This window comes from Gossypium hirsutum, chromosome D03, assembly GCF_007990345.1.
Source record: "Gossypium hirsutum isolate 1008001.06 chromosome D03, Gossypium_hirsutum_v2.1, whole genome shotgun sequence".
Classification (NCBI taxonomy): Eukaryota; Viridiplantae; Streptophyta; class Magnoliopsida; order Malvales; family Malvaceae; genus Gossypium; species Gossypium hirsutum.
Window position 1 is genome coordinate 30,008,735 of NC_053439.1, and position 72,089 is coordinate 30,080,823.

General features: G+C 33.6%; 1 protein-coding gene, 2 non-coding genes and 2 pseudogenes across 4 annotated transcripts; 3 read left to right on the plus strand and 2 right to left on the minus strand.

Moving 5' to 3' along the window:
• Positions 1–18,799: 18,799 nt before the first annotated feature.
• LOC107949493 (AUGMIN subunit 1) lies at positions 18,800–21,626 on the plus strand. Of its 2 annotated transcripts, none has more exons than XM_016884150.2 (3): positions 18,800–19,204; positions 20,515–20,652; positions 21,266–21,626. In XM_016884150.2, exons 1-3 carry the CDS (start codon positions 19,052–19,054, stop codon positions 21,371–21,373), a joined length of 399 nt encoding a protein of 132 aa, XP_016739639.1. In that variant the 5' UTR covers positions 18,800–19,051; the 3' UTR covers positions 21,374–21,626. The 2 variants fall into 2 exon arrangements, with proteins under 2 accessions (XP_016739639.1, XP_016739640.1); XM_016884151.2 differs by lacking the exon at positions 18,800–19,204 and adding an exon at positions 19,884–20,030.
• A 794-nt stretch (positions 21,627–22,420) lies between these two features.
• Positions 22,421–25,263, plus strand: LOC107949494 (kinetochore protein SPC24 homolog; annotated as a pseudogene).
• A 737-nt stretch (positions 25,264–26,000) lies between these two features.
• LOC121215790 (small nucleolar RNA R71) lies at positions 26,001–26,107 on the minus strand. Its single transcript, XR_005911763.1, has one exon. It is a non-coding gene; the product is annotated as a small nucleolar RNA R71 (small nucleolar RNA).
• A 3,354-nt stretch (positions 26,108–29,461) lies between these two features.
• On the minus strand, positions 29,462–35,789 carry LOC107896605 (uncharacterized; annotated as a pseudogene).
• Positions 35,790–47,833: 12,044 nt separating this feature from the next.
• Positions 47,834–47,938, plus strand: LOC121215795 (small nucleolar RNA R71). Its single transcript, XR_005911768.1, has one exon. It is a non-coding gene; the product is annotated as a small nucleolar RNA R71 (small nucleolar RNA).
• The last annotated feature ends 24,151 nt before the right edge of the window (positions 47,939–72,089 follow it).

The window sequence follows — 72,089 nt, forward strand, 5'->3', positions numbered from 1 at the left end:
TGAGGATCCAAGGTTGAACTTATGTCTCTTTCTAGAAGTCTATGATTCATTCAGGTAGCAAGGTGTTTAGAAACACAAAAATATATAGACTTTTTATGCACCTTTTGAGCTCTAATTCATCCAGTTTCGTAGTAAATTTTGTTGAAATTCACACTTTAATTATAAAACAATTAATTTGCACTTAAATTATTAACATATTGAATTTTAATTATTTTATAATAAATTTTCACAAATTTAGTTTATTTTTGATAGTTTTGCATAAAAGGTGAAAATTGGCTTGAGAGACACCTCCAAAGGTTTGAACCGTTGGGGAATTTTTGCATTGAGTGAACCAAGGGAAAGATTAAATATTTTTCCAGCCAAGGTCGCCCCAAATGATGATCCTTTTATATACTTTATATTTAATTTCTATCCAAGTTAAATTGGGATAAAAATTAATATAAAGCCTGAAGGAGAAAGTGGCCCAGTGTGCTAAGCATTGAAGACTGATCCAATAAGAAAATTTGCAGCCCAAAATCGACCCAATAAGCTAATTTAGCTGATTAAATTACTTGCAAAACAACCCTCAAGTTTCCTTAAAATCCTATTCAAACCCCTCCACTTTCTATGCATTTGAAGATTTGCCCCAAGCTAAATTTAGCAAAGTTTGAGTTTCAAACTTTGCTACATGTGTGGTCGTATAATATCCCTAAATTGAGTCTAGTAGTTTTGGGTATATTTTTCGGGTTCCGAGCATGAATTTAGGAATTTATCGGGTTAATAGAAATTTTTTAAATTAATTTTAGGAGGTCAATTTCATCTAAAATTGATTAAACAATAATTCAGAAAAATAAAAATATTTTTGGAAAATTAATTTTAAAGTAATTAAATAATTATAAGTGAAAATAATTAATTTGGGTCGAAAAAGAAATTTAAAATAATTTTTATTGGGGGTTAATTTGAGTTAAAGTTAAATATTAATTAAATTGGATTTAATTGTAAAATAATGAAAATTTTGAAGTATTTTTTTGGCAAATAAACCTTTAAATTTGGAATTTTGGAGGGAAATGATCAATTGGTAAAGTAAGGGATATGTGGGAGTGACCATTGGGCAAATTTTCCAAATTTAAATTTCTAGTGGGTTGTTTCAGTTTTAAACCCAAAATGCATCTAGCTTACTTTTCACACCATTTACATCAGATTAGAAAGCTATAAAATTCATTTTCTTTGCATGGTTTTAAAGATCTATCATTAGAGAATAGATTCAACAAATTTCGTTCTCAAAATACTCTCTATTTTCACCCAAAATTATTCACAAAAGTAGCAAAAAATATTCTAAAATTTCTCAAGATTCTTGAATCAGGATTTTTAATAAAAGTTAATTATTATTTCTAAACATATTTTTATGATGATTAGAAGCATATTTACATCATTTGAGTGATAATTACATGATTTTTTTATCAATGGTATCTTTTTCAAAAGCTTAAGGTGCTTTAATGGTGAATCTTGAATTTTGAGAGAAAATCCACAAATCAATGGATTTTCTAACTCAAAATGGCTTTATTAGAAGGTTTTTTATCTTATTTATCAAGATTAAACATGTTTTGTAAGGTAATTTAAAGAAATTTGAATTTCATCATCTTTATGAACTGATTTTTCAGATTTTTGTGAAATTGATTTAAATGTGAAATTGATGCTTAGTATATGTTTATTTGGTCTAGTATTGATATTTGGAAGTGATTAGGAGGGTTGGAGTGATCGATTTTGTGAGGAATCAAGTTTTCGACTTGATGATACAAATCCAGTAAGGTAACTTTAAGTGAGAATTTTGTATAACCTAGTTGATGAAAATTTGTGTTTATTATATCTTTTGAAAGGTGGTAATATCTATTTTATCTCTGTTGAAGCTCCGAATCTTGAAGAGGATCGAGTTAATTGAAATTGAAGCTTGGATTTGCTTGGTTGATCACTTGGTTATGGTTAAGTTAGTTGTGTGGTGAGTGTTATTAAAGGGTGATTTGGTAAATTAACCCTCACGTATGCTTAATTGGATGATTAATTACTGATTGCAAATATTTAATTGAGTTTTGCTTGGTTAATTTTGCAAGATTATTGATATATGTTTAAGTGATGAAATTTTTGTTAAGTGTTGGTAAGTGAGCATCTAGTGATTTTATGTGCTTGATTTGATTGATTATAATGGTGAAATAAGCAAACATGCTGGAGTTTTTGGTTCATGGTATGTTTATAATTGATAAATGAACATTGATAATAGGTAATTGGTATGTTAGATTTAATTTGATGTTAAAATGGCTATGTTACATGATTCACATCTGCATTTTGGCACTTTAAATTGAGCACATTATTGACTGAAATTATGTTATGATTGATTGGTTATATTGGCATTATAGTATGGTGGATCCATTGGATATAATAAGCATGCCATAGGATTTGTGAGTACTCACCATATTGATATGTTATTTATGAGCAATGAGGCTCTAGGTGGACTGGTTTGGAGTATATAAGGGAGTATTGAGCTTGTGTCTCCACTCAATGGGACTGATTTGAGGCTATATAAGGGAGCGTGTGGCCTCGACCCGCTTAATTCGAGACTGATTCTGATCCTGATTGGGAGTAAGGAGATTTATTTATCCAATGTGTGATCACTCGATTAAGCCATGATAATGTTATATGCTAAATTGATGATTATATGCCATGATTAATTATGATTTATGATACATGGTTGAGCATATGACATTGAACTATTATGGATTGATATTGTGATTGAAAATTTGTATTTGATTGGTTTCAATTTAAGCATGATTTGGGTGCTAATTTACTCGTCATTTTATTAACATTCATTAAGCTTTTTAAGCTCACACCCTCACATTCGTGCAGTTAACCGAGGAGATTGAGGAGCTAAAGAGCCGAGCAAGAGAGTTCCAAGAGATTAAGGCTCGATAGAGATTTAGTTACATGTTTTAGAGATGTTAATCAGGCATTGAGGAACTTCCGAGACTTCGTTTAATTTTGGTTGTAATTGAACTTGGACATTGGATATTTTTAATTTTGGATGATTTTATAATATCATATATGCATGTTTGAGTTTGATTATTGAATAATTTATGGTGTATTGTTGCTTGATAACACGGCGATTGATAACACGGTGTGTGAAGCATGATGTTTACACTAACCATTGTTTAAATGAAGCTTCCATGGAGTGGTTTACTAGCGGCTAAGGCACGCCACTTGTTTGAATTAACCGTTGGGTGATATGCATGAAATTGAATGTTTAATTCTATTTAATTGAGGCTTAATTGGTGTAAATAAATTCAATTGAAAGTGTATAAATATGTATGATATTTAATTGTAGCAAAATCGGGTTTAATTGACCATTAAAATACTCAAAATTGGGTTTAAAATCAAATTTTCGCAAAAAAAAATTGCAATAGACTGTTGGGGGTTTGGATTCTAGTCTTTTTAAATTGGTTCTCTAGTCCTTTTAAATCACAAATTAGTCCTGTAAATTGATAAGTCTAATTAGAGTCTTAAATGATAAGGAAACTTGATAAAATTTTAGGATTAGACTTGTAATTGATAAAATTTGTTAGAAACGCACTCAATTTAATATTAAGGTATAATACTAATAGTTTGAAATTGTTATGATTGAGTCCTTATTGATAGAACTTGAATTAGACATAGAAAATAAACTCGTATTAAGCTGAAATTTTTAAGGATTATGTAAATTGACTAAAAAAGGGTTGGTAAATGTTCTAAATTTGGGTTAGTTGAACTGTAGGTAGTAAAATGACAAAAATTCCCTTAGGTTAAATTACTTATAAAAAGTTTAAATTTAGTTCACAAATTGCTTCCCCATTAATAAATAACTAATAAATAGATAAGATTGAGGTGTTATAAGGTCGAGGTGTGTCTTAGAATGTCGTTAGCTGGAGAGTCACTTAGGTGGCTAATGTAATGCTTCGAATTCGGGTTGGTCCGTCCCGATTGGGTTTGGGGTGTCACAGGCTTGCCAAGGGGAGTGTGTGGCTAGTAATTATTTGCTATTTTTAGCAGCCACCCCCACCTATAAATACCCCATTCACGTATTCATTCAACGCACCTTCATTCACACACATCACTCTCTTTCACTCACTTTCTCTTCTTTGTTTTTCCCCTTTTCTTGTCCATTTCCTTTGCTAATTTCCCTATTGGAAAGGATCTTTTCTTCCACCTTGGGTAGCAACATTCAATTGCTTATAAAAGCTTCGGTGCAACAAAATGAGCGGAGAAGGAGATGAGCAAACTAGTTTGGCTTCAGAGAAACACTGGATTTGATTCTATTTTTCTATCCATTAACTTTTCCTGTTGTTATGAACATGTCTATGAATATTTGTTATGTTGTTATTCTAAATTTAATTAACATGGCTGAAATTTAATTCATGTTAGTTTGATTGCATTTTGTCTACTTAAGTTATTAAAATCATGTTTGTGTTGTTATAGGTCTTGGTAAATTGTTTGATTAAGTAAAACCATGATTATGTTATACCTGCATTATAATTGTAAGGTAACTAATGAATTAATTATTAATTGTATTTAAATTGTAATTAATTGGCACAATGCTTAATCGATGCATGTTTAATCATCTAAGGTAGGTGAGGAGTAAATTAGCGACAGTACTAAAAAGTACATTAGCCTTACATAACTTGCAAGATTATTGTGATTAAACTGTTTCAATGTAGGAATATATTGTTGCTTCACTTAATCATTTACTTGCTTATTAAAATTGATTAATTGTTTGAATTGGCATAGCAATATGTTCAAGAGATTAGTTAAATTAGTAAGTCTATATATGCTATAGTTAACATTACCAAGTTGCCGTGAATTTAGCCGTAATAACATGAAAATTGTTTTAGTAATAATAAGTTAAGAAATGTAATTGATCTAACACAATAATGTCATATTGATTAAACTTATTTTTCAGAAATCATGCTTTGGAATTTTTACCTTTTAATTTTCTTAGTTAATTTACTTAGTAAAATTCTAGTTTTATTAAACCTTTTTTTTCAAAACAACACTAAACCAGAATAGGTTTTTAGCGGCGTTTTTTTAGGCCTTTAGCGGCGCTTTTTAGTGCCACTAAAGATGTTCACAAGCGCCGCAAAAAATGCTGCTAACGACAACGTCGCTAACTTTTGCAGCATTTACAGAAAAAAACGCCGCTAAAGATCATGTTCTTTAGCGGCGTTTAAAAAAGACGCCGCTAAAGATCATGTTCTTTAGCGGCGCTTAACAAAAAACGCCGCTAAAGAACATAGTCTTTTAGCGGCGCTTGGTAAAAAAACGCCGCTATAGATCATGTTCTTTAGCGGCGCTTTTCATCACGAACGCTGCAAAAAGTAATGTTCTTTAGCGGCGCTTTTATAAAAACGCCACTAATTTTGGGATTTTTGTAAAATAAAATTTTCCATTTTATCAGCCCTCCTGTAACAAAAAATAAAAAACAACCAGATCTAAACCAGCCAAAAACAATAAAATTATATAATATTTCAAATTAAACGAATAAAATAATATTATTATCAATAAATAAAAGTGAATTCATACTTTTCTTTACAAAAATGTTAAAAGTTAAAATGATAAAAATATTTATGCAATACACTGTGATGGCGGAAGTTGCGACTGCTGAAACTTCTTCATCATAATCTGAAGCTGCTTTTGAAGTTCATCGTACGTTTTGCTTTGCTCTGCTTCTCTCAATGCCGCATCTGCTTTAAGTTGTAGCTGGAGTTCTTCATATTTCTTTTGAACCTCTGCTTCTCTCGCTGCTTCTCGCGCTGCAGCCTCTGCTTCTCTCGCTGCAGCCTTTGCTTCCCTCGTTGCCGCCTCTGCTTTAAGTTGTAGCTGAAGTTCTTCATATTTCCTTTGAACCTTAGATGTGGTCGCTTGCATCTGAGGCATCTGGTCTTTTAACCTGTGAACTTCAGCTTGAGCCTGACTCCCCGAAGCCATGTATTGCTACGAACTGGATCCTAAATATTGGGTTGGACTAACAAAAGATCCTTGAAATCGAACCCGACCATACCTTTCAGGACCCAAAACTTCAATAATAATTCGGTTATCAATGTCTTCTAGATGAACAGAACTATCATTAGAAGCAATCGCTTCGTACTCCGCCCTTTTATCCTTTAGTTTTTCCTAATAAATAAATCACATAGTTAGGAACACAATATATATTAAAAAAACAAATGCAACATAACAATAGTCGCATTACAAGCAATGAATAAAACCATTAGAAAATAAACAGTATAAATAACTAAAACAAGTTAAATCGTATTAAGTAAACGTACCATAATTTCACCAGCTTCAGGAGTCATAGCAGATCCATCTTTCTTCCTATGTGTAATTTCAAAAAGTTGAAGGCGTCCAACTTTTTGACTGGACGACCTTTCCTACAATATAATAGTAAAAATATTATTTAATGGAAAGTTATACATATTTGTCAATATTAAAAAATTAAAAATACCTCCGCCTCAGCTACACATGCAAAACTTCTCGACCCGGCTGTGTGAGTGAATTTTTGTTTCTGCCTGCTGCTTTTTCCAACTCGTTCACGATCCTACGTTATGAAATTTTTAGTACGTAAATAGTAAATACTATAAACCAAAATAATTACAATAGTTTGGAAGTACGTCATACCTCGCATTTCTTCGAATGCCAAAATCTAACTGCATCTTCCCATTGGTACCTCAGCATACCCGGCGGGACATTTTACAATTTCTTATCGATGGTTGTTTTTGTCTTATAATAACATTTCTTCAAAGTACTTTTATGGTCTCTCCATATTTTTCCCAATGCCTTCTTTACATAAGCATTCGAGACCTCTAAAGCAAACTTCCCCTACAGAAAACACAAGTTAATAAAGTAAATATAAATGAAACTATTTCCCAAGCATTACAGATGACATTAACATTTTGTTACCTTAATATTATCGAGGGCTTGGTTTTTGTTACTATCGGGCATTTGATGCCATGACTCGTAGTTGATAGGCAACATATTCGCATTTCGTGCTAAAATGCCCATGTATCCTGCTAAAAGTCGAGCTTCTGATCCAACAGGCTAACCAAAACTGTTTCTGCATACCTTGACACGCTCGACTGGATCTAACTCGTATAAATCTATAAGTAGCGTACGTCCTCGACCTCTGCGCGTCCCACCATTTTCAGCTGCAAATGGTATATTATAATATAAGAATTTGAAAAATAAATCAATTATAAGTCAACACGCATGTAAATTAAATGTAAAATTAATTTGAACTTCTGTAGGATCCTCAGGTGTAATCGGAACATTTGAAGATCCAATTGCTGTCTGTTGTTCAGTACTATTTGTTTCTCTCGAGTTTGGATCATTTTGAACAATGCTTCCCCTTAGAATTTTTCTTCTAGGCATTTTATCTGCAATAAACATAAAATAGTTGAAAACTTAATAACTAATTACAACAATAACAGCACATATAAAATAGTTGAAATATATAATAAGACCAAGATTTAAATTATGATATTACATATAATTAAACAATCGTAAAATCTTACTACATCATTATTTGTAAATATCTTCATCCGTATCCTGACGAACCCATTGAAATTGTGCACTAGTACTAGGGATATTATCGTTTAAGTTTTGTTCTAGAAAGGGCAAAGTTTCTAATCTGTCGTCGATGTTATCTCCACTTCCACTGCCCATGTCAAACAAGTCTCTAGGGATGTTACGGAGTACAACGTACCAACCCTCATCAGTTGGATCTTTTGAGTAAAAAACTTGTTTGACTTGAGATGAGAATACATACGGCTCATCTATCAGTTGTTGTCCTGTGTGAATCAATTGGGCGAAGTTCACCATTGTAAAACCAAATTGATCTTGCTTAATTCCACGAGCAGTATTAACATCGGCCCAATCACCTCGAAATAAGACTACTTTCCATTTGCCGTAGTAATCCAACTCAATTATGTCAGTAAGATGTTCGAAATATTCCACATTTCCCTCGATAGGATTATTGTCCCTAGCACTAGCATAACTTGTAATTACAGAATTAAACACTATTCCACAATTTTGCGTTCTCCTCAACCTTTCGCGATATTTTGTATGAAATCTGAATCCGTTGATGAGGAACGCACTATTTCTTTTAACCACTCGATTTGGACCTTGGGAGAGCCATTTAACTTCGTCGTTTACGTTCTTCCCACTCCAAACCTATTGAATGGAAAGTAAACTAAGTAATTAAAAATGTTATGAGAAAATATTATTATTTGTAAGCGGAAGCTCCAACTGCATACTGTTTGGCTTAACCAATCATGAAAAGATTCTGTAAACAACTTATTGATATCTCGATGTTGTGTTCTTCGGGGGCGCGAACGAGATCTCAATATTTCTTTGTACTCACTATGTTAAATAAATTTTCACTTTGTTAGAAGATAAACAATTTTTAATTTGATAAATATTTATCAAATCTGTAGAACTTACTTCCGTAAAGGTTCCATTGATTCGTGGTGAAACAGAACATATCGATGTGCTTGTACCCACGATAAATGATCTAATTCTGTAATTTCAACTTTGCCGATTGGTTCTCCAAAACTTTGGAACAAATAAGTATCGGCGAAGTTATGGTCTGTGAGTCCAGCACTCCTATTTGGTCTGTTCAATCTTGTTTTGACATCTTCCAAATATCTTGAGCAGAAGGTCATACATTCCTCTACCAAGTAGCCTTCAGCAATCGATCCTTCTGGATATTGCTTGTTGCGACGGTAAGACTTTAATTTGGATAAGAACCTAAACACGATATACAACATTATCAAAAGTGTATTACTAAAGCCATAGAGGTGAATGAAGGAAAATTTTAAAAATTTCAATTAAAACCTTTCTATGGGATACATTCATCGATAGAAAACGGGTCCGCCAAGAATTGCTTCGTGCGGGAGATGGATTATCAAGTGAACCATAATGGTGAAGAAGGAAGGTGGAAAGATTTTCTCCATGTTGCATAAAGTCAAAGTGGCTCGATCCTATACCTTCTAAAGTTCTTAAACATCAAAAACTTTGCCACAAATGGCTTTCATTATATTGGATAGTTCAATTATACAAGACGTCACCTTCTTGGACATACAACATCGTAGAGCAACTGGCAGTAAATCTTGCATTAAGATGTGATAGTCATGTAATTTTAGCGAATATAATCTTCGATCTTTAACACTAACACATCGAGATATATTTAATGCATACGCATCTGGAACCTTTATATCCTTCAACACCATGCAAAACAGTTCTTTCTCCGTCTTGGACATTGAGAAAATTGAAGGCGACAACCGATATTTCCCATTCGGAAGTGGATTCGGATGAAGACCAGGTCGAATTCCCATCTGAACTAAATCAAGTCGACTCTGAAGATTGTCTTTTGATTTTCCGTCTACATTCAAAATTGTACTGACAACGTTCTCGCAGATATTTTTCTCAATATGCATAACATCAAGATTGTGTCGTAATGGGTGGTGCTCCGAATAAGGCAACTCAAAAAAAATACTTTTTTTTCCACAAGTCCGCCTCATTAGGATCATCCTCTTCGTCGGAGTCATCATCAGCTTCATCATTTGATCTTTTATTTCTTTGCGTGTTTGCCGGTTGGTTCATCTTCCCATAACTGAAATTCATATCTTCCAACATTAACAAGATTTCAGATCCAGTTGTCTGCGAATGAGCGTCTCTGAACTCTTCAGTACCGTCAAATGCTGAACTCTGACATCTAAATCTATGATTTTTCGGTAACCATGTAAGAGAACTTCTTCCCATTGTATAACTATTGCGAACATGTTTGTGCAGCACAACAAGGACACGCATAACGACCCTTGGTACTCCAACCGGATAAATTGGCATAAGCGGGGACGTCATTAATGGTCCACATCAAAGCTGCACGTAAATTAAAGTTCTTCTTTCTCAGCACATCGTATGTCTCGACACTAGCCCATAATTGTTTTAACTCTTCAATAAGTGGCTGTAAATAAATGTCGATATCATTCCCGGACCCTTTCTCTCCAAGGATAATCATAGATAAGATAAGGGAATATTGCTTCATGCAAATCCTCGGAGGCAAATTGTAAGGAACAAGCACTACTGGCTAAGTACTGTACGCAGTACTCATGATCTTGTAAGGATTAAATCCATCAGATGCTAAGCCAAGCCCCACACTCCTAGGATCGCTTGCAAAGCTTGGAAATTTATTGTCAAATGATTTCCAAGTTAAAGAATCTACCGGATGCCTTAATAATCCATCATCGGTTCGTCCATCATGGTGCCACGTCATAAACTCCGCTGTCTTCGATGACATGAAAAGCCTTTGAAGCCTTAGTATCAGCAGAAAATAATGCAAAATCTTGACCGGCTTCTTTCTTGGTTGTGCATCATTTTCATCGTCGTTCCCAGCTTCCGTGTTTCTATTTATCCAACGTGATTGGCCGCATATATGACAGCACTGTTGGTTTCTCCGATCGCCCTAATACAACATGCAGTCTTTCGGGCAACTATGGATTTTGGTGTACCCAAGACCTAAATCTTTTATCATTTTCTTCATATCTTTGCATGATTGAGGGATTTTTGCAAATGGAAACATCTCTCTCAAAAACTCTAACAGCATTGTCAAAGAGTTCCCGGTCCACCCTCCCAAACATTTTAACTGAAAAAGATGAATACAGAAAGACAATTTTGAGAATTTTGATCCCTCATACAGTTCTTCGTTCATGTCATTAAGTAGCGCGTAGAACTTTGCCGCTTCTCCATTCGGCTCTTCATGATGTACACTTCTTCCGAGTTCGGTAAAAGCATTTCCACCGAGATTACAATCATCAGATGCAACAAACTCGACTGGGAACGACCGTAAACCATGATTGTGAATATTAAATGCTTCCCGCAACATCCATTCCATGTCATCCCCTCTAACAAACTGATGGTAAGCAGTACTATCATAAGATACATCCATCCTTAAGAGGAAGTACTAGGCGGGCATTGTCCATGAAAAAACCATTGTTTATAACCCCGAACATACCCATCAACAATTAGATGCTCGTATACAACTTCACGATAATGCCAGTTTATGTTGACACACTTCTTACACGGGCAAAGAATCATGTTCTCTTGGCTTGCATATTGAAATGCAAAATTTAGAAAAGTCTGTACTCCATTTCGATAACCGTCGCTTACCCTTGACAAATTCATCCAAGACCGGTCCATTTCTTATTTCTTGAAGTCTGTTTTTCACCAGAAATTACAAGGGTAAGTTGTTCAGTGGTAAGTATAAATGAGTTATGTAAGTATATCATATGATATATATTTATGTATCACGTAAATTATGTAAGTTATATTCGTGTATAAGCTATGTAAGTTGTGTATTATGTAAGTTATGTAAGTTATCAAAGTAATGTATGTTATGTAAGTTGTAAGTTATTATGTATTATGTAAGTTAAATGTATTATGTAGGTTATGTAAGTTTATTATGTAGGTTATGTAAGTTGTGTAAGATATTTAAGTTATGTAAGTTTTGTATTATGTAAGTTATGTACGTGTATAAGTTATGTAAGTTATGTATTAAGTAAGCTATATATTTGTGTATTATGTAAGTTATGTAAGTTATCAAAGTAATGTATGTTATGTAAGTTGTAAGTTATTATATATTATGTAAGTTATGTAAGTTAAATGTATTATGTAGGTTATGTAAGTTGTGTAAGATATTTAAGTTATGTAAGTTTTTGTATTATGTAAGTTATGTCAGTTATGTATGCTATGTATTATGTAAGTTGTTATGTTATTACGTAAGTTATGCAAGTTTATATATAAGCTTGTAGATAACTTATGTAAGTTAATATGTAAGTAATATATTATGTAAGTTTATATAAAAATTTTATATAAGTTATGTAAGTAATGTAAGTAATGTAATAAATTTAACCAAATTATGTAAGTAATGTATAAAAATTTTATACAAGTTATGTAAGTAATGTAATATATACTTAAATTTTAGTAAGTAATGTATTTAAGTAACATATTTAAGTAATAAATTTAACCAAATTTTAGTAAGTAATGTATTTAAGTAAACATATTTAAGTAATAAATTTAACCAAATTTTAGTAAGTAATGTATTTAAGTAATTTATTTAAGTAATATATTCAAGTAATATATTAAAGTAAATTTTAGTAAAAAATATGTTTTAGTAAGTAATGTAAGTCATGTAAAATATACTTAAAAATATATATTTAAGTAATGTAAGATATAAATTTTAAAAAATTATATATTAACAATATATATTAGTAATAAGTTAAATTAAATTGTAAAAATATATGATGTATTACTTTGACAGGTGTGCTTATTATTAGAAAATGAAAAGAGTGTTATACATATTTGGGTATCTTAAGCAATTCATCAGCTTTCTTTGATTTTCACATTAATAGCTAATTGGGTTTCATCCACAGCTAATTGGGTTTCATCCACTGCACTCTTTCACGTTTGCCAATTAAACTAGCATATTATATACATCACATGATGAATTGCTACTTTAACAGTATCCTCCTGTGTAGAATGGTAGATGATAAATTGAAGTTGAGTAGAATGGTTATTGGATTAGATATTGATATTTATTAATAAAATTTAATATTTAAAAAAAACTTGTTATTAAATTAATTAGTTCCAAAATTAAAATTATATATTAAAAATGGAATTTAACTGTTTAGATTATTATTGTTATTATTTGAAATACATTATATAGTACTATAAAAGAATGTTTAAAAACTATTTTGCAAAGTTAAATTAAAAAAATATAAAAAATATATTAAAAAATTATTTTGCAAAGTAACATGCCAGATGTTAACGACTATACCTATTTGCAATTACCATTTTCATGTCTACTGTATAAACAATGGAGTGGCTTAAACTCAAACAAACAAGTATTGAAACAAAAATTGAAGAATACCCCCGTTGGATGAAAATTGAAGAAAAACAAAATATAGATAGAAATGACTGACAGTCACCGGACCAAATATTGCCAACAGTGTGTCACAAAATATAGATAGAAATATGTATATACATTTCCATAAAATTGTTCCAAATCCAAATCCAAATCCAAATCCAAAGGAGCAAAGCAGTGTTTCACATAAAAGAAACACATGGTATGGTACCCACTATCAAACTAATCAAAAGCATCGACTAATTTACTCAAAAAGGACCAAATTTTGAGTATGAACGAGTCGAATAAAAGTAACCCATATCAGAACTAAGGACACAAAGCTTGAAATAAAATGATGAAATTAATACCGAGAGCTTTATACCTTGGAAAGAGTATCGGCCAAAACTGAAGATGGAATCCCAAATTAGTAATTGTAGCGTCTTCTCCTCGGTTTCAGCCTTGGAGCTTCTAGGAAAGTTGGAAGCTTGAAAGCGTCGGTAGCTGAAAGAAAGGAGCCGCTTTAGCCTTCACAGGAAGCGAGAGGAGAGGAAAGGGAAAAATAAAACAAAACAATTAGTTGCTTAAAAGGACGAACTTACCGATGGTTGCGGCACCGGAGACGGATGAAGAATGTGATGCAGCACGGGAGATGGCAGAGGAGCAGGTGGTAGGGTTTGGGGAGCTGTTAGGGATTAGGGGAAATTTTAGGGATTTGGGGGAGAATGAGCTATTGGGGGATAAGTAATGGAGAATTGGGTGTAAAATTTGGTCAGAAGGCTGGAAAAAAACGACGTCGTTTTCATCTAAAAAATTAACCATTTGCGGCGTTTATATATAAGCGCCACTAACTATAGGTCAAAAACGCAATCGTTTCATAAACAAATAGCTCAAATCTCTGGCATTTTCGAATAAACGCCGCAAATAATATAGCAAAACGACATCGTATCAATAAATGTTGAAACATTTTTGCGGCGTTTTAAGCAAAGCGCCACTAACTATAAGTCAAAACGCAGTCGCTTCATTAACATTTACGTCAAGCCCGTGGCGTTTCCGAAAAAACGCCACTAATAACATTTACAAAACGGCAGCGTTTCTATAAATCTTAGAACAATTTTGTGGCGTTTTAAGTAAAGCGCCACCAACTATAAGTTCAAACGATGCCGTTTCCGCAACAGTTAACTCAAGCTTGTGGCGTTTCCAGAAAAACGCCACTAATACCATAGACAAAACGACAAAATCTCAATAAACATAATTACATTTTTGCGGCGTTTTATGAAAAGTGCCACTAATAGCAACGTAAAACGGCGCAGTTTCATGAACTCCTAATACAATTTTGTGGCGTTTTTGTAAAGCGCCACTAATAGAGAAGAACAAAACGGCGCCGTTCCCCTTCCCAGTTACAGGATTTTGCGGCGTTTATGTGTAATCGCCGCTAAGGCTGCTGCAAGTCCCACATGAAACGACGCCGTTTTTCTTAACGTTAAATACTTTTTCTGGCATTTTTAAATAAACGCCGCTAAAGCCTTTCATAGGAAAAAATATTTAAAATTTCAACAAAATTTAAAAATATTTATAATTTATTTTAAACTATATCTACGCTAACAATAGAATACAAATATACTAGCACGTGAGTTGTCAAATTAGTGTCATCCAAGATTGAAGTTAAATTGATCCAAAAATAAAACCAAAGTTATAAAATGGAAAAATTAATAATAAAAAAAATGAAAGAATAATACATTTTTTAAAAAATAAATTCGCGTTTTAAAAAATAAATCCATCAATCTATTTTTAGACTTTTATAAATACAAATATTTATGTATGCAATATATATAAATAAAAAATGATGTTAATTATATCAATAATTGTCTTATTATTTTACAAGATTTCGATCAAATTAAAGTTCATGTACGTATACAATTTAACATTAAATCATTCTTAATGTACCCTTTTGGGATTTAACCCATTTTCATATATATATATTTTAAAATAATAATTTATATTTATCTTATTTAGATTTATTTTCTAAAAAATCCAAAATTAAACCCTAAACCCGTAACCCGTAACCCGTTAACCCAGAAACTACAAACAACAACCAAACCCCAAACCATCAAACTCTAAACTCGCCTAAACCCCAAATTCCAAACCCTAAAAGTCAACCAAAAATCCCAAACCGTAATATATATTCCTAAACCATATTTTTGGAAAATTGTGTGGCCAATGTTACTGTATACAAAACATATATTTTATATTCATATATTAAATTGCATGAATCTTTAGTAAAATCTAAATGTTCTTCAATTTTTAAACAATATCCTTAAACCTAAAACCCAAACTCTAACACATAAACTATTAACCCAAAATAATAAACATTAAACTGTAATCCATAAAACTCTAAACCATAGACATTAAATCATATATTCTATAGCGTAAACCCTAAAATAAAATAAAAATTTTGCAGTGCCACTAAAGTTCCCAACAGGCCTAACTTGATCCCGAATCTCTAAACCCTAAATCACTAACTCTTAACTTCTAACCCTTAACCCCAAACCACTAATCCCAAAATACTAACCCCTAAACCTTATTTAATATACAAATTAAAAATATTAATTAATCAAAACCCTAAATCCTAACCCAAATCCTTAACCCCTAACCCTTAAACCTTATTTCATAAAAATTAAAACACACTAATTAATCTAAACCCTAAATCCTAACCTAACACCAAATCCATAAACCTTAAATCCCTAACTCTTAATCTCTAACCCCTAAATTACAACCCTTAAACCAAAATTCCTAATCCATAATCCCTAATTCTATAATCTATAAACGTTAAAATTGTAACTCTTAAACCGGCCTTAAATCCTAAATTAACCATATACCCTAAACCATATATATTAAACCCTAAACTATAATGATAATTAAATAAATATTTTATGTTTAATACTATCATATCTTTTACAATTATATATGAAATTATTTAATATATAAATTAAAAATCAATCAGTCATGTACCTAAAAATTTTTAAAATTATTTTAAATAATACTATTTTAATTTTTCCATTTTTAACAAATATTCAATTAAAAATAATTTAATTTTAATTAATATAAATAAACAAATTAAATAGTAAATAACAGATAAAAGGTTTTTGCGGCGCTTTTTTAAAAACGCCGCTAAAGCCCTAAAAGTTTAGAAAACGACGCCGTTGGGCTTAGGTTTTTTTGCGGCGCTTTAACAAAAACGCCGCTAAAGCCCTAAGCATTAGCGGCGCATTCTTAAAATGCCGCTAAAGCTCACAAATTGTCAGAAAACAGTGCCGTTGGGCTTAGTTTTTGTTGCGACGCTTTCTCAAAAATGCCGCTAAAGCCCTGAGCATTAGCGGCGCTTACTTAAAAATGCCACTAAATCCCCGAAAGCTCAAAAAACGGCGTCGTTAGGCTTTTTTTTGTGGCGCTTTCTCAAAAATGCCGCTAAAGCCCTGAGCATTAGCGGCGCTTACTTAATAACGCCACTAAATCCCCGAAAGCTCAGAAAACGGCGTCATTGGGCTTAGGTATTTTTTCGGCGCTTTCCCAAAAACGCCGTTAAAGCCCTGAGCATTAGCGGCGTTTACTTAAAAACACTACTAAATCCCCGAAAGCTCAGAAAACAGCGTCGTTGGGCTTTGGTTTTTTGTGGCGCTTTCTCGAAAACGCCGCGAAAGCCCTGAGCATTAGCGGCGTTGTCTTAAAAACGCCGCTAAATCCTCGAAAGCTCAGAAAACGGCGTCGTTGGGCTTAGGTATTTTGCGGCGCTTTATGGAAAATGTCTCTAATGCTTATTTTCAGCGGCGTTTTCCATGATGCGCCGCTAATAATCGATCTTTAGCGGCGTTTGTTATCCAAAAAACGCCACTAAAAGCCTGTTTTGGTGTAGTGCAAAAAGTTTTCCGTCACTAAAGTGTTTTTTTTTCATTTCATAAATATTTTCTTACACAGTCCTTGTGGGTACGATAAGTTGACATTTACTTGTCACTTTATTACTTGGTCACTACACCAAAACAGGCTTTTAGCGGAGTTTGGATAAAAAACGCCGCTAAAGATCGAGCATTAGCGGCGCTTTTTGGAAAATGCCACTAAAGATCGAGTATTAGCGGCGCTTTTTGGAAAACGCTGCTAAAAACAAGCATTAGCGGCGTTTTCCAAAAAGCACCGCAAAAAACCTAAGCCCGACGACGTCTTTTTTGAGCTTTCGGGGCTTTAGCAGTGTTTTTGAGAAAACGCCGCTAATGCCTAGGGCTTTAGCGGTGTTTTTGGGGAAGCGCCGCTAATGCTCAGGGCTTTAGCGGCGTTTTTTAGAAAGTGTCGCTAATGCTCAGGGCTTTAGCGGCGTTTTTGATAAAGCACCACGAGTGCTCTATTTTTAGCAGCGTTTTCTAAAAAGCACCGCTAATGCTCAGGGATTTAAAATAATTTAAAATATTTGTTAAAAATGGAAAATTTAAAATACTATTATTTAAAATAATTTTAAAGTTTTTTGGATACAATACTGATTTTTTTAATTTATATATTAAATAATTTCTTATATAATCGATAGAGTATATCGTTCGAGTATAGGGTTTTTGGTTTAGGGTATATGGTTTAGAGTTTAAGGTTTAGGCGTTACCATTTTAAGGTTTATGGATTATGGGTTTAGGGGTTATGGTTTATGGTTTAAAGGTTGGGGTTTAAGGTTTAGAGGTTATGTGTTAAGGGTTTAGATTAACTAGTGTTTTCTAATTTATATATTAATTAATTTCTTATATAATTGTAAAAGAGATAATATTAATTTGGTTCTTCAAAATCGTGTGAAGATTTGGTTCTTCAAAATCGATATAAGCAATATCCAAGGATATCCCCATATTATCCCATCCCGATTCAGTATTTTTAGTGCTCCGTTCAGTTTTTTTATCCAGTTCAGTTTTTTGCGTGTTTTGCCTTGCCCCCGCCGTGATCAAGTAATTATATATGGATTTAGGGATTATGGATTAGGGATTATGGTTTAAGGGTTGAGATTTAAGGTTTAAGGGTTAGGAGTTAGGGGTTAGGGGTTAATAGTTAGGGATTTAGGGTTTAGGATTTAGGGATTCAAGGGTCGGGTTAGGGTTTAGATTAATTAATTTTTTTAATTTATATATTAAATATGTTCTTCTATAATTGTAAAAGAGATAATAATAAGTTTGATATATTAAAATTATGAGTATAGTTTATATTATTTAAGTGATATATAAATAGATAGACTTTATGTATATTGAATGGCTAATTTAAGGTTTAAGGTTTATTTGAGATTTGTTAAATGATATAATTTTATACAATTAATTAATGCTTTTATATTTAAAAATATTTAATCTAAACCATTTGATATATTTGATATGGATATATAGGTAATTATTTAATTTGGATAGGACCAAATTATAAGAAAAAAAATACAAAAATAAAAATGAGATAAAAATAATATGAATATATAGGTAATTATTTAATTTGGATAATTCTAACTTAATAATTAATTACAACCATTTTATCATTTGTTTTCTTATTAAAATATATAATATTTATTTTGAGAGTACTTGGTTTTTTTAATTTTATAAAAAATTAATTTATAAAAAACAAAATAAAAAATTTTTAGCACAGCAAAACAACGTCATTTTATTCAAAATAAAAATTTTTTTGATAAAAGATAAGCAATAGCGGCGTTTTTTATAAAAACGCAGCAAAAAATAATTTCACTTTTAAAAACGGCGCGTTTTATCCCAAAATTCCCCCCTGAACCCCTAAATTTTCCCCTCTAAAATTGGTATCCTCAAAACACCTAATACAATACAGGCCGAATACGCGCGTATTACATGACGCCTCTAATCCGGCGTTTGGTTCGCTGTAATAGGCATTACGGGCGTAAACCAATCCCGACCTAATCCCCTTTTTTGCTGCTTTTGTAATCCCTTCCCAAATCCCTGTAATACCTATTACGTCCGCCTTCCGTCCCCTGCTCTCTGTTTTACCCTCCCTCCCTACCCGACCCTCTCCTATTCTGTCCTCAAAATTTCTCCTTCCATCTCCCACCGTTTTTGTTTATTATTCTGGCTCAGTTCGATGCCGCCGGGAAAGAAGTCCCTGATTTCGAATACACTCCGCGAAGCATTGCTCATTTGTACAATCTGGCTACCGTCTCGCAGGCAAAGACTCAAGCTGCCAACATTGTTGCCAACGATTTTCGCCAGAAAGCCGCCGAATACCGTTCTCAAGGTCCTAATTTGTTTTTTTTTCTTTCTAAATTGAATTGAAATTCTCAAATTCAAACAATTTCATCTTGTTCTTCCTAAAATTGAAATCTCTTATAGCTGCACGAATTAGAGAGATATTGGAGAATGTAGGATTAGCGCAGGAGAGTTTGCCGTCAAATGTGGTTGCATCGGCGCAAGTTCTGGCAAACGTTGCTAATTTGTTGAATATTCGAGACACCGAACTTAGTAGGTGGGTTGCTTTCAATTTACAATTTTGAAAACTTCCGTAATTCATGTTGATTTCCATGTATTATATTTGGAACCTAACGAGGAAGAAAAACAAAATGGATCTAGTTTTCTTGTAGCAATGGGTGATATTTCTTTGAGAAAGACTGGGGTAGATGAGAAGAGGGCTAAAGTGCACAAAGAGTCCAAAACTTTTCTTGAGTATACTCGAAAAGCAATAGCTAGGTTAACCTATTTGAAAAGGTAAAGAATTTGTACGTTTACCACCCTAAATTTAGCCCTTCGTTTGAGTCTATTTGATGGTTATTGAGAAGAAATTGATATTTTCATATAGGACATTAGCACAACTAGAAGATGATGTGGCTCCATGTGATGCTCAAATGGAAAATTGGAAGACGAACTTGGGTGTTATGGCGTCAAAGGAGCGACAGTACATGCAACAGTATAACAACTATAGGGTATCCTTTGTATTTTTATTTTCAGGGATGCATTAAGATGCAAAACTAGTTACAGAAATTTAAGCTGTTGGTTCTTCTGAGATGAACATGCTATTTATCAGTTAAAAGGGACAAAAATGGGTGGAAAGAGAAGCTGCCTTTGCCGTAAGTGGATGAAATTTAACTGGATATGCATGGTTTGATTTGAGTGGTAGGGTTAAAGTTTATCAACCATATAGACAGGACATTCAATGTATAAAATGACTTTTTATTACTATTCGAAATTATAAATAAAATGGATTGAACAGGAGACTTAGAACTTCATATATAGGCAGAGTTGGAATAGAATTATTGTACGGATTCTGTTTTAAAGCTGAAAAATCATTAGCTGAGGTACTAGTTCATAGTCTTGGACAATTTATCATTAGATCATTTTAGTAGAAGAATCATTTTCCTTGGTGAATATTGCACTTTTGCATATATTGGAATTTAAATAATAAAGTACTGCATATAAAGCTACAAGGATGTAGCTATTCTTGTTTTCTCACTCATTGTTAATTTATCAAGATTTTGGCTATCTAATTATCACCTATATGTTGCTTGCATGAATTCTTTCTGCGTTTCATTTATGCTTAATCTTGTTTGACAGGCATTACTGAATCGTGTGGGCTACACACCTGAAATTAATCATGGGGTGTTGGTTGAAATGGCCGAACACAGGAAGGACTTAGAGAAGAAGACCAAACCCATCTTAGATACTTTGAGGAGCTACCAGGACCTACCTCCGGTAATATGTTATCATGGTTGGCATTGGAGCACTATTGTGCTTTGGTGTTAATGTTTTCTATATACATATCAAAATTTCTTCTCCATTATACTTGGTCTTTATTTCCTATATCAGACTCTTTGGTAATGGATCCTCTTGTCTGTTCATCGCCCATCATGTCTTCATGTAAAGCTACAAGAGTAAAATAGTAATTGTAAATATATGAGGTTTCTATGGATCTTTGTAGTGAAGCTTCACATAGTATTTTTGTATATTTCTCTCTCAAGATTGTTTATGGTTTTGATATAAATAAATGAACAGAATTTATATTTGATGTGCATTTAATCTCATCAAACGCATAAGTAGACGCACCTTTTCCACGTGTCTTAACATTTTGGTGGTACCCTGCTTGGCACTGCTTGTTATGTAAAACTTGCATCCTTATTGACAAGTCATAATATAGGTAACATTGTTAATTCAGATGGTCTATGTTCAAAGTTCAATTTTGGTCGTCATCTTTGTCTAGAATGTTTTGGACTTGGGGCCCTAGTTTCCATATCCTTGTCCTTGCAATGAGGGAATGTGCTCTAAAGAAGTGCGCAGTATTACCATTATTTTATTTTTATTCGTGCAGGATAAAGCTTTAGCTGCCTTAGCAATTGAGGACAAGAAAAGGCAGTATGCTGCTGCTGAAAAATACCTGGAAGATGTGTTGCAATCAGCCCTTGCTACGTCAGATTGATTGGCTTACAATAGAATTTACTTTCTTCTGAACAACGTGCTGATTTTTTATTAGTGAACTTCTGGAAGGGTGAGTTTGCCCAGGTGATCGAAACCAAAAGACAGTGTGATGTTGCAGACAACTATTCAGATTTATGAGATTCAAGTTGTAACGTGTTATAGTATTAATTTGAAGTTGGTATGTACGCTATGTGTGCTTATGCATGCACGTTGTAATGTTATCGTCTTAAGCTCCTGCTCTTTCCCCTTTGTCATCAACTTTTGCAAATTTTTATTATCAAGAATTTTATGAAATTATATATTATTATTAAATTATATGTAATAATTATTATTTTAAATTATACAAATTCATAAACTATAATCATATTAGTTATAATAATTTTAAATTTTATTAAATCATATATTTAATTAAATCATATTAGTTATAATCATATATTATGATTTGAGTAAATTCATATAAGAATATTAATTATTAAGAATTTTATTAAATTATATATTTTAATTATATTATATTTAATAATAATTATGTTATTTTATATTTTACAGTATCATATATTATGGTTTGAGTAAATTCATATAAGAATATTAATTATTAAGAATTTTATTAAATTATATATTTTAATTAAAATATATTTAATAATAATTATGTTTAAATATGATTAAATTATTTATTATTGATATTAATCTTATTAAAATTTAAATAAAATAATTTACCAAAACAAATTTCTGCTAATTATTAAGAATTTTATTAAATTATATATTTTAATTAAAATATATTAAATAATAATTATGTTTAAATATGATTAAATTATTTATTTTTGATAATAAATAATCTTATTAAAATTTAAATAACAATAACAATAATCATTTACCAAAACAAATTTATGCTAGGGTATTCTGGTCATTTTAGTTTTCTCCATTATGCTATTACATCTCTATTACATTCAACCAAACACAGTTTTACTATTACGCCTCTATTCCATTACATTCAACCAAACAGTTAATTTGCTATTATACCTCTATTCCATTACACCTCTAATCCAATCCAATACACCTCTAATCCAATACAGCGAAACAATCGTGATCTAAGTGTTTCTCTCTGCCACCACCGTCTTCATCATCATCTTCCCCTCTCTCCCTCTTTTTGCATACATCTCAGAAGAGCTCATACTAAATCATATTTTTCTCACCACGGCTCTTCTAATAAATTTTTCTTTCTTTCTTTTTTTTTGGATCTGTATCTAGATATAGATTACGGTCATGTGGATCCGAAAATGGAAACCCAGGACCGAAAATGGATTACGGTCATGTGCTTAATCTTGAAGAAGGGATAAAACCCTAGAAAAAAAGGGGGAATCCACGAGAATGATTGATGTGGAGAAGCTGATATCTTACAGTGATGACCTAGTGGAGGTATTGAAGGACAAAAGGGACATTAACAACTTGACGCAGTGTTTTCAGCACTTTAACGATCTCCGCTCGCATTGCGACGCTGATTCCAACGAGGTTCATCGATTGCTTCGAGGTGTCTTTCCTTTTCTACTTATTCTTTTTTGAAAAAAAATGGAGAATATGATGAAAAGATAGAAGCTTGCAAGAAGAAAACAGAACAGGCAAAATTAGAGGTTGCTGATGGTGCTGAAATGGAGTATCTGCAGAAGGAATACCAAGAAGAGCTTGAAAAAGAACATGGACTTGAAGAGGAGCTTAGATAAGTATATGACTTTTGATATATATATTTAATGTTTTGGTGTTATGGTGTTTGATTGATTTGTTAAATCTTCTTCTATAAGAACACAGCTGTTAGCAATGAGATAATTGAACTAGAGCGCCAGAGGGTTTCTATTGAAGAACGCAAGAAAAACCTAAGGAAATATGAGCAAGACAAACTCAAAGAACAGTAAGTATAGGAACTGATGTTTTTGTTAGCTTGAATGTGTTTTCTTGGACAAATAAGAGAAAGATCTTGACTTTGAGTTCCATGTTTTTGACATTGGTTATCTGAAATAACATCTGTAGTATCGTGGGATTCGTCGGAACTGTTTTTCAAGGAACTTGAGATCTTTTGCTATGTTCAACAACATTTTCTTATTCAAGAATGTGTTGTAATAGCTACCATACTTTCCCAAGTTTTCTTTTTCTTGGTTGATGTCTTGAAAACGGGGGAAACTTTGATTTCCATGGATATGCTCATTGCTCACACCATTACTTTCTGTTCTGTATGTGGTTAACAGAGGTTGTCTTTTGCTATATAATCAACAATATTTACTCATTCAAAAATGTATTTTGACAATAAACATTTTAGCCTCATGTTCGGTCTCACTGTGGATAATGGCATGTGCATATAATATAAGACTAACATGCTTGTATAGAATATGACTAACATGCTAAAACTTAATGATCATGCATTCTGTCATTCAAAGAAAAATTGTCCCACGAGCACCTTTGATCTTTATTTTCTTTGTTACAATTCTCTTAGTATTATCAACTCTCTGATGTAGGAGCCAATGATTAACACATACGCTAACTTTAGAGATGATGTTCTTCCCCGTATTAAAAGACTTGGGTACAATGCTGTTCAGATCATGGCTATTCAAGAGCACTCATATTATGCTAGCTTTGGGTATTACCTCCATCGTAATATTAGCTCAAATCTATTTGTTTCTGTGTATGTTTGTAAGTTTGTAAACTTGTACTAACTGCTATGTGACAGATATAAGTAGACACACTCTTCTACTTATAATAAGTTGCATTTAATATTTTGCAGGTACCATGTGACAAACTTCTTTGCACCTAGTAGTCGCTTTGGAACCCCTGATGACCTCAAGTCACTGATAGATAAGGCTCATGAGTTGGGTATACTTGTTCTTATGGATATTGTGCACAGGTAATAGTTATGTCTGCAGGAGAATATAATTTCTAGAAACATGCCTTTTAGCTATATTTGATGTTATACTTTTTGTGCAAACATTTTCCCTGATTGTTTTGTAAATAAAATGAAAACTTAAACTCTTCTGTGTTTTTTTGTTATATTTTTTGTGCAAACAAAATTTCCTGGATTGTTTGTACAGGAAATGAGAACTTGAACTCTTATTCTTTTCCTACTTTGGCTTTATGCACATTTTTCCAGTAGACTTGATGTAAATATGGCCATGAGAATTTAGGCTCTTATTGGTTGTCACTTTTACTCCTTCGTTTCTCTAGTTGATTTTTGCTTCCTAAAAGGTTGCTAAAAAATAAAAGTCGTAATTGATTGAGAATATATAAATGACTAGAATACTATAAAATTTCTAGTATGCTTGTTCACGACCAGCTTGTTGTGAAAGCATTTGTTTGCTATATCCCCTTTCATTTTTATTCTATAGTTAAGTTAAGTTGCTAATTTTATTTTATTATCTACCTGTGTATCTGAATGATGTTTTATGAATACAACCATGCTTCCAATAATGTGTTAGATGGGCTGAACATGTTTGATGGAACTGATGGTCATTACTTCCACACGGGGTCAAGGGGTCATCACTCAGTGTGGGATTCTCGTCTTTTTAATTATGGAAGCTGAGAAGTATGTACTTCTACCTAAACATTTCTTAATGAATAGCTTGTTTAAAGATTTTGGCTTCCTCCCTTCCAGTTGTAAATATTATTTCTTAATTGTTGCTTTAGGTACCAAGGTATCTTCTTCCAAATGCAAGATGGTGGCTAGAGGAGTATAAGTTTGATGGGTACAAATTTGATGGTGTGACTTCAATGATGTACAAGATTTCCTTGATTAAATAAATGTATTATATCTTTTATTACCAAGATTTACTTGATTAAGAAAATGCATTGTATGTTTTATTACCTTGCATATGTATTATTTATTTTAGTTTTGATTCTAAATTTTTATTTTTACTTAAGAGTTCTAACTTTTGGATTTTAATTGTGTTATTAATTTATTATTTTAAATTCTAAATTCTAAATTCATTAATTTTTATATTTAGTTTTAAAGTTAAAATTTTCGTAGAAAATTTAATTTAAATAATATTTTTTTATTTATCTTTAAAACGTAATATAATATTTATCATAGAAATAAATATTATTTAAAAAAATATTTTTTTAAAGATATGTTTTTAACGGTGTTTGTGGGAAAAGTGCCACAAAAAGTCACGGCCTATAGCGGCGTTTGTGGGAAAAGCGCTGCTAAAAGTCATGATCTTTAGCGACGTTTGTGGGAAAAGCGCCGCTAAAAGTCATAATCTTTAGTGGCGTTTGTGGGAAAAGCGCCGCTAAAGGTCTTGTTCTATAGCGGCGTTTGTGTGAAAAGCGCCGCTAAAGGTCTTGTTCTATAGCGGCGTTTATTTCTAAAAACGCCGCAAAAGTTAGCGGCGGTGTCAATAGCGGCATTTTTTAAAGGCCAAAAAAAATGCCGCTAAAAGCCTGTTTTGGTGTAGTGGTTACAATTGTGTACATTTGCACATTTCCATCATTCCATTGTTCTTGAAGATGCCCTGGGACTGAAGTTATTTCCTTACTCATTGCGAGATCGTGCTACAACATGGTTAAATGTATTGTCGTCAGGTATGGTGGCATCGTGGAATGAATTGTGTCAGAGGTTTCTACTAAGATATAATCCTACTAACATGAATGCCAAGTTGAGGAATGACATTACATCATTTAGAAAATCAGAGGATGAAACATTATATGAAGCATGTGAGTGATTCAAGGAGCTACTGAGAAAATGCCCGATGTATGGTTTCAAGTATTGGACATAAATGGAAATGTTTTACAATGGATTGAATGCTCATACAAGAATGGCTGTCAACGCATATGCTAATGGGACTTTACTTGATAAATCATACAACGAGGCTTATGAAATTTTGTAAATGATAGCAAATAACGACTATCAATACCCCACTACATGAGTTAGAACTGGTAGAAGAGTTGCAGGAGCAATGGAGCTTGATGCAATTACATCTTTAACAACTCAAGTATCATCTTTAACAAATATGATTAAAACACTAAAAAGGTCATCTGCAATGCATGAAATGAAAGCAGCAGAGTTAACATGTGTTTACTGTGGAGAAGATCATGGTTTTGATGAATGCCCATCGAATCCAGCCATAGTTTACTACATAGGGAATTTTAATCATAGCAAAAACAACCCATACTCCAACACATAAAATTTTAGGTGGAAACAACACCGAATTTCAGTTAGAGTAATCAAGGGGTGGGAAATTTCAGTAATCCCATTTGATAGAATGCTGCGAGTGTACCACCTGGGTACAATCAATCTTTGCCAAGGAAAAATGCGTAGCTAAATTTAGCTTCAAGTTTTTCATCTATGGAAGCTTTATAGAAATAGTATATAGCCAATAATGATGCTATCATTCAGAGCCATGCTGTATCTTTAAGAGCTTTGGAAAATCAAGTAGGGCAAATTGCCACTGCATTGAATTCTAGACAGCAAGGAACATTACTGAGGGACGTTAAGAGTTTTCGATCTGAAGGGAAAAAACAGTGCAAAGTCATTACACTTAGAAGTGGTACTTAGCTACCAGGAGTTGTAAATGACACCATTATTGAATAAATAATTTTAACTTTTGAAAATGAAGAGAATTCAGAATCAGTAGGGGAGCAAGCTACAAAGGAAAAGAGCAACCACAAAAATGCTGAAGCAGATGCAACTTGTATTACTGATAAAAATACCACGGCAACACAATTTAGACAAATGGAAGGAATGTGTGACACCCCAAACCCAACTGGGACGGACTGACTCGAATTTGAAGCGTTACATTAGCACCTAAGTGATTCTCCGGCTAACGACCACCCAAGACACACCCCGACTCTATAACACCTCAATCTTATCTTATTATTAGCTATTTATTAATGCGGAAGCGAATGATGAGTCAATTTTAAACATTTCCTAGGTAATTTAACCTAAAGGCATTCTCGTTATTTTACCACCTATGGTAAAACTAACCCGATTTTAGATCTAAATGTTTACCAACCTTCTTTTAATGAAAATTATACAAGCCTAAAAATTTCATTTTCCGCTATGCAAGAACACCGTTTTCGAACTAGATTTTTTCCAACAAGGATGTCATTTACCCATTCCTTGGGCTATGAATTTCATTATTATAAATGATACTAAATACTACAAAAGTTATATACCCAGCGCACCAACTTTCAATTTTTTATCTATTTGAACTCAGCTTTTCACTTACACCAAAGTATATGAGTCACACATACATAGTCCATCATCCACTCAAGATTAATGTATGTCGCACTATAAACATCACAAGTGAATAAATCTATAAATGGAGCCAGGATCTATTCTACTTAGGTCTTGTTTGATGTACTACCATTCCAGTCAATCACATCTATATCGTTATCTTTTGAGAGTCATTTACTCTGATGCCCAAGACAAATCATCTCCCCAATTGGACTTGATAGTTGAAATATTAGTCTTTCAATTGGTTTGCTCATTTCCATTTAGACTAAGGACATGTTTAGATTCATCTACTAATACAAGTTGTCTTTCAGTATCATGATCGATCATGTAAAATTGCTTAGTATTAGTTAAATGTTAAATAACCAATGAACCAATATTTGCTTTCATTTTATTTTGCACTCAAAAATCATTGAGGATAATGTACAAAGGGTATTAATGTAATTTATGGATAATTTTATTAAACCAATCTACTCCAAAAAATACAAGTATATAAAGAAATATATTACACTTAGAGCACTAGATCTAACACTTCCAACCTTATCAACCCTCCTCAACCTAATTCAGAAGATTGCCTATCAATTTGGAAACTTAAACTTCCACTAAAACTCTCTCTTTACTTGAGAAGTTGTTGGTCTCTTTCTCCTTATTAGGTCTTTTCTCCAGTCAAGAGGAATAAACATCAGTATTGGCTGCCCTTTCTGTAATTCCTACGTTGAAACCATTAAACACCTCCTTAGGGATTGTTCCTCATCTCCCATCTTTGGAGTCTCCTTCTTACTCTTCCATTGGTTATGGGACTTTCACTTTTTTTCTTTTCTTTTTTTTTTTGAAATGGCTTAAGAAGAACTTAACTTCCAAATCAACTTTACCTTGCCATCATATCTCTTAGCCAACCATGTTTGCTTTCTTTCTCTAAGGCATTTGGGTTGCTAGAAATGCAATATTTGATAAGTGGTTGTGATATTCAGTCCAAAGCTCCTTCCCATGGATCTAAGTTGCATGGCTATCCCTCTTCTTTTCAAGTTAAGTGGAACCCCCCTAGTTGGTTTAAAGTCAATTGTGTTGGATCCTTTCTCGGTAATCCAAAGGCGGCTAGCTTGGAGCCATTATATGTGATCATAATGGCAATTGCGTTGTTGGTTGCTATTGTTACCTTAGCCATACCACTAATATTATGGTCGAGCTCTAGGCTTCTTGTGACGAACATTTACTCACCCAAAGGATGAACATTACCCATATTTTGTTGAGTTTGATGCCATGGCTATTATTGATTTTATGAAACACACAACAAATGAAAATGTTTTACTTAGATCTCTCATTCATTACTAGAGACTTTGTTGACGAAATTCCTAAATAGTCATCTCCAGCACATCTTACGAGGGTAATCGTTGCGCTGACACTTTAGCTAGAATTGGAAGTAATATCAATCCTATAATATTTTGTCTAATTTTGAAATCTAACTTATATGTTTATTTTGATATCTCAAACTTTATGCGTTTTCTTTTACACCCCTTTATGGTGCACTCATTTTATAATAATAAGGCTATTAATTTATGTCCAGAACAAATTCAAGAGGAAATCTAATTTGTCACATTAAAGCAAGAATTTGAGACACCATTGATTCATATTTTACATTTTTCCTATATATTTATATATATATTTGGTACATTACATTTTCCTATATTTTTCAACTCATGCTTTTTGCTACAGCTAAACTAAACTAACCCTCATCTTACCATTTACCAAAAAAAATTTTGATTAACTGAAGCTATCTCATGAGAAAGTTCAATCTCCAATTTGAAATAAATTGAAATTCCTGTGAAAAAAGTGAGCAAAGAATATGGTTTTAGTAAGGAAAAAAGCTAGCAAAGAATATGGTTTTAGTAAACGCCCATGAAATATACCCCAAAAGAAAAGAATGACTGAAGTACATATATGGCTGTAAAATACATCTTTAAAAACACATATAACCATTTATCTTACTCGACAACAATCAACATTTTCCAGCTACTCCATCCTATTCCCAGGACTCGATTCTCTGGATGTAGCTGCAAGATCCTGAAATGCAACTCAACAAAATAATTGAATTCTTTACCGACGTGTCAAACGTATTAGCCGGAGGATCACAAAATGAATTTGTACTGTAAGAGAAAGTTAGCTTTCCTCGCCATCCAAAGTATAAACAGGAATTTGCCACAATTTAGTGTTCTTCGGGTCATCGGTTAGGCTGAGATCTGCATCATCTTCCTTGAAAGTCTTAATGAATGTTTTGGCTCCCATCAAGATAAGCCTCTCAATCATGAATAACTGGTAATTGTTATCAATCAAAGGATCCAAAATATGACTATAATTTGATGAATAAGCCAATTTGTACCTGAAAGCAACCAAGAATATCAGGGTCTGTCACATGTTATTAATTTCTCAATTGCTGTGATTTTTACTATTGTTTACACAGTACAAGTTAATTAAGTCTTTACACTTGGCACAGACATATGCAATTAGCTTTCATATACCGCCTTTCAAGCACAGAATTCAAACTGTTATTTTCTTTCCACCACTATCACCATTTATCAAATCCACAACCACTCACAAATAAAGCACTTGAGAAGCTCCTCTACAAAATTTTCATGCAACGGCAGGTAATCCATGTCAGATATCAATCAACCCAAAATACCAGCACTGATTTCATTTACTCAAGCTGATTTCACCACACATTTTGTTGGTTACAGGCCAAAAAGCACCAAAACTAAACAGACGTTGCAGAAAATTGAACTACTACTATCCCCCCCCCCTTCCCAAAAAATCAAAGAAAAGAAAAAAGAAAATCAATTTACCTAAAAAATACCTTGTACTAGAGCACTCAGAATGCCCTTGGTAAAGTAGAAAAGTGAAAGGATAGAAAAAGAAGAGTGGAAAAGTAAGATTTTGAGTGTGCTTAGTAGGAAATAAAAGCGATAAAGAAAATAACATGGATTATTATTTTCTACTCTAATCAAATGCATAAAAACAAATCATTCTAAATTGGAATGATAAAAGGAGAGAAAATCAGAAAGATGTAAGCATGTATTTTTTTAGATTTTCATTTTTTTTCTTTTATTTTTTTATTCTACTAAGCAATCTTTCCAACCAAACAAACTAATGGAAAGAAATATATATATTTTGTCTTTCTACTTTTCTCCAATTTTCCATCTCTTCGATTTTCTTTCCACCCTGCCCCCAAAGCTACTTTTGTAATCTTATTGAGTGAAGCTAACAATGTAAATCCCTAATGATATCCTCAAGGTGTTAATGGCTATAGAAATAAATAATTGAATGTTGCTTGCAAAAATGGGAAATAACAAAAGGTGCAATTGTAACCATAAATAAATAAGAGGCGTTAAGGACTAATATCAGAATAAACTTTTTCCACAATACAAGACAAGGCCTATCATCCTCCCAGCAAGGTACATTGTGATTCATACAATGATACCAAAAGATAAAATAAAAGGAAACCATATGGAATGCATAACGAACCATCTTTTAGCACAAACTAGGAAAATTTAAAGACCAAACTTGGCACAATAGATATTCTCTTCATAGGTGAATTGGAAATAAGAAAGTAAAATTGAATCTACATTAAGATGGAGTATATCCTAAGGGGTTCTAACGCTTGAACACATCAGAAGACTTGAATGATTTTACCTGACAGAAAGCGGAGAAAAAAATCCAGGTGTCCTCTCATTTGAAGCAATAAAAAGAGTTCGTCCAGATGGTACCCACTTCTGAATTCAGTGAAGGATAAATTCTGCACGGGTGTCCCTATCCAAATGAGGATGTAGGCTCCTTTTAACCCCATACCTATCCTTCCTTGTTTTTATTTTATCACCTCGGCGAACATGGATAGCATCATAGTCACCAAGGACTCTTTTAATCTGTGGACAGGAAACCAATAATTAGAGGAACACGGTCTTTGAATTGAACAAGTATTTCCAAAAAGAACGGAATATACTAAAACAGTTTTGCAGAAATTACTTGTAAAGAACAATTTATATCTTAGAATGGAGATGTTATCAAATTTGTTGCTCAATTTGCTAATGCTAGCTCATCAAATAATACATTGCAATAATAATATGAGTTACAAATCAAATATCATCTCTACATCATCCAAACCATTACTCTATAGAGAGGACACTTCATTCCTAACCTATGAAGAACGGACACGCCAGAAATCCCCTTGTACTGGTGCCAACACGTTGTCCGACAATGGAGATGTCAGATTTGTTGTTCAATTTGCTAATGCTAGCTCATCAAACAATTCATTGCAATAATAATATGAGTTACAAATCAAATATCATCTCTACATCATCCAAACCATTAAACTATAGAGTGGACATTTCATTCCTAGCCAATGAAGCACGGACAAGCTGGAAATCCCCTCGTACAGGTGTCGACATGGTGTTCGACATGCCGGAACATGCACCGGACACATCAGGATACGTCAAAAAAGAAAAAATCAGATACGGTCAAAACACACATGGATACAGGATTTTGGTGGCTGAAAGTCGATGAAAACATCAAAATAGTGATAGAAAATACCTGTTTGAAACCCAGATTTACACTATATCATTAAGATCTTCTCAAATCTAATCTGGTGCATGTGATTAGGAGGTAGAAAGAAATAAAACAAGGGTATTTTTCAATATTCTGACACCATTGACGGTAGCCGGAATGACAGTGGTGACGCTGGTTCTGGGTTGAGGAAGAAAAAGAGATGGACAGAAAAGGAAATAAAGGTAAAGGAGAGAAATGAAGAGACTATTTTTTAAGATTCTGACAAATAATAATGAGTTGGTTAAATTCTGCTATTAGTCCCTATACTTTGCAAAAGCTGTGAATTTAATCCCTGTATTTTAATTTGGTCATTTTTAATCCCTATACTTTTCAAATTTTAAAATTTCAGTCCTCACTCTTAATTCATTAAATTTTATTATTTCTAAAATCTGATGCGCCAAACATTATCATAATGCCTTGTCACTAGTAATTGAATCTAACCAAACAAATTTAACAGCTACTGTTTGGATTAGAGCTAAAATTTCAAATTTCAAAATGTACAGGGACTAAAATTGATCAAATTAAAGTACAAGGACTAAATTCACAACTTTTGCAAAATATAGGTACTCATAGCAGAATTTAACCTAATGAGTTATAGTTGTACATCATTAAATATTAATGAATTGGTATGTATTCCAAAAAATATATATTACTTAGATTTATTTTTTAATATATTTGGAGGTAGGATATAAATAAATTATGTCATAGTAAAATATTTTCAATATTTTAAAATTTAATTATATTAATAAAAATATCAATATATTTATTGAATATTAATATATACAAATATTTTTTATTCCCGTGTCCTTATTTTTTCAAAATTGCTGAATTGCCGTGTCCATATTGTTTTGTACCCATATTGCGTGTCAGTGTCCGTGCTTCATAGTTCCTAACCAAGAGCTCAATCGTGAACCTTCAAGGATCAGGAATTATCACTTCATCCATCAAAATTATCACAACAAAATGGATAACCTCACCACTCCCTCAAATTCTATGCCAAACCTAAATGGATCAAAGGGTTCCTTCTTAATTATGAAGCATCAAAAATTCAAAATTCCCTAGGTATTATTGCTGTATCCATATTAGATATAGTACGAAACATATCCATTAAATTTCAATATTCCTAAAATTAAGTGTCATTCTAGAATGGGGCAGACCAGCCCAATTCATCTAATATGTTAGAGAACATATAAACACATACTTCTCTAAATATTTTTGTTCCATTTCCCTCAATTTCCTCAATTAGCTGACAAGGTCTGGAAGAAAACTTAAGGCAGATTTGAGAGAGAAATCAAAATGAAATTCTAAATTGACCTTATTATGAAGTCAGATGACTACTAAAGATGGTAACTTAATTAGCACTTAACCTTCACACTATCTGTCTTGGTATTCATGCATTTGATTAACAATTTCGTTTGCGATTTTGTTTTACCCGTTAAAAGGAAAAGGTATATTCCAGCAGCCGGTAAATGCTAAGCAGGAAAGAGATTTGACTGGTTAATCAAATTATAGTTGAATGCCATCTAGAGAATTTTGAAGATAACATGGAAAGAAGGATTAAGTAACAAAAACCTGGTCAGCTGCAATTCTTAACTTTTCTGCTGCCATTGAAGGAAGAAATGAGTACGGCAATATAATAGCACTGTGGTTCTTTCGATCCTTGCACTCTGCAAACCTGAGTAATTATGACAGATTAGTGCCACAGGGAACTTATAAGGATAGACTACTAGAAGTTTGTTTTAAATACTGAGGACTACATAGAAGAAAATTTTACTTAATCTACAGCCCTTTCTGACTGCCCTCCGGGGCACTATGGTAGTTTAGGTCAACCATTGGAGCATAAGGAAAAGAGAATTAGCTGATCAATCACTTAATATTGAATCGTATGCCATTAAGTACCATGACAAAGGGCTTGCAGTTCGGTTAATGAGTAAGAGATTTGAGTAATGACTATCCTCTTTGAGGTCCACTCGTGTAAGTCCTTCCACATGGGCAACCCCCCTATCTCCCAACTTCATACTTGTCGATAGTATTAGATGCCATGCATCTGAATTGTCTAAGATTACAGGCACAGTTTCAGATATCAGGTCAATATCATATAAAGAATCCATGGTACAAGAGGATGCAGCCCACCTGCCAAATGAGAAAAGCAAGTTCAGATTGTCTAGCTCACTTCTTGAGCTTACATGAATAAGGAAAATTGATACTTTACCTTCACATTAAAATTCAAATAAGTAAAACATTACTTGAAAGAATAAATACAAAAATAACATCTAAAACTGTTAACTGAAAAGACAAAACTTCATAAAATTAACCTTTCCTCTGCAGTTACGTTGTCAACCTTATGAAGGATTCCCTTGTTATTGTGATTTGGATTGATACACATTCTAGAAGGCATCACAAAAGTTCTGCAATAGGAAATGCAACACCAGATGAATCATAAGAAAGTTGCATCTTTTGCTTCATGTACTGCATTATACATATACATGTGTGTGTGTACGTGTGTGTGTGTGTGTGTGTGTGTGTGTGTGTGTGCGTGTGTGTACATATACATATATATATTCAGAATGCACCGTTAACAATGCAAACATAGCCTTGAGCCACATGTTTGTAAATTAAAATTGAGTCTTCATTTTTCTTTTTGGTGAAATAAGAACCGACTCTTGATTCCATTGCTTTGTATTACCATTGCCAGCAACATCTCAAAGCTGAAAAATCTTGGAGTGTTTTCTATTTGTTTGAACCGCAGTGTTAGTTAACCAAGCTCTATTATTAAGAACCGCTAATCCCAAGCTTCACAATTACATTTAGTAAGTCAAAAAGGATAGTTACATCGACGATTAAACGCCAATATTCATTTTGGCAACTAGATGGCATTGTTCCTATTCCTAATTCAATATCCAAAATACATGAAAACAAAAAATTTGACTCCGGTTTTTTTCCTTGTTCATTTTACAAAGGGTAAGAAGGAAAGATCTTATCCTAGTGAATAAATTAAGGCAGCGGATGAAACGAAAATAAAAACAAAGCAAAACAAAAAAAAAAAAGTAAAAGAAAGGCAACCGATTACCTGTTTAAAAAGATGGCTTCCTCAAGAGCACACCTGAGGCTAGACTCTTGATGACCCAAACCTTCACATGAATCACAGTGCTTTCCAGGGCAATCGATTCGGTCACCCCAGTACAAATACTTGTCATGGAGAGAGTGTTCCCTTGCTTTCTTTTTCAAATGGGTTTTGGCAGAGCTGAACCAAAATCGATTAGTGGAATTCAAGGAGGAAAACAGGAAAAGCAAAGCAATGGCAGTAATGCACCCCAAAATCATGACCGGAATTGGGGATCTTATTCTTGGTTTAAGCTTTAGGGCTTTGGGGGTTGCCATTGTTGAAGAGAAACAAGAAAAAGATGGGATTTTGAGATTACGAGTGTCTCAATCTCCAAGCTCAGTCTCACTGCCGTTAGCTTTACGACCTCCTTCTGGTTCAGATCTCAGTTTTACGAAGGCCTTGCCCTCTTACACGTTATTTCTATATTTTACCTGTAATATCGTAATTTATCATTTTAATAAAATTTTAATGACTTTTTTCATAATTGGGTTTGGATTTGGACGAGCAATTTACTTGCGTGCGCTTGGTTTATTTTTTTTTATTTATTTCATCCCTATTTTTACCGTCGTTCATTTAAATCTATCCTTAGAAAAAAAAATCAACAACTTAAATTGGACGTGCTTTCAAGGGATGAATGAATGGGAAGTAAAGGGTGGTATTTATGGTAAAGGAATGGCTAAGAAGTTCAATAAAAATAGCTTGAATATCCTTTAGGTTTCTCCTTTGCTTGTCCGGCCATGAATTGTGTCGAGGGAAGGTTGTTGGTTGCTTGATTCATGCTTGATTTCATGCATGAATCATGCAAGGAGGTAGACGGTTTCTTGAGTAAAAGTTGAGAGTTGATTTTTAATTGTTTTACAAGTGTAAATACCTTTGAATAAATCTTTCAAAAGTTGATTTTGAGCAACTCATATGCCGTTGCTGAATTGGGCTTCTTTCCCCCTCACTGGACGATTTTTGTGACCCAATTACTTGTTAGATTTGTTCTTCAATTAAATCAACTTTAACTGGATCAAAGCGACCTTCTCTTTACCCAATTTGCTTGCCTTTGTTGTTCGACAAAGATGTAATAAAGCTCATGTCCATGTATAATTAAAATAAGCTTCTCAAATTATTAACTCCATGGTTCATCTGCAACAATTAAATAAAGGAAATTATTATGTAACATGAAATAATTAAATTATGCACAAATTTAATACATAAAAGCATAAAATTGCATATTTTACTAAATCATGCCCTTATCTTAATGTGAACAAAATTCACCCAATTAACTGTCAAGTATTCAGGATTAACATAATTTTTAAGTAAAAATTTGTCATAAACAACCGTAAAAAATCTATATAATTTAGAGTTTCAGATAATGTTCGGTATGAGACGCATCACTGTACACCATATAATCTTTCCTAGACTCTGGTTGAATCAGAATAGGTACTTGACTCAACACAGACTTAAGCTTTTCAAAACTCTCTTGTTGCTCTACAGTCTACTTGAAAGGGGCACTTTTCCTCAACAGCTTGGTCATTGAAGCTGCAATTAAGGAAAATCCTTCCACAAACCTCCTATAATAGCATGCCAATCCTAGGAAACTTCGAATCTCACTGATGTTCTTAGGTTGTTTCTAGTCCAATATTGCCTCGATCTTCTTTTGGTTAATACGAATACCCTCAACCTATACCACGTGTCCCAGCAACATCACCTCATAGAGCCAGAACTCATAGTTACTCAATTTGGCATATAACAATTTCTCTCGAAGAATCTGTAAAACCACTCTTAGATGTCCATCATGTTCCTCTTCAGACTTGGAATAGATCAAGATGTCGTTGATGAAGACTGCAACAAACTGATCAAGTTAGGGCTAAAAATTCGATTCATTAGGTACATAAAGGCTGTTGAAGCATTCGTGAGACCAAAGGGCATCACAAGGAACTCGTAGTGACCATACTGAGTCCTGAAAGCAATCTTAGGAACATCCGTCTCTTTCACTTTCAACTTATAGTATCCAAACCTTAAATCAATCTTATAGAACACATTAGCCCCCATGAACTGATCGAATAAATCATCGATCCTCGATAAAGGGTATCGATTCTTTACGGTCAACTTGTTCAGTTGCTGATAATCAATGCATAACCTTATGGATCTATCCTTCTTCTTTACAAAGAGAACATGAGCTCTCCATGATGACACACTCAGTCTAATGAATCCACGATTCAGAAGTTCTTGTAATTGCGCCTTAAGTTCCACTAGCTCTTTAGATGCCATGTGATATGGGGCAATGGATACCGGAGTTGTTTTTCGCAACAAATCAATGCCAAAATTTCGGTAAGGAGAGAAGAAGAAATCAACAATGTGGTTTTATGGTGACTAGGGGTTGTGATAGCAAAACGGTGCAGCGGTAAAAGACTTTCAGCGGTGAAAAAGGCTAGTTGTGACAGTTGTTGTGGCGTTGGGATTGCTCCGGTGAAAAGTTTACGGTGGTAATAAGAAGGATTTGCGACAAGGAAGGAAAATTAAGGAGAACTTTCAAGATTTGAGGCTGATAGTGAAGAGAAAGAAAGTAGGTGGCTAGGGTTGAAGCTAATTGCTTGAATGGTGTGAAAAATATGATGGTAAAGAGGAGTTTATATAGTAATAGATTACGGTAAATTTGTAGCAAAAATTTAGCTGCAATGGGCTACTTGGGCAGCAAGGTATGGAGGGAAGAAAAAGTAGCGGCAAATTTAGGGTTTTGAGGGACCCTTTGAGCGACAATAGGTGGGTAATTTCCTCCTCTTCAGTATTTTGGGCCTTGAGCCCAAACTGTAATTATTTCATGTACTGAAGAATTAAACTAAACCAAAAAGTAAATGGATTCGTACTTAGGCCAATTTGGCCCTCTTATTTAACATAAACAATTAAAATTAAAATTTTCTTTTGGATTACTTAGAAATAAAAAAATTACGTCAAATTAAATTCCCAGTAAAGGTTGGAGGGGTCACAAATAGTCCCGCTTAAATTCCAATCTCCTTAGACAGAATTAATTTAATGTACTAATTCAAGAAAAATAATTTCTAAATATGTCATTTATTAAAAATAAAAATAAGAAAAATCAAGGGTCTGTTAAATTGAAAGATGTTTCAACTCGCTCAACTTCACCATCGCAATAGTGTTTGAGACATTGACCATTAACTTTAAATGTACCTCCCTTGTTGTCATGTAAGTCTAATACTCCATATGGATAAACTTTATGAATTGTGTAAGGTCCAGTCCATCAAGATTTGAGCTTATTATGAAATAACCTTAGCCTCGAATTAAACAAAAAAACTTTTTGACCTTTTCTGAATTCACGAGGTTGTATATGGTTGTCATGCCATCTCTTAGTATTTTCTTTATACATCTTGGCATTCTTGTACAAAAACAACCTCAACTCCTCAAGCTCATCAAGTTGTAACATTCTTCTCTCACCGGCTTGCTTTAGATCTAGTTTTAATTGTTTCAAGGCCCAATGAGTTCTATTTTCCAACTCAAGTGTCAAATGACATGCTTTTCTAAAGACTAACCAATAAGGATTCATTCCTAACACTATCTTATTTATATGCCCATAGTGTAACACCCCTTACCCGAGACCGTCGCTGAAGTCGAGCACGAGGCGTTACTTGACTTAACTTACTAGTTTGAGGCATAAAAATTTGCTTTTAAAATTAATTCACTATTTACAACAAAGCTGTCCAATCGCGTAGCAGTTACTAAATTAATTATAAATAGAGCTAAGAAACTCAAAACTTAGATCCGTAAATTTTCCCTGAAACTAGACTCATATATCTTCTTACCATAAATTTTTCAGAATTTTTTGTTTAGCCAATTAGTACAGTTTATTAGTTAAAGTATTCCCTGTTTCATTGTTCGACTGTCCTAACCTCTTGTCACTAAAATTCAATTTTCTCATTGTATGATTTTAATATGGTGTTCTCACTTGTTTATATAGAAAATAGACTCATTAAGAAATCTATAAATATAAATTAAAACTTATAGCTATTTTTTTACAATTTTTAATGATTTTCTAAAGTCAGAACAGGGGACTCCAAAAATAGTTCTGACCATATCTAACTAAAATCAACATATCTCAGAATATAAAATTCCTTTTTCTACACCATTATTTTTCTATGAAAATAGACTCAATAAGATTTAATTCTATATATCATTCACCCTCTAATTCATTTTATACTATCCTTGGTGATTTTTCAAAGTCACATTACAGTTGCTGTCTGAAATCTGTTTCATTTCAAATTTTTACTTTTTCACAATTTCTAGGTATAAACTATCACCTAGTCATTCAAAATACCAAACATATTCTTACTTAGTCATTTTAATAGCTAAACATTATCACATATTTACACATCATCCTTTAGCATTATCATAAGGACATACATTCAAAATGACTAAGTCCCTATACATGCCATAGTTCAACATTGATCATCATAAAATACCGAGTTGTTGTGGTTGATAGTGTGGACGCTCTCCGATGTCTTTAAGATCCTTGAAGTAGCTTTGCAATACTATAAAAGAAAGAAAAATAAAAGAAGTAATCATAAAGCTTAGTAAATTTACAAGTAAATGAATAACAACACTTAACACAAATAATTATATTCCAGTAACATGATCCTTAATTTCCTCTTTACTTAATCTCTTACTCGTTCTCTTGCTTGTTTACTTAGCTAACTCATGATTATAACTTACTCTTCTCTTGCTGAAATGTTGGTTCTCAATTGATAACATAATATGTTCTTAACTCTTATAACTCACTTGAATTTGCTATTTATGCTTTTACCTGAACTTTCATGGAACATAATTTGTTTACTAGCCCGTTGAGCCACATTGGAATAATAAGGATACTTAGGTCTCTTTTCTGATAATAACATGCCAAAGCCATGTCCCAGACATGGTCTTACATGGGATGTTTCTTGTACTGCCAATGCCATATCCTAGATATGGTCTTACATGGGAGTTCTCATATCGGTGGCCATGCCATGTCCCAGACATGGTCTTACGGGGGACCTCTCATCTCGGTGCCAACGCATGTCCCAGACATGGTCTTACATGGGACCTTTCATAATCTCAATGATGCCAATGCCATGTTCCAAACATGGTCTTACATGGGATCTCATCACCCAAATGTCATGACATTTGTATCCGATACATTCCAAAAGTTTCAACGGAACTTTTTAATACTAATTCTCTATCGTCTCATACTTGAGTCAACATCAAATAAATTCATGAAATAAATATATAATTGCTGGAAAATAATAGCATTAATAATAATTATTGAAACATTACATTTATTTACCGTAAACTTACCTCGGTACAAAATATAGCCAAATCCACCCACTTAGTCTTCAACCTTATTATTTCCTTTGTCTAACCTCAGATTTCGTTCTTTTTGATTATGAGCTTGAGAAAGTGAAGAAACCCTAGCTATGGCTTCTTTCAAATTTCAGCAGCAAGCAAAGATGATGAACACAAAATTTTCACATCTTTTCCCCTTTTTAATTCATTTATTTACTAAATGACTAAAATGCCCTTACTAAAAAAATCCTATTTCACTTATCTCATGTCCATTTTTTTCCATCACTAACTAATGGCCTAATTACCATATAAAGACATCCAATTTAAAATTTCATAAAAATTGGACACCTCTAACATGTAGAACTCAACTTTCACTTTTTACAATTTAGTCCTTTTGACTAAATTGAGTGCCCAAACGTCGAAATTTTTGAACGAAATTTTTACAAAATCATTTCGTGAAATTGTAGGCCATAAAAATATAGTAAAAATAAATTTTTTATCATTGGATTTGTGGTCCCGAAACCACTGTTCTGACTAGGCCCAAAATCGGGATGTTACACATAGAGCATCATCGAGCCTTCAGGTCGAATCTTTTCTATTAGTTGTACCACATTCTCAAGGATTCCTTTGATCTCACAGTTTACTCGTTCAACTTGCCAATTTGACTGTGGATGATAGGTAGTGTCAATTTTGTGTTTCACATCGTACTTGTCAGGCAACCACTTAAGCCATTTATTTACAACGTGAGATCCTTCATCGCTAATTATAGCTCTCAGAGTCCCAAACTGTGTAAGCACATGCTTATGTAGGAATCACATAACTACTTTAGCATCATTTGTGGTATACGCCTCGGCTTCAACCCACTTGGATACATAACCCACTGCCACTAGGATGTACCTATTACCATAAGAAGAAGGAAACGATCCTAAAAAATCAATGCCCCAAATATCAAATAATTTTACCACTAAGATGTTTGTCAAGGGTATCTCGTTCCTTCTTGATATGTTTTTAGTCCTTTGGCATCAATGGCAATTTTTCACATATGCGTATGCATCTTTAAACATCATAGGCCAACAAAATCTAGCTTGTAAGATCTTTACTACAGGACGGGAACCACAAAAATGTCCCCCAACTGGAGATGAATGAAGATGGTATAGGATCTCGTTAATCTCACTTCCAGCTATGCACTTCCTGATTATATTATCTAGACACTGTTAAATAAAAATGGATCTTCCCAGAAATAATACCTACTATCATGAATGAATTTCTTCTTTTATTGGTATGTCATTCTAGAAGGTATTATTCCACATGTTAAATAATTCACATAATTAGCAAACCAAGGAATTTTATGAATTCGACTTACCTTGAAGATATGCTTATTTGGAAAATTCTCACTGATAGGAACAAGTGAATGAGTTACCTCATTTTGTTCCAACCTAAGCAAATGATCAGCTACTTGATTTTCAACTCCCTTTTTTACTTGAATTTCAAGGTCAAATTTTTGGAGTAAAAGTATCTATCAAATTAGGCTTGGTTTAGCATTTTTCTTCGTGAGTAAGTATTTAATGGTTGCATGGTCGATAAATACTATGACTTTGGTACCTATAAGATATGAACGAAACTTGTCAAAAGCAAAAACTATCGCAAAAAGTTCTTTTCTAGTTACCGTATAATTAAGCTGGGCTCCTGTCAAAGTTTTGCTTGCATAGTACATAGGATGAAACACTTTATTTCTTCTTTGACCCATTACAGCTCCAACAACAAAATCGCTAGCATCACATGAACTCAACAGGTAAGTTCCAATCTGGCATAACGATTATTATGATTGAGATTAAGTGACTTTTTAATTCCTCAAAAGCTTCCAAGCATGCTTTGTTAAACTTAAAAATGGTGTCTTTTTCTAATAGCATACACAAAGGCTTGAAATTTTTTGAAAAATCTTTAATAAACCTTAGGTAAAAACTGACATGGCCTAAAAAACTTTGAAATCCTTTCACATTAACTGGAGGTGGTAATTTTTCAATTACATCCACCTTCCCTTTATCAACTTCAATCCTGTTTTTAAAATTTTGTATCCTAAGAAAATTCCCTCATTAACAATAAAATGACATTTCTCTTAATTAAGGACAATATTTGTCTATTCGCATATCTTAAGTACCTTAGCCAAATTACTCAAATAAACATTGTAATACCCTATTTTTGCCCGGGTCAAAAGGGCCCAAATTACAAACGGGCCTATGTGGCCCAAATCAAACAGAGGCCTAAAACGAAACCCCAAATCTAGTGGCCCAAACAATCAGAAACCCTAGGGTTTCTAGGATGAACTCGCACCACAACCAGGATCTTCGCACTAGCCGCCTCCCCGAATCTTCATCTGCACATAAAAAAGGAAGCAAAACAATAATGGAAAGAAATCAAAAGATTGAGAATCAAATCAATGTAAACAAGATTTTATTTCTATATTTTTATTATGGCTATATAAAGCCATTGAGGATACATTATTTGGGGAGATCCGATTTTGGAAAAAAATCAATAAAGAAAAAAACGATTAACAGTTAAAAAAAAGAAATTTACCATTTTTTCTTTTTTCTCTGCGTTTCTCTACTGTGTTCTTTTATTTATTATTATTATTATTATTATTTTTTCTCCTTGGCAAAACAAAAAAAAAGTAAAAGAGGGGAATATACTTACCTGCATGGAGGAAGACGAAACCTTGTTTGCTGCCAAATCAGAACCGGAGGGGAGATTCGGGTTCGTCGAAGTGGTTGTGGCGGCTAGGGAGTTTGGGTTAAAGAAAACCCTAGTAGAGAGTTTCCCCCTCTGCTTTCTATTCTTTTAAAAAAAAAGAAATGAAATGTTTTTAGAAAATCTTTTATTTTTAATAATAATAGCAAAACGGCGCTGTATCACTCCATAACCCTCGTGTGTGACCCGACCCGGGGAGGATCCGCGTGCTTTTAAGCGGAGGGGTAAATTTCTCTTTTAGCCCCTCTGCCTTTAATATTTTTACAATTAAGTTTCTTTTATTCTTAAAATTTACCCCTTTAATTTTTCTTCGATTTCAATTTAATCCTATTTGAACGACGCCGTTTTGGAGGAGAAAGGGGTAATTTCCTTTCTAGCCCCTCTGAATTATTAGCGTGTTCAATAGAGCCCTCCAGTCTCTGTTTATTCGTGGATTGGCCCCAGATTTCAATTTCTAATTCAAATTAGTCCTCTTTTTGTTATTTTTAGGAATTAATTAATTTAAACGGTGTAATTATTATTTTTATTTCTATAATTTATATACATAATCATTATTATTTTCATAATCTATATATACACGTGCACATTTATTTCAAAATTAAATATATACATATATCCATATATTTATTTTCTTATTATTTTTGCAAATGTCTTAATGCGCATTTATATATATTCTTTACATTTTAAATATTCCTAGTTTTACATAGATTTTTTTATTATAATTTGTATATACATATTATTTTATAAATTTTATAATCCATCTTCGTACCTTATGTATGTCTTTTATTTTTTCATAATTTCAATAGATATATTATATACATACTTTATATCCTTTATTTTTTCTACTTTATAGTTTTGCTTATGTCCCTCATTTGTTTATTTATTTGTGTTTGCATTTATATTCTAAAAGAATGCTTTACGTTGCTCATTTATTTAATATTTTTACATTTTCATTGCTTTTTTTATTTATTTATATTAATTTCGTTTATTTACCATTTATATATTATTTCTATACAATTGTAGCATTTGTTATTGTGGCATTTATACATACATATAATATAACGTTACATCATCTTTTACTCAAATTTAAAAATAGAAAATTTTCAAAATTGAGATAATGCTCGTATTTAGAATTTTCAAGGAAATTGAGCCCTAACGTATTGGGTTCCGATTTTCTTCGTTAAATCTAACAATCGAGCATTTCTCTTTAATAAAAAATAAGACCTCATTATTGGGTATTCAACACGTTGTGTCCTAACGTATTGGATGTGACGCTTTGATTTCTCGAAATGAAGATTTTTTCTAAAAAAATAATAATGGAAATATTCCGAGTTTGGGATTTTAGAGGAATTGTGCCCTAACATATTGGGCCGCGATTTCTTAAATCTTGAATAAATGGATATTCTTTTAAATTTTTATTACATGAGTATTCTGGCCTAATTCATTTTTGAGGAAATTAGAATGTCGTGCCCTAACGCATTGGGTGTGGCATTTTCTTTCTCTGAAATGATAAGTGTCTTAATACGTAACGTTTAAGAGTTTTGTGCTAAGGATTATATTTTTCAAATTTTCGACATTAAGACATTAATTAATTAACTAGGTACCAATTTTGGGCGTTACGAGGGTGCTAATCCTTCCTCGTACGTAACCGACTCCCGGATCCGTTTTTCTAAAACTCATAGACCAAAGCCATTTTTTCAGGTGATCCAATCACACCTCAATAAAAGATTGGTGGCGACTCCCAATTTTCATTTTTTAAAGTCGACAACCTAAAAATTTTGTTTTTCAAAAAATGGTTTCGATAGCTTGGCGACTCCCAATTTTCATTTTTTAAAGTCGACAACCTAAAAATTTTGTTTTTCAAAAAATGGTTTCGACAAACATCATAAGTGTTACCAAAAATAGAAAAATCATCCATGAATACCTCAACAAAATTTTTTACCATATTAGTAAATATTGTCATAATGCATTATTGAAATGTGGCAGGTGCATTACATAGACTGAAAGGCATTTGCCTAAAAGCAAACGTACCGTATGGATAAGTAAAAGTCATTTTGTGTTGGTCTTCTAGGGCTACAACTATTTGGTTAGATCCCAAATATCTATGAGTTGTTTTATTTAATTTTATGTAGTCAATACAGATTCTTCAACTCGTGATTGTCCTCATCAGGATTAACTCGTTACATTCATTCTCGACAGTTGTGATTCCACCTTTCTTTGGTACACACTATACCGGACTTACCCATAAACTATCTGAGATGGGGTAGATAATTCTCGCATCTAACCATTTGATAACTTCCTTTTGAACTACCTCTTTCATGATTGGATTTAGTCTCCTTTGCCCATCAATTCTAGGCCTTTCGCCTTCCTTTAAGATAATCTTATGCATACAGAAAGATGGGCTTATTCCTCGAATATCAGCTATGGTCCAGCCGATTGTCTTTTTAAATTTCTTTAAAACTCCGATCAACTACTCCTCTTAATGTTCTTTTATTTATGTTGAAACAATAATAGGCAAAGTAGAATAGTTACCCAAATAAATGTATTTCAAATGGGAAGGAAGTACCTTTAGTTCAAGTTTAGTTAGTTCCTTGATTGTCAACTTTGGTTGTGTGTATTCCTAAGCTTCCAATCCTAATGGTTCAAACCATGCTGGTTGAACATAGTCCATCGGATTGACTTTCATCAAAGCCATACTTCCATTACCTTTTTCATCTTCCAATGACTCAGACCCTAAAGTGTTCTCTAATGGGTCATCTACAAAATTATTCTCTCATTCCATAGAAACTAAGGTTTCTAATCCTCTATCACTGAACATTCCTCCATAGGATCGGGAAATTTCATCACTTTAAGAACATTAAATGTTACCTGATTGTCTTGAAATCTCGTGGTAAGTTTACATTTTTGCACGTCTATTAACGTTCTTCCCATGGCTAGGAAAAGTCTCCCCAAGATGATCGACACTTCCTTATCTACTTCAAAATCTAATACAATGAAATTAACAAGAAAAATAAACTTATCTACACATACCAAAACATCCTCAATCTTTCCTTCTTGATATGCCAAAGATCGATTCGCCAATTAGAGTGTCACAGTTATGGGTCTTACTTCACCTATTCCTATCATCTTGAAAATAGATTTTGGCATTAAGTTGATGCTTTCTTCAAGATCACATAAAGCTTTACCACAGTAAGATTCTCCAATATTACAGGGTATAGTAAGCTTCTACGGTCTTTCATTTTTAGAGGAAGCTTGTTCTATAAGAACACACTGCACTCATTCGTTAAAGCTACTATCTCAAACTCATTGATTTTCTTCTTCTTGGATAGAATGTCTTTAATGAACTTGACATAGTTGGGCATTTTTTCTAAGGCCTCCACCAATGGTATATTGATGTGAAGTTTTTTTAGAACGTCCAAAAACTTCTTGAATTACACATCTTGTTTCTACTTATGTTGTTGGAATCTTTAAGGATATAGAGGTGATGGAACTTTGGTTTAGACTGGTCAATTTTTCTGAAGAGATAAATATGCATCTAAAGCTGGTGTTAGCTTATTAGAATTCATTAGTTTATATTTTACCTCATCAGACTTTGTAAGTTCTAGCTCTTCTAGTATAGGAATTTCAATTGTTAGTTGACTTTCCTCCTTCTCAGTAGGTTCATCTTTAACCACAACTTCCTTGAGTTCCAAAGTCTTACCATTTAGTAAAAAAACTACCTTGCAATGTTCCTTACTCAAATTCCTTAAATTTTTTGTATCACTCAACAAGGCTCCTTGCGGTCTATTACGAAACTCTGTAGCTAATTGACCCATTTAGTTCTCTAAATTTTTTAGTGTTGCTGCTTGGCTTTAGATTAAGGCGTCATTCTTCGCCATGTACACCTTCAACAAATTCTCTAAACTATTAGATGATTCACCTTGTGGTGGTTTTGGAATTGATTAAACCCTTGGGATTGACTTAGTCTATGCTGCATGTAATTGTTGTTCAGCCTATTTCCTTTGTTTACTCTAAGAAAAGTTTGGATGGTTTCGCCATGAAAGATTAAAGAAGTTGGACTGTGGTCCTTGTCCACTTCTATTTTGGTGTCGATTTCCTACATAATAAATAGACTCGGGATTTGATGGACAATTCTCAAAAGATGATTGTCCCCACAGTATACATAGAAAATAACCTTGAATTGACTTGGTGATTGGGCTGCAACAGGATTTAAATCATTAGTAGTAAACTATTTCAACATTGAAGAGATAGAAGATATCTAAGCTGAGAGTGAAGTAAGGGCATCTACTTCATGCACTCTGGCTACTCGTCTTCCTGAAGTTGCTCGATTTGTCGATCACTGATAATTGTTACTGGCTATTCTCTTGATGATTTCGTAGGCCTCATTATAAGACTTTGATAAGAGAGCACCATTTGCAGAAGCATCTACCACCAACCTTATGTTTGTGTTGAGACCATTATAAAATGTCTCCAATTGGATGCAATGTGGAATCCCGTGGTGAGGGCATCTACGAAGTAACTCCTTAAATGTTTCTCATGCCTCGTATAAGGATTCGTTATCCATTTGTTGAAAAGGGTTATCTCATTCCGCAACTTAGCAATTTTGCTAGGTGGGAAATACTTTACCAAAAAGCATTTAGCTAATTCTTACCATGTTGAAATTGAATGTGGTGGCAACAAATTAAGCCATGCTCAAAGGTGGAGGTGTGGATCTTCTATGGGCATTCCACTAAACTGGCCCATGGGTTGAAGCATTTGAAACATTATAGGCTTCAATTCAAACTGTGGTGCCTCGATCTTCGATCTCCTAATTCCCGGATTTAACTCATTAAAAAGGGGCACATCGTACTATCTTATAGCTCGATCCCTATCATCAGCAATAAGGATTGGATTGTGAACATCATTTTGATTTCTAAGGTCCATTTCTATGACTTGTCTTTGGGCTATTCTTTCTCGCCTTCATTGTCTAAATGTTCGCTTGATTTCAGGGTCTACAGGTAATAAATCGATGATTCGATCTATGCTCATAAACACCTAAAAGTAAAATCACAAAAAAATTAAGGAATAAATAATAAAAATTAATTAGTAAAGTTAGAAATGAAAAAATAAAATAAAAACAAAATTGCAAAGAATAATTTCACAAATATGATTAAGGCAACACTCCCCGGCAACGACCCCAAAAACTTGTAATGCTGGGGTTTATGCAAGTATACACATTCGTTATCAAGTAATAGGTATAAGAGTTATCATCTTCATAGGGACTGCATATGTTAATCAATATTCTACAAAATTAAATTTTTACAAATTGGTGAGAAAAACAAACACAATAATTTTAATAAGTGATTGATGTAGAATTAAATACCTAGACAAAAAAAATCCTAAATGGAAATTAACCTAAGTGTGATGAATAATTAAAATGTATGAGGTGGATTTAGCAGAAAATTTGCAAGCTTTAACAAAAATGACATAAATAGGCTAGAATAGTTACAACATTTGACTTGGTTCATTTTCATCATGCTCACGATGTTCTGGAAAATATTCCATGGCAACTCGATCTCTCATTAACTTTGAAACCAGTATTAAGTTCTTTCAGAATATTTTACTTAGAAAACATGCATACTACCAATATCATATTTAACTAAGGGTTTCTTAGATTTTATGCTAAGTAATAGGGACAAATTAGGTTTGAAACAATTTAATCACACAAATCTAAAAGTTATACAAGGTAATAAAGCTCTCCCAAGTTATTACAAACCTTTAATTTAATCTGGATAGGATCTAAATTAAGCATGCACATTTTAATTATTGCTAAATCATGCCCATTATCTTAATATGAACAAAATTCACCTAATTAACTGTCAAATATTTGGGATTAACATAATTTTTAAGTAAAAATGTGTCATAAACAACTATAAAAAAATCTATATAATTTAAATTTTTAGACAATGCTCAATATGAGATGCATCACTATACACCACATAATTCTTCCCAGACTCTAATTGAATCAGAACAGGCGATTGAGTCAACATGGACTTAAGCTTTTCAAAACTGTCTTGCTACTGTACAGTCCAGTTGAAAGGGGCACTTTTCCTCAACAGCTTGGTCATTGGAGCTACAATTAAGGAAAATTCTTCCACAAACCTCCTATAATAGCCAGCCAATCCTAGGAAACTTTGAATCTCACTGATGTTCTTAGGTTGTTTTCAGTCCAAGATTGCCTCAATCTTCTTTGGGATGACACAGATACCCTTAACCGATACCACATGTCCCAGAAATATCACCTCATGGAGCCATAACTCATAATTACTTTGTTTGGCATATAATTGTTTCTCTCGGAGAATCTGCAGAACCATTCTTAGATGTCCATCATGTTCCTCTTTAGACTTGGAATAGATCAAGATGTTGTTGATGAAGGATACAACAAACTGATCAAGGTAGGGCTGAAAAACTCGATTCATTAGGTTCATAAAGGTTGTCGGAGCGTTCGTGAGACCAAAGGGCATAACAAGGAACTCGTAGTGACCATATCAAGTCCTCAAAGTGGTCTTAAAAATGTCCTCTTTCACTTTCAAGTAATAATATCCAGAACTTAAATTGATCTTAGAGAACACCTTAGCCCTCCTAAACTGACCGAATAAATTATCGATCCTCGATAAAGGGTATTAGTTCTTTATGATTAACTTGTTCAGTTGCCGATAATCAATGCAAAACCTCATGAATCCATCCTTCATCTTTACAAACAGAGTAGGAGCCCCCATGGTGACACAATCAGTCTAATGAATCCAGGATCCAGAAGTTCCTGCAATTGCACCTTAAGTTCCACTAGCTCTTTAGGTGTCATGCAATATGAAGCAATGGACACCGGAGCTGTGCCTGACAACAAATCAATGCCAAATTTGACCTCGCACTCCGGAGGTAACAAGGTAACTCTTTTGTAAAGACATTGGGATAGCTCCTCACTATACGAATATTCTCAACAGATTATTCACTAACACTCATATCCAGAACGTAAGCCAGATATGCTTCGCATCCCTTGTGCACCAAATTTTCAGCCATTAGAGCGGAGATCATGTTAGATAAGTAATCTTTACGCTCCCTGTTGCATGTAAATATGTAATGTAAATGTGCAAGTGTACATGTACATTCAAGTAATATAATGATGAGTGAGTATCATCTCCACAGGGATCAGAAATTAATTACAATTGGTAAAGTATTACTGTAGATGTAACTAATTAAAATGTGCAAAAGAAACAGAGGATAAATTGATGAAGAGAATTAACGAATGAACTAATAATATCAATTATAACTAAAAAGGAATAACAAGGCAGTCTAAATGTCATGGCAATTCACAAAGAATAAGTAGAGAGTATTTCTGCTATTGAATGATAAAGGTTGGAATTACTCAGGGAATATTTTCATAACATAATAATGCCACAGTAAAATTTTGACTAACTACTGCCTAGAGAACTACTACTGCAATCAACTTCTTTCGAAAGTCAAACTCTAGTTATTATCCTGAGTCTATGTATGTCTACAAGACTCATGAATGATAACCATAATAACGTTTTTCACTTATACAGATCACAACTTTTATGTCTAGAGTGATGCAATTATTCTTTCGAATACTTGCTTGTATCCATCGATTAATAATCTGATGTATTTACTCCTTTCAGATTCAAATCCATCTAAGAACATAACATACATTCAACTATGTCTAGAACTTACATGCATGCATTCAAAATAAGCATAAATCGAATGGAATTGTAATTCTAATCAAAATCATATCATTGACATTACAGATAATTCAATATTCACCCAAACAATCCCAACCCAAAGATAATTAGCTCATAGGTTAGGCAATAAAATCCAAAATTAAATCATTCATCAACATTCTTCAAGTTTTACGAATCACAGAAATTAAAACCAAGAAAAAAAGAACAAAGGAGGGACTGTAGGAAGTTCTCACTGCACTTCAGCTTCTTCTCAAGATTTTACACAAAACTTAGGGCAAATTTCTCTTCCCATTCTTCGCGTCTGTTATCTCCTCTTTTTGGTTGTTACCCTCTTCTTGTTTTCTGAATTTTCCACACAATTTCTCCACAGAATTTTATTGCAGAGAGAGTAACTGTTCTCTTTCTTTTCTTTTCTCTTCACGATCTGTATGTCCTTCATCTCTTCTCTCTCATCTTTTTATAGGGTATACGTACAGTGGCTGAGAGTGACGTGGATTAAATGTTGTGTCATATTCCTAGAATTTCCATGAAATTTCTATTTGCAATCTATCCCACCATTTGCCGTGGCAATATTTCACCTCCTTCGTTCTCTTTTCCTCTTCCTCATTTCCTTCTGCTTGCCTCTTTCAGCCTATCTGCAACTACCACCAAAGACTAACAAATCTCTTTCCAGAAATTAAAAGTAACATAAATTTATAGTTAAAACACAATCCAAGCTTTAGTATATAATGTTGTAACACCCCTAACCCGTATTCATCGTTGGAATAGGGTTACGAAGTATTACCATACAAACTAAACATTAAAACATTCATTTCTTACATCAATGCGAACATAATCTAAATAGACTCAAGCACATACATAATGTCCCTCAATCGAGCCCTCGAGGCCCTAAAATATACCTTAGGAACAATTCAGGAAAAAAATTGGAATCAATTGAAAAGTACAAGAAAAAGTTAGAAAATTTGAACTGTAGGGGTTACATGGCCGTGTGGCCAAGCACATGGCCTGTGTCTTAGGCCGTGTAACATTCAAAATAGGGAAAATGACCATGTCCCAGCCCATGTCCTCACCCGTGCAACTCTCTGAGTTGGGTCACATAGCCAAGCCACACGCCCATGAGCTAGGCTGTGTAATACTCGAAATAGCCCCACACACCCGTGTGCCAGGTCGTGTGTTGGGCTATGTAATTGCCTGACTTGTGAGACTTAAAACCTACAGGGGACGCATGACCATGTCGCCTGGCTGTGTGTCATACACAGCTGAGTCACTCGCCCATGTCTCAGGTCGTGTGGACATGAAATTGGCCAAAATCAAGCCATTTCCATCACCCAATCAAGCATGTACCTAAAAGCATTTTGTGCACATAATAAAGGGACCATAACATGACCAAAACCAATATGAAATGACCAATTCAAAATGGCTAAAACCATACAACTAGTATGCCATGTAAGACACCTCAAAAGCATACATATAAACTTACCTAAACATATGCATATTTGACTACGTTTCATTCATTCACATCTAGTTCATTTACCTTTCGAAACATACCATAATTTGACTTTTACCACTTCAACATAACTCACCATTTGAGCCATATTATACCATTCATGCATTATAGTACCAACTAACATAAAACACCATCATCAAAATAATACCAAAACAACCAACTCATATATACCAAAATCAACTCCTAGCATTCAACTAAACATCAAACACAAGCCCACCTATTATGCCATTATTACCTTGGCCAAAACATCAAAAACTACTGATATAATTGCTGGATAGTGTGATAGGTCTCCGATGAGCTTCCAAACCGATCGAGCTTCTGATTATCTATAAAACATAGGAAAGAGAACTTCGTCAGCACATAATGCTTAGTAAGTTCATAAAACATGAACATAACTTACCATTTCAATACATAATATTAAGATTAAGCAAAATATAATCCAACCACAAGCTTGGCACAAGCCTAAGCACCATCAACAACAGATGTTAGCATATTCAAACATATTTCACATTAATTTAACATAAGGTAAGCCATTATACATGACATAATTCACATGAATTCATCATTTTCCTTAACATAACATACTTCCAATTGAACTTATCATTTCAATCCTTTTCACAATTACATGATATAGTTCATTTGAACACTTACCATTCTTTTCCTTTTCATGCCTGTTGAACCGCTCAGAATATTATCAGATACGTGGGATAGCTCAGACGAAGTGTGCTAAACATATAACTGTAAATTTTCTTTTCCTTTCCTTTACATCCTTGCTCACACGAGTTGTGAAATGGGCTTGCTCACATAAGTTGTGGGTCGAAATGTAAGCTACACAGTGCTGCTCACACGAGCTGTGGAGTATTCACAACAAATGCAGAACCTCAACCATCGGTAGGACATTCAAGACAAGCACCCGAAACATGAAAACCCTAATGACATGTCATTTGTATCCTACAAATTCCTAAGGTTCAAACAGGGCTCGATAATTGTCGTGACATTGTTGGATATACATCATTTAATTAAATAGCAATTAACATATCAACATATAGATCAATATATAACATTAAAATGATATATAATCACATGAACTTACCACGATGAATTGAATGTAAAAACGAAGTCGATCAATCCGAGGCTTTTGCTTTTCCCCGATCTAAATTCGTACGAGGTCTATCTTGATCTAAATATACAAATTCAATCCATTTAACACTTCTATCATTAAATTTAATTCATATTTCACATTTTTGCAAAATTACTATTTTACCCTTAACATTTCAACTTTTTTACAATTTAGTCCTTAAGCTCATAAATTGAAATGTAAGCATTTTCATCCCTAGCCCATGCTAGCCGAATTTATTATGAATCCATATCAACTCATACAAACCATCATTTCACAGTTTCACAATCTACTTTTACTTTTTTTACAAATAAGTCCTTAAATGACATTTTCATCAAAAATCACTTTACAAAACTTGCTTATTTATCAACAAGGACTCATAATCTTTCATAAAAAATCAAGAATCATGTTATAGCATTCATGGAAAAACCCTAATTCTTTAACAATTTTGCAAATTGATCCCCGGGATAGTTAGATTAAGCTACAACGACTTCAAAAAAAATAAAAATCATTAAAACCGAGGCTAAACTACTCACCATGCAATAGAAACAAAGCTAGTCGAAATTATCTTCTTCTCTAATGGTAATATTCAGTTAACATAAAGAAAAAGGGAAGAAGATATAGCTTTTAGGTTTTAGTTTTATTTAATTAACCTTTATTTACCTAATTACCCAAATAACCTTTAAAATCTTTTATAATTTCATCAAAACCTTGCCATATAATTCCACTAACTAATATATTGGTCTAATTACAATACAAGTCCTTTAGATTAAAATTTCATAGCTAAATAACACCTTTAACTTATAGAACTCCACTTTTGTACCTTTTACAATTTAGTAATTTTCACCGAATAAATTATGCAAACGTCAAAATTTCTTAACGAAATTTTAACACAACTCTAATATAGTCCCAGAAACATCAAAATAATAAAATAAATATTTACTCATCGGATTTTTGGTCCCAAAACCACTATTTCAATTTTACAAAAGACGGGTTGTTACAAATGCTCTAGTAATAAGTCTAAAATGAAAATGTATTTTCTTAGTTACAAGCCAATACTTTAGTTTAGAGGCCTGAAATATAACTCTTTTCAAGAGTTATCACACCCCCAAACCTAAATTATTGCTTGTCCTCAAGCAAATATGTATGAGTATGAATGAATGCAGGTATGCATGAGTTTGCCAAAACATTACAATTACCTAATATATCATTGGACGATCTGAATATGTTTTATACCTCCATTCTCAGCAATCTTGTTTTCAGAAAATTGGTTTAAATTTTATAGGTTTGTTTAGCTTACGAAATGTAGAAAATGTTACCTACAAATAAAATTTCCTAAATATTCATGCAATTCTGACTATAGCAAGAATCTCCTAATGTACTTAGTTTATATTTCCACTAAAACTCAGTGTCTCTTCTCATAATTATTCTGTCATTGCATACTTTAGTTATATTTTTTTTCTATGGAATTCATCTTGTCACATGATTTCTGTACTTGACAACCTCAATGGAGTAATTACTAGATTGCCAGATATACATCATGCCACGATTTGAATGGAATTCGCTCATGAAGCTAAGGCTTTTAACTAAAAAGATGGATAGAGCAAACAACTACCTTCTTAGCTACTCAGCCTAACACTATAGTAGAGTGTCCCTACTTTTTTTTTTCAAATTCACTCTTATTTGAAACTATTTTTCTAATCAATAATGTAATGGAGCATACAAAACATTACTGACCTATTCAACAAATCCCAAACATTAGAGCATTCAATGTATTTTACCATGATAAACATTATTTGTTTCTGCCAGCTTATTGAATTTAGGTTCAAGAAATCCTAAGTGTTTTAAAAGAAACCTACTATAAACTAACTACACTTATAAGTAGGACATTCTACTCTTAAGTATCAATTTTCAATTAGCTATCCTAAACTAAAAATACCTAATTACTCGAATAATTTTTTAAATTTATCAAAGAGTTATTATCCTCATCAAATATTATAAACAAAAATATACTTAGCAAAGTCTTGCAATTATTTGGCAGTTGTATGTCATGGAAAAATAAATGACAAAACAAAAAATATTAACATACATATCTAATGCAACCTATTTGCACAACACACCCCTAAACCTAAGGGATGCATTGTCCTCAATGTATATAAAAAATGTCAGAAAATAAAAACACATATTTACAAATATGAAAATGAAATGACAAAAAAATGAATGCATGAATTAGAAGTAAAAGCAGACAGAATATTTGTTATTCTTAATTTGGTTTGGGTGACTTCTTAGTTGCACGCTTGTAATGCTCCTGCCTTTTTGTTTCACCACTATCAGCTTGAATTACTTTTCCTGCAATTGTCTTGTAACGCTTCCTTTTAAGCTAATTAATAGGAACCTTCTCTTCATCATCAGAATTAGATTTCGTGATTTCATTAACCAGCTGATGAACTGCACGTTCCTGTGTAGACATAGGTGCTTCTTATCTTGGTGTGGTGGCAGTGGTAGTGTCTGCAGGTGCAGTAGCTTGAGTCACATCATCATCTTCTTTTTCAGATTCAACATGGACAAATTTGGGTTTTCTTTGATGGTTTTCTTCTCCGTAGTAGGTTCTTCACCTTCTTCATCATCCTCCTCAAGCTCAAACAACAACTTCTTAGGAAAATCAAAGAATGGAGGCATTGCACGGGTAAAGTTCATTTGAAGGGACTTCTTAATGGCTTTGTCCCTTCTTCTAACATAGCCTTAGAATATTTCTATTTCCTCTTGATATTTTCCAATATTAGTGGCTATCAGCTTTTGCTATTGTTCCAATTTCTGAAATTGTTGCTACAAGACCTCTAGAGTCTCGACCACCTTCTGTTCAAATACATTCTTAGAGGTTGATGGAGCAACATCATTGGGCCTGGGTGGAGAAGATGTTGGGGAAGGATCTGAATGCCGTGGTAGTTCCTGTCCAGAAAATTCTAGAGCAATGTGCTTAGTGGTAGCACCTTCGCTAGGGATTCAGTCTTCATCGGCTTGAAGTGGAACTTTCACCTGTTGACAAAGCGCAGTGATAAGTGATGAAAAATTCAAGGTATCAATGTTTTTCTAAGCACAACGATGGATTTCTCGAAAGATAATGTTCCCAACATTTATCTTTTGTCCCACCATAATCGAATGGAGTAGCAGCAAGCAGTCCTTCGGGATTGTAGAATTATAGGTGGATGGAATGAGACGATTTTTGAGGAAATGATACTAAACCCTGTCTTGAGGCTTCAAAGTTACCCTGTCAATGGTGTAGCAACCATTCCTAGAGACCGTCCATTTGGTACCATCAACACAAACATCAGTAAGCACGTGGTTTAATATTTCTGCTATCATTGTCTTGATAAAATCAGTGTGTTCACCGGGACCATTAGACAACCCGTATTGTGCATTTATCGAGTCGACATCGAACAATACTGATGCACCTCGCACATATATAAAAGAATTTGTAGGGGAAGTAAGGTAAGCGTAGAACTCCTTTACTACTTTAGGGAAAATATTGTCAGGATGGAGACAGAAAATCTACCATCCATGTTGGTCCACGACGAAGGGAATGGCTTCAGTATAGCCCATAAAAGGGGCATATTGAAAAAGGAATCCTTTTTCCATGCACATCAGGCATTTGGAGATGTTGTCGTGGTATTTGGTTTCTACGGTCTTACTAAAAAATGTACACGGCTGTACAACAGTAAAAGTAGATGGTGCTTGACGAGCCATTGTCAAGAAGATGGTAATTGTAAGAGTGAAAAAAATGAGACCTTTAAAAGTTTGGGATGAAAATAGAGAGCAAAATAACCTAGAAATAAAGTGAAGGTAACGGTGAAGAGGAAACTGAATCGGTTAGGGTAAAAACTTGAGGGGAAAGAATACATCACGTGGGTGATAAGATTGGGCCTTAATCATGGTTTAACATAAGTAACAGTAAATATTTAAGCGGGAAAAATGAAATACTAAGTAAATTTATTAAACTAAAAAGTGGCTAACAGAATGAGTGGGCTAAGGCCTAAAAACTTGGGCCACAACGTACCTACAACAAAAAGAAAATAAAAGTTAAATAAATTTATTGATTCAACTGAAAAAAGAAATTAAAATAAAATAATTGAATAAACATTACAATGAAATACCTAGGCATATTATATAGCATGAAATACCTTGGCTTTTCTTTGTCCCAGGACTGCTCCTACGACAAAGCCACTGACATCACACATCAATTCAAACAGTAAAGTCCAGTTTGGTGTAGTGACTAATGGTGTTATGGTCAATCGCTTCTTCAATTCCTCAAATGCTTGCAAGCATGACCCATCAAAATTAAAAGATTTGTTTTGTTCCAATAATGTGCAAAGAGGTTTGGTTATTTTGGAAAAGTCCTTGATAAGTCGATGATAGAATCCTGCGTGACCGAGGAAGCTTCGGATACCTTTTACTGAAGTAGGTGGTGTCAATTTCTCAATAACCTCAATTTTTTCTTTTTCAACGACAATTCCTTGCTATGAAATCTTATGTCCCAGAAAAATACCCTCACAGACCATGAGGTGGCATTTTTCCCAATTCAACACAAGATTGGTTTTTGTACATCGACAATGAACTAAGTCTAGATTTTGCAAACAGTTTTCAAATGTATCATCCAAACATAGTCAATTCAATTTAGTATTAACAAATATGTCATTTATCAGATAATATACGGGCTAATGTATACTCCAATACCATCCAAAATTTAACTAGGACTAATTTGCAACATTCTCAAAATTTTAGTTTAATTATAAATCAAAACAATTTAGAGATCAAATTAATCATCATAAATCAATGGTCAATAATTATTCATAGCATATATGCGAAAACAAAACTTAAATTGGGTCCACAGGACCTTAAAATCTGTTTGGAAACAAACAGAGATTAATCTGAAACAAAACAAAAAAAGATGGAAAATTTTGAAAATAGAGGTCACACGATCGTGTGACAGAACCTGGGTTGTATGGCTCAAGAACGTGGCCGTGTGGCCAAATCGTGTACAGTTCAAAAATAGGGTCACACGGCCATGTCGCAGCCCGTGTGCCAGACAGTGTGTGATTCGAAATAGGGTTATACGATCATGTAATAGCATGATGCCGTGTACAAAAACCTGTACCTAAAAATTAATAAGACACACAGTCGTGTGGCAGCCCATATCACAGGCCATGTGTACCTGAAAAATTTCAAATCCATGCCACATTTAAGCACCATTTCTTAAATACCAAGCCAAACCACTTGCAATCATTTTCATCTATTCAAAACACATTTAAACCTACAAAAAATACACCATATCATTCAACCTAATTGCCTAACCAATGTACCCTCATTGATACCATAAATTAAACATCTAAACAAACACACATTCAATAGCTACAAGTCATTACCTTTAAGGACATACCAATTCAACCATTTTGTCACAACCATTTACCATATCTCAAGCTGATCACATAAGACATTTATCAAATGACTAAAAGCACATTTAATCACAAACTTAAGCCAAAGATACCCTACATCTATATACAACCATAAAGCTTACTCAAATCAACTTATAGACAACATCATCATAAACAAAATAACTTAAAGGCTCCTAGTACATGCCACTTATAACCTAAATAAAAATAATCACAAATTTATACCGAATTGTTGAAAGGATAGTGTGAGCTCTGACTTGCACTTCCAACCGACGTAAACTTCCAATGATCTACAATAAATCAAATACAATGGATGTAAGCAAATCTTTGCTTAATAAGTTCATATTAAACTTAAAATTTAACTTACTGTAAAGGTTGTAACTTAAAATTTTTGCAATTAAATTCATAAGTAAGGTCATGAGTTCATTATTAACCTATACATATCGCAAGTCTCACAAGGTTAGTGAGTTCACATATATGGAACGACGGAAATGTGTAAGTGTACACAATCACAACATGTAATAAAGTGACAAGAAAATGTGGAGTTATCGTACCCACAAGGAATGTTCAAAGAATTATTTATGAATGCAATTTTAAAAACACTTTGGTGAAAAAATATTTTAATTTGAGAAGGTGATTAAAAACTAGGATTTTAACTAAGTAAAATAAATAAAAATAAAATAAAAGTTCGAATGCACGATTCCAAAAGATGATTTTAATCAAGATGACATAATTGTGTTAGATTAATTAAATTTCTTAACTTAGAATTATTAAACTCATGTTTATGTTGTTACGAATAAATTCACGGCAACTTGGTTATTTGCTAACTTATGAACATACTTACCTACCAAAATCCATTTATCTCTTGACTATATCTCTATGTCAATTCAATCGATTAAACAAATTTTAATAAGCAAATGTGTTAATGCACATAGATATTTTTGAAATCAAAATAATCTCTTGTACATATCTCTATGCCAATTCAAACAATTAATTCAATCTCATAAGCACATAAAAGATTACGTGAGGTAACAATGTATTTCTACCTTGAAACAGTTTAATCACAATAATCTTGCAATTTATGCAAGACTAATGTGTCGCTAGATATCGTTGCTAATTTAATCATTAGCTACCTTAGATGATTAAACATGCACTGATTAAGTATTGTGTCAATTAAATTTAATTCGTGTTATAGCCATCAGATTCCATATACCTAATTTTACCCCTTTTTTTCCCTAATCCTTTTTTTATATCGTTTTTTGTAATGTAAATTCATCTCTTCCTTTTATTTTTTATTTACAATTATCTCATTTGGATACAATCTAAATGAACGAATTCATTAGACCATATCATTGCATACAAATAAAACATCAATATCAGTATTTGATTGAGATAAGTTCATACAAATTATTTTATTATTTAAGCAAAAATAAATTTCTTTTGGTCAATCATTGAATTGAATGAAGAAATCGACTAAAATGGGAATCATTCTATATAAAGAACAACTTTTTAAAAATCATAGACCTTAAATTACCATAAGAATTCCTATTCGAATTAGGACTCACAATATTGAAATTGAATAAGCAAAAACAATATCAAGATAAAGATAATATTCATTGAAGGTAAATGTGATATAAATATATGTAATAAAAAAATGGACCAACCCTGAATTTTAGGAAAAAGATATTTTCAATTAGATCTCTTTCCTTTTTTTTTATTACAATTCTCTAATATCGTAATCTTTTTTGTTATTATGCTAGACTATTTCAAAAATAAAAAAACTAGTCAATGATGACCCTCCATGGATTCGCCTATATAAGCCGTAGCTAAAGTTGCAAAAATAAGAGCTTGAATCCCACTTGTAAATAATCCAAGGAGCATGACAAGTATAGGTACTTGTAAATAATCTTCAAGGGCTATTTTGCAATCCAAATAATCAGCCAAACAAGCTGATTGGGTCAACATATGGGACGATTTTGGGCTGCCCAGTGCTCGATTGGATTGGTTTTCTCGGTTTAGCTCAACTGGGCCACTTTTCATAATTAATTAATAATAATTTATTTAACCAAAATTAAATTGGATTAAAATTAAAATTAATTATACTACAAATTAATACACATAATTTGGACCGTCTTAGGCTAAAAATTTAATTTGCCTTGATGCTTTAAAATTACTTCTCGGTTTTGCGCTTCTAGTAGTGTTTGCCGAGCCGTTTTACTCCCTTTGTGCATATCTGTCGAAAATAATCAAAATTAATCAAAATTTGATATTAAATTAATTAAAATTCAACATGTTAATAATTTAAGTGTATACATTTTGACAAGAATTTGATATTAAATTAATTAAAATTATTATTTTATAATAATTATATATTTTTTGACAAGAATTTTACCGAAACTGCATGAATTTGAGTTAAAAAGGGCATGAAAAAGTGTATACATTTTCGTGTTTCCACACCCCCAAACTTAATTCACTGCTCGTCCCGAGTAATGTACAAATTGAAAAGAATTTTTGGGAAACAACTTTGGAAAATTCCTTCAGAACAACATTCTTCCCAAAATTATGAATTTGGTATACTTATGCTCAAGAACAAAAAATTTGAGATTTACGCTACTTAAGTATACATATCATTCAAATTAATCTCAAGTATTCTTATGATAGTAAAAATAGACTAAATGCTTTCTAATAAAGACATGTTAAATCCCTACCAATTTGATTGTATCCCCTTATTCAAGATTAAGCTGCAATCATTAAGTTTAACTTATGCCTTCATATGTTGTGTCGAAACCATTTTTTAAAAACAAAAAATTTAGGTTGTCGACTTTAAAAAATGAAAATTGGGAGTCGCCACCAATCTTTTATTGAGGTGTGATTGGATCACCTAAAAAAACGGCTTTGGTCTACGAGTTTTAGAAAAACGGATCCGGGAGTCAGTTACGTACGAGGAAGGATTAGCACCCTCGTAATGCCCAAAATTGATACCTAGTTAATTAATTAGTGTCTTAATGTCGAAAATTTGAAAAATATAATCCTTAGCAAAAATTTAAAAATGTTACTTATTAATACCCTTATCATTTCGAAGAAAGAAAATGTCACACCCAATGCGTTAGGGCACAACATTCTAATTTCCTCAAAAATGAATTAGTCTAAAACTCGTGTAATAAAAATTTAAAAGAATATTCATTTGTTTAAGATTTAAGAAATCGCGGCCCAATACGTTAGGGCACAATTCCTCAAATCTCAAACTTGAAATATTTCCTTTATTATTATTTTTTCAAAAAATCTTTGTCTCGAGAAATTAATACGTCACATCCAATACGTTAGGATACAACATATTTAACTCCCCAACAACAAGCTTTTTATTTTATATTTTTTTTTATTAATGAGCAACCCTCGATCGTTGGATTTAACGAAGAAAATTGGAACCCAATACGTTAGGGCTCAATTTCCTTGAAAATCCTAAATACGAGTGTTATCTCAATTTTGAAAATTTTAAAATCGAAAAAAAAATGATGTGATGCTACATTAAATATAAAATGTAATAATAAATACAACAATGGCATAGAAATAAACGAAATTAATGTACATAAACAACGACATGTAAAATATCAAATGAATATAAATGAAAACATAAATCAATAAGCAAATGAAGGAAATAAACAAAAAATATAAAGAGAAAAAGGTACAAAATATATATACATTTGAAATTATGAAGAATAAAAGACATAAAGATAATTTACTCATAAAATTTTGGGTTATAAAACTTATATATATATAAAATACATAATGCATTTATGAAAACAAGGAAAATATAAATATATACATATAAAATATATTCATGCATTTACAAAAAAATGAAATATATAAGTATAATATAAAACGTGGAAAATATTTATAATAAGCTTTGAATGGAGTATAAATATATGTGTATATATTACAAAAATGTATAAACATATAAAAATCATAGAATATGGGCAAACATATAAATATTATGAAACATAAATGTGTATATATATGTATAAAAAACTATGAAAATAAAATAATAATAAAGTATGTATATAATATGTATATATATTAAAATGTTTAAAATATATATGTATATAGATTAACATGCATATGCGCACATATATGTAGGTATAATAATAATATATAATATAATAATAACAAAATTAATAAATAGACTAAAAACCTAAAATGAAAGATTAAGGATTAAATTGAAAATCAACATAATTTAAAAAAAATGAAGGGCCCAATTAAAAGGCGCAAATAACTCATAGGGCTTGAATGGGAAAATATCTCCATCTTTTGAAACGCGTCACTTTATTAGGGCTAAATAAAATAAATAAATAAAATTTGCAATGGTATCACCTTCTCTCTTTTTTAAAATCGTAAATAAGTAAAAAATAATCGAAAAAGAAAAAAAAAGAAAACAGTAAGCCACCTTTAAAAAACTGCCAATCGTTTTCCCTTTTTTATTGGTTCTCTTTTTTTCTGACAATGAAGGGAGAGGCCTCTATTTATAGCTGAGTCTCCCCAAATCCAACGGTACAATCAATTACATCAACGGCTAAGATTAAAGGGTATCTACAAATTAAATCTTTAAGATTACAAAATCATATCTTCTAAGATTGTATATATCATATCTAAGATTGCATATATCATATCTAAGATTGCATATATCATATCTAAGATTGCATATCATATCTAAGATTGTATATCCTCGAAAATTATGTTTCCATATGTGAGCCCGGGCTAAAATTGGGTATTACATGTTGAATATAGCAATTTCTCTCTACTAATGTAGGTAGCATAGAAACTTAAATCAATAGGTCTTTAAAAAGGTTGTAACGTGGCTAGGCTAGGGATAGGTAAAAGATAGATAAATTTAGGCTAAAAACCCTAGACTCAGTTTCAATCGGACCTTCGGAATAATTACCTTCAATACACCAACTTACTTTGCTTTCACATGCTCTTTTTTTCTGTGCATCTATTTTCTTTCAAGTACATATGCTTTCTCTTTTTTTTCACGAGCATTTTGTTGTATGTACTACAATTTTTTTGAGCATTTGATACTTCTTTTCAACTCCCCCAAACTTGTTTGAAAGAATATTCAGAGTAGTGCTAAGTCTAGTGTTTGGGACAATTTAGATAATTAAGAGAAAAGTGATGGCTAAATATTGTAAGGGCTCAAATAAAATTAGGCCATATAGTCTCAAATTTGGGTTTCAAGGGATAAAAATTCATCATGGTTGGCTTGAAAGGCTCAAACGGTCCAAAAAAAAGTTGCCTAAATAATTTTCAATATTCCATGCTTCCTAGGATTTCACCTCAAGAAACCACTAGGTCAATTCTAGAGACTTAAACTTTCATGCATGCCTAACTTTCCTAAGGAACTAAAAATTTTATGGTATGATTTGCATGCTTTATTAAAAATTCATTTATTTCATTATCAAGCTAACATAACAATTATTGAAATAATTGAACTTTATTTACACTAAAGTTTAGCATACTTAACAAAATTTCAAAATTTTGAACAAAATATATCCTAATCATAATTAAAAGAAAAATTTATTCTGAGAGGAAATAATTTTAATTTTTCGGTCTCCCTACTTAAGATGAACAATGTCCTCATTGTTAAAAGTGAATAGATACTATACACCAGATAGGATTCTAGAAAAGAGGAGGTGAGTCAATTCGACTGCTTAAGTGCCAAGCTCTCTCTAGATCCAATCCTAGACATGTATATATTTGATTCCACACTTTATACTTTATACTTTTGTACTTTGTTCATTTTTATTTATGATTTCCACCTCTTGTTTTATTATGTGAAAAATAAAAATTCCTAATAAAACCTAATCCTATTAAATAACCTAAAAACGAAAATAAAATAAAATCAAGATCCCTTCAAATTCGACTCATCTTTTTCTCCATCGTCTTTGTTTTTGCATGAATCGTTTTGCTCCCTCTTTGATAGTGGACTCTATGGTTCAAATATGAAGTTTGAAAACTTAGGCACAAAAATAAACGGGTCATTGTATATTTTCGTATGAGCACTTCTCATTTAGTCATCCGTATTTTTGAATATCTCTAGTAAGCTTGTTGCTGCCACTTCATATGTTGTACGATGTCGATCAACTTTGATAACTCATCTCAAAGATCTGGGTGAGGCGATTGCATTGGTTCGATCTCTCTGGGATCTTTTCTTCTTCTTCTTCTTCTTCTTCTGGATCCTCACTCTCTTCAACTCGTTGCTGTAGAACAGAGTCTCCAGCTATTCAGTAGAGGTCCTAATCTGTGATTGTGCCCTGGCTATAACCTGTCTTCTTTACGTTTGCAAGAATTTTAGCTTTCAGGCACAAAATTATTATCGTAATTGGAAAGTAAGCTGGGTCAGAACGTCTAGCGGCACAATTCCACATTTCTCTCAAGATGATTTTTCCTACAGCAATGGTCTTTCCAGTTAAAATTGAGTATAATAAGACCATTCGCTCTAATGAAATTGTAGTCCCATGTGAAATAGGCATAAGGCTGAATCGAATGAAATAGAACCATACTTTCGCTCGTGGTGTTAAATATTCTCTACGACAAGTGTGAATTCCTTGCTTTGCCACAGTCCACTTAGAACTTGAAACTTTAAGTTCCTCGAGAATTTCTTGTAGATTTTCAGACTCAATATTGCTCATCAAGGAAGAATATTCGTTATCTTCGAAATCAGGTAGTTCAAAGGATTCATTAATAGCGTTTGAGGTTATTGGTACCTTGATTCCGTGAACATAAACTTTTTTCAATTCGCTTGAGGTCAAATTCGCGTAAAATTCATGAACTAACTCCTTATCTGCACTAGGTCTTTTCTCGTAAAATAACTCCCAATTAAGAGCTTCAACAATTTCTTGAATGCGCACCATGAAATCAATATAGTTGCTTTCTTTCTGCGTAAAGCCTTTTTTCTGGGTGCGTCTATTGATTCTTGAAAATGATTTCGTATCTCGCTTTGGCTTCTTCACAGTGGAATTTGTTTTGTGATTCATCAATTTGGACAAAGCAGTAGTGCCTCAACATAGAGACGTGGAACATGTTGTGAATTCGACTCAATTCCGGAGGTAACTCCAGCTGGTAGGCAACCGGTCCCATAGGTTTTAGTATGCGGTATGGCCTAATAAACCTAAGGCTCAACTTACCCTTACGACCAAACCTCAATACCTCCTTCCATGGCGAGACCTTGAGAAAAAAAAATCCCCCACAAAATACTCAATCTCTCGACGCTTTAGATTGGCGTAGGACTTCTGCCTATCAGATGCCGCTTTCAATCGGTCCCGAATCTGTCTAACTTTATCCTCGCTATCATAAACTAGTTTAGGGCCTAGACCATGCCGCTCACCCAACTCAGTCCAACATGAAGGTGTGCGACACCTACGACCATATAAAGCCTCGTAAGGTGCCATTTGAATGCTAGACTGATAGCGATTGTTAAAAGTAAACTCTGCTAGTGGCAAATAATCCTTCCAACTGCCTCAGAAATCAATCACACAACTTCTCAACATAACCTCCAATATCTTAATCGCCCTCTCTGACTGACTGTCAGTCTGAGGATGGAACGTAGTACTGAAGTCCAATCTTGAACCCAGAGCTTCATGTAACTTCCTCCAAAATTGGGATGCGAAACGAGGATCCCTATCAAAGGTGATCGAAACTGGTACTCTATGTAGTCTCATTATCTCAGAAATATAAAGCTTCGCCAGCTTGTGAAGAGAATAATCAATATGAACCGGTATAGAGTGGGCGGGCTTGGTCAATCGATTTAGAGGCAACCCATTAACGAAATCCATAGTTACGCGCTCCTATTTCCAACGATGAATCTTAACCGGCTGCAGTAAACATGAAGGTAACTGATGCTCAGCCTTATCCTGCTGGCAAGTCAGATGTCTGCCTACAAAATCAGTAACCTCACATTTCAACCCTGGCTACCAATATAACTCATGAAAGTCTCGGTACATCTTATTTCTGCCAGGATACATAGCATAAGAGCTACTATGCGCCTCTCGCAGTATAGACTGCCTTAATTCAGTATCTTTTAGTACACAGATTTTCTCATGAAAACAGAGTACCCCTTCGCTGTTCAGTCCAAAATTCTCTGTATTCCCACTCTCAACCTGTTAGAAACGAAGTCTCAACGACTCATCCTCTTTCTGCTTACCCTGAATCTGCTCTATACACGTCGATTTAACTTGTAATTCAGCCAACAGACTACCATCATCAAATAAACTTAGGCGAGCAAATATCGCCTTCAAATCAGTCATAGCCCTACGCCTTAGTGCATCAACCACCACATTGGCCTTACCAAGGTGGTACTTAATGATGCAGTCATAGTCTTTAAGTTGCTGAATCCTTCTGCACTGCCTAAGATTAAGCTCCTTCTAAGTGAGGAGATACTTGAGGCTCTTATGATCAATGTAGATGATACACTTCTCACCATACAAATAATGCCTCCAGATTTTCAGTGCGAATGCCATAGCGGCCAACTCTAAGTCATGCGTCAGATAATTCACCTCATGGGTCTTAAGCTGACGAGATGCATAGGCTACCACCTTACCATCCTGCATCAGCACACATCCCAAACCAACATGTGATGCATCATTATAAACAGTAAACTCCTTTCCAGGCTCCGACTGTATCAGAACAGAGGCATCAATCAGTACAGTCTTGAGCTTCTCAAAGCTCTCTTGCTGTGCATCAGTCCAGTTAAACGACACACTCTTACATAGTAGCTTAGTCAAGGGTGCTGCAATCAATGAAAAAACCCTCTACAAATCATCGATAATATCCCGCTAGTCCCAGAAAATTGCGGATCTCAAACACATTCTTAGGCGGCTTTCACTCCAACACAGCCTCAATCTTTCGAGGATCAACTTGAATCCCCTTAGTCGAAACTACATGACCAAGAAATGTCTCCTCACACAGCCAGAACTCACACTTACTAAACTAAGCATAGAGCTATTTTTCCCTTAAAGTCTAAAGAACGACTCGAAGGTGCTCATCATGCTCATCCTTAGTCCTCGAGTAAACCAGTATGTCATCAATGAATACCACTACAAATTGATCTAGATAAGGCTAGAACACTCGATTCATTAAATCTATGGAAGCTACCGGTACATTAGTTAGTCCGAATGGCATCACTAAGAACTCGTAGTGACCATAACGAGTCCTAAATGCTGACTTATGAACATCAACCTCCTTAACCCTTAATTGATGATATCCAAATCGAACGTCAATCATAGAGAAAACTGAAGCTCCTCAGAATTGGTCAAACAGATCATCTATCCTCGGTAGGGGGTACTTATTCTTAATGGTCAATTTATTCAGCTGCCTATAGTCGATGCACATACGCATGGATCCATCCTTTTTCTTTACAAATAGAACTGGTGCTTCCCATGAAGACACACTAGGGCAGATGAACCTACGATCTAAAAGCTCTTGAATCTGAGCCTTAAGCTCCACAAGCTCCTTCGGTGCCATTCGATAGGGAGCGATGGACACCGGAGTTGTACCAGGAATGAGCTCTATCCCAAACTCCACTTCACGATTCAGAGGTAAACCCGATAGCTCATCAGGAAAGACGTTTGAAACATCCTTTACCATTCTGATATCCTTAAATTTAGAGTCCCTAGAATCCGAAACACTTACATAGGCCAAGAATGCCTCACATCCCTTACAAACCAACTTTTTCGCCACCAGTGTAGAGATCACATTAGAAAAGTAGTTCTGACGTTCTTCGATCATGGCTACCTCCATATCCTCATTAGTGACTTTTGCCTTGTCGACCAGGGCAAGAAAGATCTCGCTCCCTCTGCGGTGCTATCAGAACTCTCAAATTATCTCTGAAGCTATCCTCAAAGCCGACACATCGCTCATACTCAAATGCCACCATACCTCACGCATAGCGGCTTAGTCTCAAAAACTCGGCCTCGTACTCAGCCACTGATCGATCCCCTTGTGTAAGATTTAAAAACTCCCTCCTACGAGCATCCACATAACTAGATCCAACATATTTCCCCTGGAAGGCAGTGTTAAAGAACTCCCAGGTTAGACGTTAGGACTGAGAGCCTCCTTAACGGTCAGCGACCACTGATGAGCCTCGTCCCGCAACAGCAAGACTGTACCCTTTAATTTCTGCTTAGGGGTGCATCTAGATCATCCATGATCCTCTCCGTGGCCTCAATCCAGTACTCAGCCACACTAGGGGCGACCCTAGTGACACCCCTGAATACCTTAGCTCTATTGGACTGGAGTCGTTCCGTAACCGACCCTCGGCCTCCAAATCTAGTATTGGGCCCAGCGACCCTCTTCAAAATCCTTAGATAGCCTAGGAAAATGCATCATCCCCAGCCATGCAATCTTGAGACCCAGTCTCAGTAGCAGGCGACACTAGCGTCTCACTCGTATCCAAATTTGGCAGATTACCAGATGAAAAAGACCCAGCTCGAGCATCTCTACGGCCTCTACCACGGCCTCTTGTACCCCATCCGCGAGTACCTCTGATGCTCATTGTCTAATTTCATTTTATCAGTATTAATAGTTTTATGCATCAATTTACAGTTCCAGTGTTTATTAACAGATATTTTATGAAAATAGTATCAAAAGTGTAAAGTTTGTTTCATACATCGCGGTGTCAATCAATGTCTATCAGTTTTACTACAGTCTCAGTATACACTATTTTAAGTGTTTTCAGTATAGTCTATCTATAGTAGTCTCAGTATATACTACCTATAGCAGTTTCAGGATATACTATCAAAGACAGTTTTAGTTTCAGTTTAAACAATTCACAGTTTCAGAAAACTTACTGGATCGGCGCTAGAGACTCGTTGTACCACACTTTCAGTAAAAACAATTAGAAATTAGTTCTTAGAAATCACGTCTTAAAAACCCACATCCACGGTCGAGTTTTGGAACTTGGCTCTGATACCACTTGTAACACCCCAGACCCGGCCTAGACGTTACGACCGAATCTGACGATATCACAAGGTAGTGCTTTTCGAAAAATATGTCGTCGCTAAATCCCCTTTTCTTTTAACCATTTTTTTCATTATCTTATGTTAATTTCAAATCGTGTCGTTCGTTTCCAAAACATTATTCATTTACAAATCATTATTCAATTTCAAAACATTTTCTTATTGCAGAAGCTTTTAAACAGCTTGCATATTCGTGGTATTTTTGATAAAACATTAATTTCATTTGAAAAACTGAGTTTTACCTAACACTAACAGATTTAAATCATAAAACCGTATAAAAACCAAATTTAAACCAAAATCCGTAAAGGCCATAATTACAGCAAAATACTCCCAAATAAAAGTAAAATCATAAATAGGTAATAAACAGTGTAAAAGAAGTCGTGTGACCACAACTGAGTCCTCTGCCGCACCGATCTGCCTAAATTTAGGGATTACCTGTACAAATTAAACAGAAGGGGTGAGTTTACGTAAACTCAGTGTGTAATCCCCATACAAATTAACAGACAGTAAACAGATAATCACAGTTTGGGCTTAGGCCCTTTTCAGTATCAATATCAGTCTAGTTTGGGCCTTAGCCCATCTCAGTACAAAAATAGTCATGCAGTAAGGCTTTAGGCCATCACAGTATCAGCAGCAGTAACAGATATGCAGTCACAAAAATCCTACCCATCCAGCCTCTACACACCATCTTCGTTCAACCCTACACTCTATGCGGGGATTTAATCAACCCACCCATCCCTACACTCCCAGTAGTACCGAATGTGGCACTAGACAGTAGTTTGCAGCTAAGCTGCCAGTAAATTAGACTCTAGGCCTTTTAGTACACTTCCTCCGAACATTATAATCTCCCAACCCAGTGTAGTGCAATATACAGATCTGACATGCTATAACATAATATCATGCATGTAAACAGGGCATACAGTATCAAATTAGTGGGACATCGTCAGGCTTAATCATATCAGTCATACAGTCATTTCAGTCAATTAAGGGTCTAAGTAAGCTTACCGACCTTACAGTAGGTTCACAGTCGACTTGGGTGACCCGTGCAACTTTATCAGTCGAATAGTGAAAATGGGTCTACCAGCCCATGATGTTCGCCCGTGTGGGCCCACGCGCTCCTGTGGCCCACATGACCCAAATTGGCCTTGGCCTCGTGATCCATTTTAATGTAACTCGTGCTAGTTAATTATTCATATGTGTTTCCACTATTTACTCATATGATCCTTCAAAGTTGTCTACTTGAGTCACTTTTATTAAATTATTTGTATCTTAAGCTATAGAATTCCGAATTAAGATCCGTAAATTTTCCCTGAAACTAGGCTCACATATATTCTTACCATAAAATTTTCAGAATTATTGTTTTAGCCACTATGTTAAGTTTATTCTTTAAAGTTTCTGTATTCTACTATTTGACAGTTTCGACCTTTCTGCACTAAAAATTAATTATCTTCTCATACGGAATTCAGATGATGTTCTCGTTTGTTTCTCTTGAAAGTAGGCTCATTCAAGATTTTAAACATATAAATTATAACCCATAATTATTTTTATACAATATTTAATAATTTTACAAAGTCAGAATAATGGATTCCGAAATCATTCTAACCCTGTCTCACTAAAATTCAAATATCTCATAATATGAAATTCTATTGCTTACTTCATTTCTTCTATGAGAAACTAAGCTCAAATATATTTAATCCCATATTTTTTTCATCCTCTGATTCAATTTCTACAATTTATGGTGATTTTTCAAATTAGCCTACTGTTGCTGTCCAAATAGCAAGCAATTTCGGCTTTTCGCCGAATCCCTTATTTTTCTGTTTCAAGTACACACCTTGTTTTGTTTGATGCTAAAACAGTCCCCGAGCACTCCAAAGCCTATAATTGAACAAATAACACCATAATCAGTCTTACCTCACGATTAGTCAAAATCTTGAAA

Excerpts from the sequence above, each read along its gene's own strand:
- LOC107949493 (XM_016884150.2), top strand. The coding sequence starts at position 19,052 with ATGCCGCCGGGAAAGAAGTCCCTGATTTCGAATACACTCCGCGAAGCA. Across the intron at positions 19,205-20,514 it reads CGCCGAATACCGTTCTCAAG|GCATTACTGAATCGTGTGGG; the intron begins GTCCTAATTTGT and ends CTTGTTTGACAG. Across the intron at positions 20,653-21,265 it reads GCTACCAGGACCTACCTCCG|GATAAAGCTTTAGCTGCCTT; the intron begins GTAATATGTTAT and ends TTATTCGTGCAG.